The 68395-nt window shown below is 31.5% G+C and overlaps 1 protein-coding gene across 1 annotated transcript; it reads right to left on the minus strand.

Moving 5' to 3' along the window:
• Positions 1 to 33701: 33701 nt before the first annotated feature.
• On the minus strand, positions 33702 to 54528 carry LOC123199649 (probable pectinesterase/pectinesterase inhibitor 51). Its single transcript, XM_044614682.1, has 3 exons — positions 54142 to 54528; positions 53756 to 54095; positions 33702 to 33946 (listed from the first exon to the last, which is right to left on the minus strand). The coding sequence occupies exons 1-3, from the start codon at positions 54526 to 54528 to the stop codon at positions 33702 to 33704; spliced, it is 972 nt and encodes a 323-aa protein (XP_044470617.1).
• Positions 54529 to 68395: the final 13867 nt, after the last annotated feature.

Genomic DNA, 68395 nt, shown 5'->3' on the forward strand with positions numbered 1-68395 from the left:
CTTTCGCAATATACAATGCATCAACATTAACATCATTTAAATATGCAAAATCTTCCTCTAAAAATTCTTGTTTCAGATTGATCCCAATATTTTAAATCCCTTCTAAACCAATATTTTGATCTTCTAGATGACTAGTTGACTCACCACCTTGTAAACCCTCATCTGCTTGTTGAGGCTCATAACTATCATCATTAGCTATAGTTGTTACAAAAATTAGAATGCATTCTTTACAGAGATTAGACAAACCGTTAAGAATCTCAACATCTTCATCATTCGAAATTTCAATCGGGATGTCATCGTCAAGATGCTTTGGTTTCATACTTAACTGAATGCTAAATATCCTTCGATCTATATTACACTTGTTGCTCACCATTTGGATTAATTCATCGAATGTTGTGTGTTTTGGAATTTTAATCAATTTTCTATTACTTCCAATATATTTTATAACATTTTCAACCTTTTCTATCCATTTCCCCCTATCTAATTGAAGCATATCTAGCTAGTTAGATTAATCCTATAATAAAATATATAATCAACATAAATAATATAACTGAAAATACTATTTACAAATTTTTATTACACAATTACATCTATTCCATATATAAATTATATATTGTAACTATTAATATACTTTGATTAAGGTGATACTAATTTGGAAAAATATCACTTTACCCCTATATTGTAAAATATCATTTTACCTCAAATATTATCTAATATATCTCTAACACCTTTCATTGTAAAATATCATTTTATCCTCAAATATTAACTACTCTAATCCTCTAAAACCATTTATTGTAAAATATCATTCACGGGATATTAATTAAAATAGGCAGCAACATTCTTGCCTAAACCTTTTTCGACAACAATTTTGATGTTTTACTTTTTTAAGCAAATTGTTATTTTCATTCCAAAAATACCCTTCATCTAATTTGTCAAACGCAACGCTTGCCTTTCGCCAATTAATTGATTCCCTTTCACGAAAAACATTAAAATTAAATTATCTGTAATGAATAAAATTTATAAATTGAAAAACAAAATATTTTTTTATAAAATAATTGATTGTTATATATCCAAAATAATAGATATCTCTTTAAATTATCTGTAATGAATAAAATTTATAAATTGAAAAACAGATTACTTTTTTATAAAATAATTGATTCTTATATATTGAAAATAATGGATATATCGAAAATGGTACGTTTTTCTTGAAACGGTGCGTTTTCTTCTCAAACAGGTTGCGTGAAGAGATGTGAGAATTTAGAAAGGGGTGTGGGAAGGGAATGGGTGTGTTAAGAGGTGCAAAAATTTGAAAAAGGGTATGGAAATGGTGCAAAAACCTTAGAAAGGGGTATGGGTACGGGAATTTGGAAAGAGGTGCGAGAATTTGAAAAGGGGTGCGGGAATTTCTGAAAGGGTACGACAAGCATTGCGGGTGCTTAGAATGTATGACAATTACGGAAAGGGTGCATAGATTGCTGAAAAGGTGTAACAGTTTCTGAAAGGGTGCGACAATTTCTGAAAGGATGCGACAATTACCGAAAGGGTGCGACAAGTGCCGAAAGGATGCGAGAATTGCTGAAAGGGTGTGGCAAAGTGTTGCGGGTGCATGAAAGGTGCGACAATTGCCGAAAGGGTGCGTGGAAGGGTGCGACAATTTTTGAAAGGATGCGACAAGCATTACTGGTCCGTGGAAGGTGTAGGAATTGTTAAAAGGGTGCGACAACAGGTGCGGCAGTGCATGGATAGGTGCATTGCATTATAATCTAACGGGTGCGTGAAAACCCTAATGTGTGGACGTGTGCCTGCATGCACAACTTATCATCTGTAATGAAACCCCTTTATTAAAACAATTTAAAAAGATTTAATAAGAAGAGAATTCAGTTCTTCATTAATATTTAGTTAGGGTAGATATTACGACAGATGAAAGTATTTACTGCAATATTAATAAAACTACGATTATTTATTTCCTCCAAAAAGAAATCCTTATTATTGTTTCACAAAGATATCTTTCTTTCTTCACTTATTTTTAATAGTCCAAATTTGCTTTATTCTAAACTAATCTCATATTTTTGTTCTTGAATCCATCCATCAGAAAGAATGGTAGAAGCGATGTTCATGCTTGGATTCGATGGAGAATGACACAACGAAGAGGGTAATAACCTCAAATATATCGGTGGATTTCAGAAATTATTTTTAGCCAATAGAATAATCAATTACGAAGGATTTATGGAAGGAGTATGTTCTTGTTTAGGTATCAATCAAAGTTTTAATGAAATTAAAATTTATATGCCAAATCTAACAAAGTTTAGCGATTCGCCTTATTTATTGAAAGATGATTATGATATCAGAATGATGATGTAGCTATGTAAGTCTCGCAAAAAGTCTCCCTTATTTTTTGAAGTGGTTTTACAGCAAAATGAATTTCAAGATAATTATCAGCAATATTCACAACCAGATCGAGAGATTCATCAAGGGATTGAACAAAATCCATCAACCAAAGTTCATTTCATGGATAACCAGTATACACAACCAGAAAGTGTACAAAAACGTGCACTAGGAAGTAGCAGGATAAATATAAACCATGATCATGATGGTATTGAGAATGATATTGGTTGGAATCCTTTTTCTCAAGACCTGACACACGGGGAAAGAGGCCTAAAACCAATATGGGGTACACCTGAAGGCTGTTATCAAATAGATGATTTACCCAGAAATGGTATTCACCTTCAAGAAGAAGATGAATATAGTGGTTGTAATAATGAGGGCGATAGAGATTATAATGGTGCGAAAATGTGTAATGATGTTGTCGATGATGTAGGGGTTGGTACGTCAATGACAGCACCTGAAAGTTTAGTTGACACTGCTCCAATACATCGTAGTTGCAATCTATTTTTTGGTAGTCCAGAACCTTACAGAGATGTTGAAAATGAAAGAATTAAAGTTCATACCGTTGCACCATCAGACGTCAAATTCAAAGTGACAGACCAGTTTGCCTCTAAACAAGTTTTAATAGATACATTAAAAAGAGATGCAATAGAAAATGGTTATCAATTCAAGGTCTCGAGCTCAAATAAGAAGAGATGGGATATAAAGTGTTTACATCAATAATGCAAATGGAAAGCGAGAGGGGTCAAGTTAAGTAATAGCAATATATTTGTGTTACATAAATTAGAAACACATACTTGTCCTCGCGATATCATAAGACCTCACCACAGACAAGCAGGTAAAAGGACACTTGGAAAAATCTTATAGACTTTATTTACTGCTGGTGACTATATGTATAGGCCGAAAGAAATTATAACAGATATGACAGATAGGTTTCAAATTGATTTATCTTATACACAAGCTTGGCGTGCAAAGAATTGGGCGTTGAACTAGATAAGAGGTTCACCTAAAGAGTTATTTAGATTATTATCGATATTTTGTTATAACCTTCAACAACGAAACCCTGGTACTGTTACACAAATTGAAATTGACTCGGATAATCGATTCCAATTTGTTTTCATATCTTTAAGATGCTCTATTAGAGAATTTCGTGAGTATTGTCGTCCTATTATTTGTATTGATGGGGCATTCGTGAAAGGTCGATATTGGGGTACACTTTTTATTGCTGTGGGCAAGGACGAAAATAATCAAATTTATCCAATTGCTTTCGGAGTTAGCGGAAGAGAGGAAACAATGACTTGGACCTTGTTTCTCCGAGCGTTACATAGATGTATTGGCGATCTCTCAAATCTAGCAATCATCTTAGACAGGCACCATGCCATCACTCGTTCTGTGAGAAAAGTGTTTTCGAATGCGCATCATGGCTGGTGTAACCATTATATAAAAGGAAATATGCGTGCTCGGTACAAGCAAACAAAACATATAAAGGGATTATTTTGGAAAACGGCGAAGGCTTATCGAACAGAAGATTTTAAGGAGGCTTTGCATATGATTAAAGCTAAAAACCCCACTGCAGCAGCTTATTTGGAAGGAATTGACTACGCATAGTGGGCTCGTGCTCACTTTCCCGGTATCCGATATAATTATATGACCACAAATATTGTTGAATCATTTAATGCTTTGGCACGACATGCATGTAAATTGCTAGTGGTGATGCTCATTGAATTCCTACGTTCAACCTTACAAAAATGGTTTTATACTTGTCATAATATGACAGGTTCAAACCACCATACATTTGTTACTCTTTGCAATATGACAGGTACAAACCATCAATTCAGTATTTACTAATTTTGGTTTGGTTATAATATCTTTCAGATACTTGCACTCATCCTCTGACTCCGTGCAAATTGATGGTCAGCTAATATGATTGTCAAACCAATAACTATTGATAGATATGAAGTGCATAGTTCCGGTAGACTTGTCGTTATAGTCAATCTTGCAAAAAAAGAATGCAGTTGTAAAAAATTTCAACTATCACAAATAGCATGCACACATGTTATGACAATTGCCAGATTTCGAAACCTCTCAAATTGTTATCCTTAGGTAAATAAATATTATTAAACTAAATATTGGAAAGTTGTTTACCGAGAGGTTGTTAAACCTTTGGGTGATCCTTCCGAATGGGTGTAACTTGAAGATATCCGTATAGTTAATCCACCACAAATGTAATAACGATGTTTTGGTCATCCCCCAGAACATAATAGAAGACCGTCTGAAGGAGAAGAAATACGTTAAGTTGAATGTAGCAGATGTCATCAAAAAGGGCACACACGTTTAGTTTGTACAAATCCCTTAACTGAGGCTACAACATCTTCAGCAGGTATGGGTTTGTCAAGAAGAATGTAAATTCAGATAATGTTGAATGGGTATATTGCACATATGGTATATGTTGAATGTCTTGTCTTATGAATGAGTGCAAATTATGTTTCTTCAGCACAAAATAAACCGCACCGTTTGGCTGTTGTTTTTTCCCCTTTTCATTATTCTGATCCTGGAATTAATTCATTATTTTGTCAATAAAGATTATGAATACAAATTTAGCAAATTAACAGAATCATTTAGGCAACATTATAAAAATTCATCGTCATCTTCGTCTTGCGTTATACACTATTATGTAAAACTTTCGACAGCATTTCCTCTGTAATTTCAACAAATCCTAACCTGTATATACTAAAATCAAAGAAACTGCACTCCATTATATATATATATCCGTCAACCCAAACTCTAGCCATATCAACATATCAATAAAAATATGCAATATAAAATATGATATGCAATTAATCAACCCATGCATACGCCTAAACCCTAATACACCTTAACCAACCAATACAAAATAAATATATAAAATTTACATACTATACAAAAAAAAATAAGAATATTCATAAGTTTATATATAATAAGAAAAATTAGGAAAATAGTGAATTCCCGCTATGCTTCCATATCTTGGATGCAATAATGTAACACATATAGGAAGTATTTGTTGCCCTAAAATTTAATCTCTTGCCAGTGGCGAGATACTCTAAAATATATAATGAGAATATCCCGCAATCACTGAAGGTAATGCCTTGTTGTGGTACATCCACGCATCTCGTAATGGTCAACTATTCTAACTTTGGCTCAAGACCCCGTGACTCCCAATAGTTGGTCACACTAATAATAGACAGAAGATAAGAATAACGTTTCATAACCTCTAGGAACCTCTCTGTAAAGTCAAAAAATGCCTTGGATGAGTCATACACCGTCAAAGTCCACACATTTAGGTCCAATTCACCGCATGCCCAGTGTTGAGTTTCATAATTGATTGGAATATAAACTTGTAATGCAATAAAACGAATCCCATCAGTCAAATTTTTTACAATATACTTACCAAAATAATATATAAATATCAATTTAAATGGTACAAACCCGATCAACATCAGCCCATGAGATATAACTTCTATGTAAGTCTAGATAATTTATCCTTTCGATCGGATCTAATAATAATCGTGGCCATTGATAATTATCTAATCCATAATTTTCTCATTCTTTTATTATATGCGGTAACCACCTATCAAAAGAAGTTTCCACACAAGTTCATTTAGCTGATGGAAACGTATGTCGTAATACCACTAGATAACTATCAATATGCTGAAAAGTAAAATATTACAACACAATTGAGCAAACATTGTAAAATAAAAATATAATGTAAAAACAATGTAACTTTTGCCTTTAAAAATTAATATACCTGATCTAGTAGCCATTGGTTATCTTCACATAATGGTTTCCACCACTTAATTTTATCACATGATCCATATAAATAAATGTTGCCCAAAGCCAGTTCTGGAGGGTCCCGTACCATTGCAAATATTCATACATGTTATTTTCTGCTTCCTCCAAATAGGATGACTGATACACCTCTTGTGCACGACAATGTTTGAAAGGATCAATGTATGGGTTTCGAAGTGCTTTACCCTTCTTCATTATCCTTCAATGTAATGTCCTCCGAGTAATGGAACGATGCTTTAATGGAGTTTCATTCATGACATCCGTTGTTTGTTGGATAGCCGCATCAAACTGGTTAAAATACTCAAACAGTACTTCTGTTGGTTCATCCTGAAAATAGAAAACAAAACACTTGGTTAATTTTCAAAATAACATTATTCAATTATTCAAAAATATATTATGTCAGAATATAGTTTAAAGACATACCACTTCTTTTGGGCTTGTTGGGTTTGGATGGTACGTATGTTGAAGCTCTGTCAACTTGGCTTCCATAGATGTTTAACGTGCTTCAAGTAGTGTTTGCCGCTCATCAATGTTTCCAAGTCGTTCATCAACTTTTTGCATGAACCCTTGTAAAAGCTCTTGAAGTCTATCAAATTTATCATCATCTATCCGGGTAGATTCACTCGTAGGCATGCAAGTATGTGTTTCTTCAGCCAGCTAAGGCAATGATATAATAGCACTACGCTCAGGTGATTGCATAACTGATGACACAAGACTACTAACAAATGTACTCCGTCACCTACGAACAGAAGTATTCTAACTTATAGGTGCAGGTAAGATATCTAGAGGGGATGCTACGCTAAGTTAGATGTCTAGAGGGGATGTTATAACAATAAGAGTAGTATCAGATTCTTCTAGATCATCAATGTAATCTATAACATCTTCGTAATACGGTGATTGTCTTTCAACTTTGGGTGCAATCATACGAGGGGTGACAACATCCTAAAGATATTCAAATTAGGTTTATTAAAAGAGGTTTAGGGTAAACTAACAATAAATAATGTTGAAAAGCATAATAACTTACTTCAGAAGAGTTCAAAATACGATTCATCTCCTCCCAGCTTGGACCTTCTAAACTTCTCCACCTCAACATTCGAGGAATTCTCTTCACCGATTTACAAATCATAAAACTTTCCAAATTATTAAGTGTCTCGTATATCCAAATCTGTCATTCAAAAATGCATATACTATAAATAAATAAAATGATCAAAAGTATATACTTATGAAATATTAAAAAAGGGTTAATATTACCTGAAATGCTAAGGTGCATCCTCGTATCCCATAAGTTAATGTTGGGATATCTTTTGAATACAGTGGATATAATTTAGAAACTTCATTATACTGTTTTAGTAAAGCCTCACCTAAAGATTTAATGGTCATCCTCCAAACAAGAGTAGCCTAGGGATATGAGTTAAAAGTATCCCAATCATTAACAATACGTAAAATGTGTTCCGAAACAGTTTTTCTATTGTCTGATCCTAACAATGCAAAATGAAGCAGATATAGGGCAGATATTTTAATGGCATCCTTATCATTGTTTACCCATGCTTTTTCTTTAAATACTATTGCTACATCACCATAGGTAACAACTTTTTTACCCGCAAAATACTTAGATTTCAATTGTGATTTTTCGATAACCTTGCTCTTACCCATTTCCCTACTGAATTTTAATCATGTAATGAGAGTAAATTCAACAGGGCCAAATCTACAGTCCACTCCATTAAACCGAAACCATAATTCCTCTCCTACCACTCTTTTGTTGATTTGTTGGAATAACACATAATGCAATAAACTGGAGCTATGCTTCAAAGTCTCCATCTTTAAAAATCACTCGAAACAACATGTTTTGAACAATCTTTTCTGTGCATGAGTAAGAGTATTTTTGATTACTTGGACAGTTACCATATGACCTCTAACTTTTAACTTCGTAAAAAAATAATGACAGTCGTTATACCTCCTTTCATCAGGACGTTCATGAACTCCAATTTCCTAAAAAACTAGAAAATGTTCCAAAAATCAGAAAAATGTTAACAAGATTTTATACTAGTCAAATTACAATCAATATAATCGATCAAATTGCAAACAGGTGAGAAAAAATGTGAAAAACGTGGGGGAAAGTGTTAAGGGGTGCGTGGAATTGCAAAAGGGTGCGAGGAAATGCAAAGGGGTGCAGGAAAATGTTAAAAGGTGCGTGGAAGTGCAAAGGGGTGCGACAAAATGTTAAGGGGTGCATGAAAGTGCAAAAGGGTGAGGCAAAATGTTAAAGGGTGTGTGGAAGTGCAAATGGGTGTGGCAAAATGTTAAAGGGTGTGTAGAAGTGCAAATGGGTGCGGCAAAATATTAAAGGGTGTGTGGAAGTGAAAACGGATGTGGGCATATGTTAAGCGGTGCGGGAAAATGTGAAAAGGGTGCGTGGAAATGCAAAAGGGTAAGACAAAGTGTTAAGGGGTGCATGGATGCGTGAAGGGTGCGTGGAACTACTAAGGGGTGCATCGATATGTTAAAGGGTGCAGGAAAGTGTGAAGGGGTGTGGGAAAATGTTAAGGGGTGCATGCAAGTGTAAGGGGTGCGTGGATATGTGAAAGGGTGCAGGAGAAGGGGAGTGGTCGTGAAGGTGTTAATGGTGGTATGTATATGTGAATGTATGCGTGACTGTGTTAACAGTATGAACAAGGAAATCAACACTCCAAAATAACATCTCCTCCTCCCATAACTACGAACCAACACAATCAATCGGCAAAATCACATATTTTAAACCAACACAGTCAAACCGGCAAAATCAATCGCATAATCAAAACTTTAATCAACCAATCAACATCCATGCATCCAACGAAATACAAAATGAAAACCTAAATCTCATCCAATGTCCCAAAGCCGAATCAATGTTAGCAATAAATATGTACCTGAGACGACTCGGACGACATTGCCTTAGTTTTCTGATGACGGTTTCTTGATAGTGAATGGTGAGTGAGTAAAATTTTTGTTTTGGTGAGACTGTCGATCTTTGTGGTTTGGCTGACGTTTTGATTGCATGTCTGACAGTTATTAATAATTTTATCACTCAGCGTACTATGCCACGTGCCTCACACCCTTGCCATACCCTTTCGGCAATTGTCGCACCCTTTTAGCAATTGCCACACCCGTTCAACAATTCTTGCACCCATTCGATAATTTTCGCACCCTTTCAACAATTGTCGCACCCTTCTACACACCTTTTCAGCAATGCTTGCCACACCTTTTCAACAATTACGTGGAAGGGTGCAGCCAGAATTGCGGGTGCGTGGAAGGTGCAACAATTGGCTAAAGGGTGCGACAATTGCTGAAAGGGTGTGACAATTGCTGAAAGGGTGTGACAATTGCTGAAAGGGTGCGGCAGTTACTTAAAGGGTGCGGGTGCACGCGCCTGCACGTAGCACCAACGCACGCGCGCCTGTTCGCAGGCACCAGCGCATGCGCATGCGCACGCGCACCTGCACCCCCATTCTCGTACCCGCATCCGCACCCCTTTCCAAATTTTCGCACCCTTTTTCAAATTTTTGCATCTCTTAATGCACACATTCCCTTCTCGCTTTCCAAATTTCAATAACCTGTTTGAGAAGAAAACGCACTGTTTCAAGAAAAACCTATATATCCATTATTTTGGATATATAACAATCAATTATTTTATAAAAAATTATTTTGTTTTTCAATTTATAAATTTTATTCATGACAGATAATTTAATCTTAATGTTTTTCGTGGAAGGTAGACAATTAATCGGCGAAATGCTATGGTAAGGTTGAGAAATTAAACGAGGGTATTTTCGGATTGAAAAATATAATTTGCTTAAAAAGGTAAAACGTCAAATTTATTGCCGAAAAAGGTTTAGACGGGAAAGCGGCTACCTATTTTAATTAATATCCCATCATTCACCATATACAACTATAATATTTACAAAATAACCGATATAATTTTTATTAATTTCTTTTTACACTAAATTATAATTTATTATATAAAACATCATATATAATTGTATTATTAATAAAATAATAATGATTGAAATTATAACAGGTATAAATATTTCGACATCACAAACTTTTTTCTTCTTGCTCGAAATCCCGAATACGAACTTTTTTTCTTTTTTCATAAATCTCTCTCAGATATGTTAAAAATAATGGAAGAGATATGGTTTGTATAGAAATAAAGGAAAGATAGATTTGGTATTTTCTTGGAGCATTTTTGTTTAAATCCCTTGAAATAAGGGTGTTTTGGTTTAAACCCCAAAATTAGGGGTAAATTTGTTTATTAACCTTTAAAAAAGGTAATTTAATTAATTTTCCAAAATAGGAAATAAAAGAAAGGTGTCATGAACCTCTAGAGCCTTTAGGTTTTCATATTAACGAAGTTGATATTTATATCCATAAAAATGTTATGAGGCCAAAGGACTATTTCCCACCCAAGTTTTACCTAATTTCAAAAGCACACTTATGACAAATAAAAAACTCAAATACTTAGTCATGAGTTAATTTCTATTAGAATTATAGGTTAGAGGGAAGAGTAAAATTATTATTTTATCCTTAAACCCTAAAACCTTAAAAATTTATCAAAATTTCCCCCCTTAGTTTAAAAACTAACAAATTTTCTCCAAAACTAAGTTTTAAAAAATTCACTTTTCCCCCTAGGATTTTGATTTTTCAACAAAACCTCTCCCTCTTCAGCAACTAGCACTGTCCAACCATCTCTCTTCTTTCTTTTGACCACCCATCTTTTGTCCAATGCTCAAAAGGCACAGATCTCGACCAACATCTCCTTATCTTTTGCATGAATCATCTCCCATTCTTTCATGCGATTCATCTCCCTGATATCATTCGAGCATTTGTCGTCGTTGTCCCCACATCTCTCATAGTCGTCCGACATCATCTCATTGTCATCGTGGTCGAATCAAGCGTCATGGTTAAGATCAATGAATTGCACAACATCACCCAAGTGTCATCCAAATGTGATAAATGGGTGGTCGTCCGAGCATTGAATGAAAGATAGGTGGTCACCCTTCCTTCTTCTTCGGCCATCGACGAAAGATGGGTAGGGAAAGTAGACTCTAGTCACCGGAGAAAAAAACCATAAAAATATGAAATGGTGACTTTTCGAAGTTGACATATGGGGGTGAAATATTAATTTTTAAAACTTGAGAAAAAAATAGATAAAATTATATATTTTTTAATATTATTGTCAAAATGACAATTCTACCTTTGTTTCTAAGAAAAATTTTAATAGAAATTAGTCTATAAATGGATATTTAGGTTTTTGAACTATTATGAATGTACTTTTAAGATTCAGCTAAAACTTGGGTAGGAAATAGTCCTTTGGCCTATGTTATAATTTGCTTCTAAGATGAGTGCTTCAAGAAGAATAGAAGACTGTTTTATAAAGTAAAAAACTATATATTGGTGTAAGAGGAAAAGTTTCCATTTTTGTATTTACAATAAATGGTTTGATTGCGTTAACCTTTATTAAATAATTGGGTGTATTGTTACTTTTTGGAACCCTTGGGTGAGTTATCTTTTGTGGGAAAACATGGTTTCTAGTATTAGTTTTCTTAGACTTCGTGAAGTTTATTGGACAAACTAGGCCCACCCAAAGTTTGATGCAATGACAAATGTCACTCTCTAAGTTTCAAAAAACCAAATTCTCACTTGTTATAATCTTTCCTTAGGGAATTTTGTTTGGTTTTTAAAGAAATAATTGTTTTATCCTTTTATTGAAATTATGAAACAACCATTAACACTTATATAAATGTCAAATTACCTATATATCTATACAAATTTAAATATTTATTACTTAAATCCTTAAAAATATGAAAGTATTTTAATTAACTTTAAAATGTTCTTTTCTTTTTTCACTTCTTTGGGGCTGTAATTGTCATTTTTGAAAATAATGAAGGATATGTTAAAATTTTAAAAACTTCAAAACAACACCTAAACTTTTTTCAAAATTCCAAAAACCCCTTGAATTTTTCATTAACACTCTTGACATGTTTAAAATTACAAATAACTCCCAAACATATGTTATTTTTTTAAGAAAAAACAGAATAGAAAAATCTAATCAAATGATTTTCTTGTCTTTTCACTTATCACTAAACCAAGTAGCTGATAGGTGAGAATCTGATTTTTTGAAACTTAAAAGGTAAAAATTTGTTAGTTGAAAAAAACCTTCGGTGGGAAATAGTGTTTTGTCCAAGTTTAATTTAGTTTTATGCTTGTTCATTAAATTTGTGCTAGTTTCTAAAATAAATCAGAACTGAGCCAACAGATGCCTTCATCCCAAACAGTAATTCTATAGTTTCCGTTCATCAGATAATTGCATTGCTCCTTGTTCATGGAGACTTTACGGAAAATTTTCCTTGGTATTCATTTGAAAATACCGAAGAACCATAGAAACTGATGGAGAAAAATGCCGATCAATAAAACAAAGCAGTGCCTTTGGAAACTATGTCAAAGACTTTAAGAGTCAATGTAGGGCCGACAAAATAAAAAAGTCTTGTTTATTTATTTGTTTTCTATATTTTCCAGTAAGCATTGATTGGTTAATTAAAAACTACAAATGCATAAAATAAGAAAATTCAGGTACAATTACCCATCTGCTTAAGCTGGAACAATAACATGAAAACTTCCAGTAATATTCTTAATAGAAAATTGTCTGGTTGGAGATCTCCTACTCCATCAAAGAAACTGATGGAGAAAAAGTCGATCAATAATACAAAGCAGTGCCTTTGGAAACTATGTCAAAGACTTTAAGAGTCAATGTACGGCCGGCAAAATAAAAAAGTCTTGTTTATTTATTTGTTTTCTATATTTTCCAGTAAGCATTGATTGGTTAATTAAAAACTACAAATGCATAAAATAAGAAAATTCAGGTACAATTACCCATCTGCTTAAGCTGGAACAATAACATGAACACTTCCAGTAATATTCTTAATAGAAAATTGTCTGGTTGGAGATCTCCTGCTCCATCAAAGAAACTGAGGGAGAACAATGTCGATCAATAATACAAAGCAGTGCCTTTGGAAACTATGTCAAAGACTTTCAGAGTCAATGTACGGCCGGCAAAATAAAAAAGTCTTGTTTATTTATTTGTTTTCTATATTTTCCAGTAAGCATTGATTGGTTAATTAAAAACTACAATTTTTCTGCATAAAATAAGAAAATTCAGGTACAGTTACCCATCTGCTTAAGCTGGAACAATAACATGAACACTTCCAGTAATATTCTTAATAGAAAATTGTCTGGTTGGAGATCTCCTACTCCATCAAAGAAACTGAGGGAGAACAATGTCGATCAATAATACAAAGCAGTGCCTTTGGAAACTATGTCGAAGACTTTAAGAGTCAATGGGGGGCCGGCAAAATAAAAAAGTCTTGTTTATTTATTTGTTTTCTATATTTTCCAGTAAGCATTGATTGGTTAATTAAAAACTACAATTTTTCTGCATAAAATAAGAAAATTCAGGTACAATTACGCATCTGCTTAAGCTGGAACAATAACATGAACACTTCCAGTAATATTCTTAATAGAATAGAAAATTGTCTGGTTGGAGATCTCCTACTCAATCAAAGGATCCAAAACACTCCACCATATTGATTTGAAGTTAGTTTGATGAGATTGAGTGGTCAAAACTCTCATGGTGACCTCATGAGACTTGCAGGAGAAGTAGATAACTGTATTAACAACAAGACCAACAAGACTCACCATGGACTCCAAAAAGATGAAGCATGGAATTCCAACTCCAACTCCATTTCTCCAATTTAAACTACGATCAGCTCCTAAAAATATACCATAAAGTCTTCTGTCAATCTCTGCAAACCAATATGTGAACACTAGCCACAACAACACTGCAACTCCAATCTTGGCCTTTATCAATTTCGTGCTCTTAATCATTGCTTTAATCCCAGATAAATCTTCTATAACTGAAACCACAGTAGCCAAATTTCCAATTATTCTGATATAAACATAACTCGCCATGTACAAGAACACGATAATTGTAAGGATGATGGATTTTGTGGTCACAATTTCTCTAGGGTTCACTTGTTCAGGAAAGAGAGGCTGGATCATCCAGGCTCCGGCTGTTCCAAAAAGTTTTCCATAAGAAACATCCATGGCAAAACTCAGTGCGAAAGTGATCATGACTCGCTTCCAAATCTTCGGCAGCATGCCCCTGATCTTCCTGAAGGCAACATCTTTTCCTGTGTATAGGAAAGTGATGGCACAAACGATTGCGGATGTAGAAAGTATAGAGGGGATTAAAATAACAAAATAATAAATTATCTTGAACAGGATTGAATATGCGAAGTGTTTGGAGGAGATTGAATGGGAGAAATAATGGTAAGTTTGGTCGATGATGGAGACAGGGAGGATAAGAGTGAGTGTGATTTGGGAAAATAGTTTTGGTTTTGAGAAGATGATTCTCAAGGATTCTTTGAAGATGCCAAAGAAGCCAAGAAATTGGAGCTCTTGCTGTTGTTTTTCCATGGCTTAATTTTTTCTAGATAGAGTGAGGATAGAGTAATGGATTGTTAGAGCTTGTTCAGTTTTATAGTGACAGATAGTCCATTAAATAAACTTCAACATAATGCTTTCGTCTTTAAAAAGAAATCAGTTTAGATAAATTATTAGGCCAAATCACACTTGCCCACCCAATGTTTAATGAAATCACATATTTCCATCCTTAATTTTTAAAATTTTTTTATAAAATTATTAAAAGGACAAAAAAATCCTTAAGTTAAATAACACTTTACCTCCAAAATTTTATTAAATAATTTCGATACCCCTAATTTATATTAATTTCAATTAGAAATAATGAAAAAAAAATTCTACTACTACAAATATAAATAAATGTGTCAATAGTGTATAATTGGGGATGAACATAATTTTTGAAGATGTTAGGAGTGTGAATGGTAGTTACACCCTCCAAAAATATTAATTAGAACACAATAAATTAACGGTGTATATATCGTATTGTAAACTATTGAGGTTGTAAGTATATTTTCAAATTATATGAGATGGATGTAATAATTTTTTAAAGAAGATTGGAGAAATATCCATTTGTCCCCATCAATTTTTAAAAATTTACTTTACAACCTCACAATATTATTCACAATTTAGTCTAATAACGCATTATTCTAATATTTCAACCTCATGGACAAATAACAGTTAATTCTACCCTTTTGGCACAATTTGAAAAATTGTTGTTCATGTCAAGTTAACAGGTCGTGCCTAGGGCCTTAGTGTATGGTTCATACGTCAGCTTGGTTCATCTCATTAAAAATTATAAATAATTTTAAAAAAATAATGTTCATCTGTAAAAATATGTGGGTCACACTACTAAGAGCTCATGAAGGCACGACCTAAAAGACCCTAGATTGTGCCACGAACTTAGTCATGCTTGTGAGTGGGCAGGACATGCCAATTGACAAACCTTACATAATACAACTCATGGCCACGGTAGGTTGTGCCAAATTTAGTCCAACACGACTCATTGCTTTGTCTGGCCCTTATTATAATATTATAAAAAATAATATAAATAGCCTTTTGATTGTTAAAAGTAAAGACTGTCTTTGATAGATAGATGGAAAAATGACTTTTCTAAACTTAAAGGGTGGGAATAATTTAGCAAACATTGGGTGGGAAATTGTCAGTTGGCCAAATCATAATGAGCAAAACGTTATTAATTTTAGATGCGTAAACTAAACATACAAATTAATGCAACATAACTCTTTTATTTTTACATTATTCATGATTATCACTCAATTTTATTGAATTGATATATGTGTAAACTCATCCATTTATGTAAAAAAATTGTATAGAGTTTATCCATCTAATATTATTCATAAATTTATACTACGCAATTAAGTATATTTTATTCAGAATTCGCATGAAATGTTTGACTCGTTATGCATTTATTTCAAGACTTGAATGCGGCAACTCCTTAGAAAGTCACATTTAGTTGACGGGTCAAATTGCATCAACTCTAACCAGGAAATTTCATCGTGGCAGACAAGCTGTGAAATAATCTTTAGAAATAATGGAGTCAACGGTTTCTCACTATAGTATATTCGTGATCAAAGGGTAGGTTACTTGGACCATGTTTGGGGGTCAAGAATGGAGCCGATGCATTAATTAAGCGGAAAATTAAAATTTTTAGCACTATTTTATTTCGTTTATACAAAATTGTCACTTATCCTAAAGCTTTCACAAATATACCACAACAGTAATCATCTTCTCTAAAATACCCCTCTTCAATCTTTTATGCATAAATTCTCTCCCTTCTTCTCTGTAATTTTTTTCTCTCTTCTTCCTCTTTTTCCAAAGTGACAAAGGAATCACTGTCTCTTCTTCCTCATCTTCAAAAACAAAAGCAAGAAGGAAAATACTGAATTCTTCAGATTAATGATTCTTCAAAGTAAGGATTTAAAAAAAAAAAGAGTAACTCATAAAAAAACTCAATCACATCCACTGTACATACATGGAGGAAATGAAAATCGGAGAAGACCATGTAGCAGTATTTAATTGGAAAAAGAAAAAAAATTGAGATTTAAGGATTAAAACTAAAAAAAAAAAATTTTGCTTTAACTGAAAAAAAAAATGTGAAAGTTGCTGCTCGGTTTTCAGGGGTTGGCGTACATACATATAAGGGTTGGCAACGCCAACCCTTATATATATATATATATATATATATATATATATATATATATATATATATAAAATATTATATTATAAAATATTATAATATATATTATATTAATATAATAATATATTATATTAGTTATTATAATATAAAATATTATATATATTATTATAATATTATATTATATATAAAATATTATAATATTAACATTAATATTAATATTATAATATATAATATTATTATATTTATATAATATATTATAATATTATATATATTATAATTTTATATATATATATATATATATATATATATATATATATATATATATATATATATATATATATATATATATAATTATATAATTATATATAATATAATTATTATTTTGACCAAGGGTTGGCGGCATCGCCAACCCTTGGTTTATATATTTTATATATAATATATATAATTATATATTATAATATATTATATAATATATATAATTAAAATATTATAATTATATATTATAATATATTAATATATATAAATACATATTATATAATATATAATATTATATTATAATATTATAATATATTTATATATATTATAATTTATAATATTATATTATATATTATAATAATATTTAAAAAAAAGAGGGTTGGCTGACACCAATTTTGAATTAATTTTTTTTTTCGTTTAGAAGGCAACCCTTTTTATTTTTTTAAATTAAATTTTTAATTTTTATGTAACTCTTCCATAAGAAAATGATACTCTTCCAAAAATATATAATTTTCAGTATCATTTTCTTCTGTTTTTTATTGCATTAATTTAAATTTGGATCAAATTTCAAATTAATCCAACCAAGTCAAATTAATTTAAATTTGAATTAAATTAAAATTTAATTTAACAAATTAAAAAGGTGAAAGCTGTTGGATTTTATGTTAACTGAAAAAAAAAATAAGTGAAAGCTGCTGGATTTTATGGGTTGGCGTAATGCCAACCCCTGAATTTAAATATTATAATAATATATTAGTATATATTAATACATATTATAATATATAATATTATATTATAATATATTAATATTAGATTATAATATATTTATATATATTATATATATTATAATATATATAATATATAATATTATATTATTATATATAATATATTATAATATATAATTATAATATTTTAATTATATATATTATATAATATATTATAATATATAATTACATATATTATATATATAATATATAAACCAAGGGTTGGCGATGCCGCCAACCCTTGGTAAAAATAATTAATTATATTATATATAATATAATATAAATATAAATATATATATATTATATTAAATAATATAATATAATATATTATTATATTAATAAATAATATTAATATATAATATATTTTATATTATATATAAAATATTATAATATATAATATTATTATATTTATATAATATATTATAATATTATATACTATAATATAATAATATAATAATATAATATATTATAATTATATAATTAAATTATAATATTATATTATATATACATATTATATATTATATTATACATACATATTATATATTATATTATACATAATATATAATATTATATATAATATATTATAATATTTATATTATAATATATAATTATATAATATAATTATAATATTCTAATTAAAAATATAATATAAATAATATAATATATTATATTATATATTATATATTATATATTAATATATAATATAATTATATATATATAATTAAATAATTATATATATATATAAATAATGGGTTGGCAGAATCGCCAACCCTTGGCGTACGCCAAGGGTTGGCGATTCCTTCAACCTGGCAACAATATATAATATTATATATATTATATTAATATATATAATATTATATATTATAATATATAATTATTAATAATATTATATAATAATATTATATATAATAATATAATATATATAATATTATATATTGTTGCCAGGTTGGAGGAATCGCCAAGGGTTGGTGATTCTGCCAACCCATTATTTTTATATATACATAATTATTTAATTATGTATATATAATTATATTATATATTAATATATAATATAATTATATATATATATAATTAAATAATTATATATATATATATATATATAAATAATGGGTTGGCGATTCCTCCAACCTGGCAACAATATATAATATTATATATATTATATTAACAATAAAACTATGTGTACCCACTTTGGGTACACAAATATGTACACATTTATATGTGTCATCATGTGATTGGATAATTTTGAATTAAGAATAAAACAATAACCAATCATATAATGACACATATGAGTGTGTATACATTTGTGTATCCAAAATGGGTACACATAGTATTGCTCATATATTAATATATATAATATATAATTATTAATAATATTATATATAATAATATAATATATTATTTTATTATAATATTAATATAATATTATAATAAAATAATATATTATAATATTATATAATATAATATATAATTATAATAATATAAATAATATATAATTATATAATATAATTATAATATTCTAATTAAAAATATAATATAAATAATATAATATATTATATTATATATTAATATATAATATAATTATATATATAATTAAATAATTATATATATATATATATAAATCATGGGCCCAAGGGTTGGCGATTCCGCCAACCCTGGCAACAATTATATATTATATATATTATATAATATATATAATATTTTAATAATATAATATATAATCATATATCAAATATATTTTAATATTAATATAATATTATAATAAAATAATATATTATAATATTATAATATTATATATTATTATAATATTATAATAATATATTATTATATTATAATATATATTAATATATATATATTATATATATATAAGGCTTGGCAGCACAAGGTTGGCGTTTAACGCCAACCTTTAAAAATTAAAAAAGCACCAACCTTTTTTTTTTTTCAGTTAAATGTTCAGTTTTTTTTTTTCACTTAAATCTTTAAATATCTATTTTTTATCTTTTTCCAGTTAAATACTGTTACATGGTCTTCTCCCATCGTCATTTACTCCAAGGTATATACAGTGGATGTGTTTGAGTTTGTGTGGGTTGCTCTTTTTTTTTTAAATCCTTACTTTGAAAAATTCTTAATTTGAAGAATTCAGTTTTCCTTCCTGCTTTTGTTTTTTAAGATGAGGGAAAAGAGAGAGTGATTCCTTTATCACTTTGGAAGAAGAGAAAGAAGAGAAAAAGAAGTTGCAGAGAAGAAGAGAGAGAATTTGTGCATGAAAGATTGAAGAAGGGTATTTTGGGGAATGTGAGTATTGTTGTGGTATATTTGTGAAAGCTTTAGGATAGGTGATAATTTTGTATAGACGGAATAAAATAGTGCTAAAAATTTCAATTTCCCTAATTAAGCTGTATGTTGTATTGTTTAATTTAATGTGTTATAGAATTAGCCAATTTGAGGATAGAAATTAATTTTTAATTAGTAATATTAAGAGTAAATTATATTTTTCCCATCTAGGATTTTGTACCCAAGACACTTTTCCGTCTCTTAATATCTTAAAATACATTTTCACAAAAATTCTAGCATTTGTAATGAAAAATGATTCTAATATGGGTGTAGAAATTTAAAATACCACATCATCTCTCTTTTATCCTCTCTTTTTCTTCCTCTTCTTCTTCCTCCTTTCTTCTTCTCCTTTCTCTTTTGCCATACGACCAATCGTCGAATGAACCGGATTTTAGGATATGCATGAAATTAGGTTATCCTTGGCCGCTAATATAACGAAGGAAAGAAAAAGGTTTGAAATTGATATTAGGGCATACGGATCATATGAAAGCTGGACTTTAGGGATGATTTCGTTGTTTAAGTTGTAATAGTGTTTTCTTTTGGTAATGGATAATTTTTATCCTTTCATTTTTCTTTCCTAGTAACAAAACAATTAGATCTATGAGAACTTTTCTTTATTTATTTGCCACCCAGTTTTGATTATCACAATATTTTCTATTTGAATTATTACTACAAATGAAGTTCTTTCACTTTGAAATCTGAATAATATTCATTGTTTGAATTTGAATCTTTTGGGCATTCATTGAAAATAAGGGGGATAAGACTCTTTTTAAGAGGATCACTATTAAGGCTAGATTCGAGTTTGAGTTAGTTCTAACTCATTTGCTAGCACAACTTAAATAAGTCCAAAACAAATTTGCCTAAGTCGAATTTGAGCTTAAGCTTAAAAGTTTTACATTTTCAAGTTAAAGCTCATATTGAACTTGGCCCGGTACTATAGCTAAGCCAAAGTATGATTTGATGTGTATAGGTAAAAACAATGTTAGTTTAATTGATTCAAATTGTACTTTTCTAAGCTCACAAATTTAACGAGTTGAACACTCTCCAAACAATGTAGTTGAGTATTACTTTATCTTTAATTCAAAATCATTTAATCACATAGTGATACATCATCATTAATATCCAATCACATAAGCTCGACCTCAACTAGTTTGAGTTTGGCTTAACTTGAAAGGAATTGAGCATGAGCTCAACTCAAGTTTGGGTACAAATATCATACTGAGTTTGACTTGGCATTGTATCCAAACCAAAATCAATTAAAACGACATTATTTTGATGTATATTAATCAAAATGACGTTGTTTTAGTTGCTTTGAATCAAACTCTTCTAGGCTAGCGAGCTACATGAGTCTAACACCCCCAATCTTGAATTGGACCTCAATAATATGAACCCCCTTGGCGTAAGCTCGAGCTCGCATACCATGTGTTAATGAATCCTTAAAGGTATAAACATTTTAAGACAAAAAAAGATGAAAGAAAAAGATTATCTAAATTTACCTTGATTTGTTGGAGTAGGTGCTATAAACATAATCATCTAGTGAATGCATCTATTACAGTTTATGTATGTATCGTGTTTAGATCAATGAAATGACTATTTTACATCATTGTTGTACATTTGTAATAAGATAATGTTCTTATGATGGTAAAACTATGACGAGAAAATCAATGCATATCATTAATTGTGAGATCCTTTTGTGCATAAATGGTGCCTATTCTAGAAACACCTGTTGTACCTACATTGTTCTAACCAAGGACACAAATAATATGGTTAAAACTATCATAATATTGAATGATCTTACTAAAAAATAGTGACAAATTTCATTAGTCAAAGTTGTTTGCTATCAATCTAATGTAACACATAGATGCATGTTGAACACATATGTTTATTAGATTGACCCATCAAGAGGATTTTATATAAATGATAACCGTAATGTTTATGGAAAACTTCTTTTGACAAATAGCAGTACAAGTCACTAGACTAGCTTGTACGTGGATGGGTAAAAGATTGATATCATTCCAACATAGTCTTTAAGAAAAGATTATCAGAGTGGTGGTGATTGGCTATGCATAAGAGATGTGTAAAGACTATAATGGCATAGAGGATTTATCACTCTCATGCATAAGAGTAGATTTCTCTATTAAGCATATTGATGGATATTAACAACCACTTGAATATATGAGTGCAGTGGCATTGAATTGTTGCTCAATCCATGGTTACCTAATCATTGCTATGGAAGTCAGATAATATAAATTGAGGGTAATGTAACGTAGATACAACTTTTATGCCTTAACCTTAATAAAATATAGTTTAATGAAAGTGTCAAATTATACGATAATTGTATGGTTTACATGCTCTTATCTATCATTGACACTGGGTCATTTGGATGGTTATATTGTCTTACTGAAGATCAATCTTGGCCTATGTACAAATGTTGATGAATTGTAGAATTGTCACAAATCCACTTACTACCAATATAGTGGAAAGTTTATTGGTTATGCCTAAAAAAGATTGATCACAAGAGATCACTAACCAAAAATACTATTAGTGGTATTTTTTTGTAAATTTTAGTGTTATTTATAAATGCCGTTATAACTTTTATCGATATTTGAACAAATGTCATTAAATGTTGTGTCGCTATAAGTTTTAATGGTAATTATTTGTAATGCGGATATAAACACAAAAATAATTGAGCTAAAAGCTAATCAATAGAGTTACAATTATTTATAGCATTTACAATTGCCGTAAAAATTAATTTTTTCCTTTAAACATACCTTATACTAACATTTACAATTGCCACTAAAATTTCAAAAATACTGTCTATGTTGTGACCTGAAGTCCCACATCGCTCCCGTGCAGTCTACTGAGCTTGTATTTAAACAGGGGCCAGAAGCCCTTTACCCAAGAGACACGCCTTAGTGGACAAATCCGTGAGAGCTAATAGGTCCAAAGCGGACAATATCTTCTAGGCGGGCCTGAAGCCCAGGGCCAGAAGCCCTTTACCTAGAGAGACGCGTTTTAGGAACAAAACCGTGCGGGCTTAAAGCCCAAAGCGGACAATATCTGTTGGGTTGTTTATAACAGTCTATTCATTAAATAATATTTTTGTAATGACAATTATAAATGCTACAAAAGTTTCAAATAATTTATAAATTACTGTGATATTTATAATAGTCTAAAAAATATTTTTTTGTCATTAATATATGTTTATGTCATTTTTAATTGTTGACAAATTGTAATGCATAAATATAGAGAGATAGATATACATAACTATTATTCACTTAATCAAAATTTATATTTTCATTATAAATAACAAAATTACATAATATAAGAATTATAAGTTTATGCTCTTTCAAAACATATATTTAACCAGTTGTTCAAAATTTGTATATAAAAGTAAATGAATGAAAAAAGAAACTTTATAACTTTCAACCTTAATAAACTCTACGAAAAAATTAAAGAAATATATCTCTAAACAATCAATTAAAAGGGATAAAAAATTGATATTAGAAGAATATAATTAAAACAAATTAATTCATACTATAATACAAAAATAAAAAATAAAAAATCATATATCAATTTAAAACAATATCAAGCATATCAGAAAACATAAATATCATCAAAATATAGAAATTTACATATACCTTAGATTAAAAAAACAATTAAAAAAACTAATTAAAATCAAACAAAATAAAAACAAAAAGAAGAGCCATCAAACAAGTAACCAACAATATATGCCAACAAACTATTTGATTTAATGTGCAAAAGTAAACTAGTATTAAATATCTTGTAAAACCACAGCATTACCTCAAAATGATAATAGAAATAATCTCAACTGACAGAAGAAATATCTTAAAATATAGAAATGTTATATAAAATTGAAACTTAAACTTAAAAAAAAACAAAGTTTAATTAATTGAATCTTATTCAAAACCCAAAAACTTGTGAAACCAATCAAACATACAAAATAAAAAGTAAAATTTTTAATTAAAATTAATGGGAAACCAATTGAATAAATCATGAAAAAATATCATTTTTAATATAATAAATTATTAATAAAAAATTAAACTTTGTTTGGAATCTCTCAATGCTCTTCTTGAAGTAATAATTTTTCTCCTTTATGCAATTTTTCTTAAGAAACCAAGAAAATAATAGTTTTCTTCTTAAAACAATATCTCTTAATAAATCAAATCAAAAACCTTATTTCTATTTACCTTATCTCTATTATTTGGTAATAATTATAAAAAGAGAAAGACAGAAATATAAGTCCATATACCATTTAGGCAGAAATTTATGTCAATATGCCATTTTTAAATTAATATAATCAGAAAGTATTTTTATAATGACAATTATTATAAATATCACAATAAATTATTATGATTTTTAGTGGTTTTTAATATAAATGTATTGGGAATAATTAAACATGCTAGAATCAAATTTTATGAATTCTATAAATAAGGATTTATGTACTCGGAGTAATTTTCGATGAAGCTTCTTTAAATACAACGCAAGGTATCAACGTTAGTCTATTTCCACGACGTCATTTGCCCACGTACTGATTTTCATTTGGGAGATAAGATTTGTGCATTGGTTTTGCAGGAGAAGAAGGAGGGAATCCATTTTCACTGATAAAAATTGCGTAACACATTTTGGGGAGGCAGTTAGGACTTTAAATAAGAGTCCAACTGTCAATCATTAACCTCTAATAACTGCCCAGTTAAGAAAACTGGGTCGGATCGACCCGTTATGGGTCAACCCTTTATGGATGGACCCGTATCTAATATCTCCCACTCACACATGACGGAAGACCCGAACCAAATGCTTACCACAGAAATCTCATACAGCAGTACATTTCATACTTGCAAATGTGTCATGCGACCTCGCGAGCAACTAGCACTTAGCAACTAAACACTATGCATCTGTTAGGAATAGCATAGTCTTTTCAACCCGAATAAAACAAAAATAAAGCGTTGAGCTCGCAGTACCCCAGACTTACTTGATAACACTAACTCCCTTTAATCCCTCACTTATCATTGTGTTATTTTCTTATGTATCCATGATCAAATCCAATCTCTATATGAGTGACATGATCGGCCGGCCAATGGACACACATAATAAGTCTTTTTCTTTTACTAGAAATTTTTAATTTAAACTTAGCCATAGGTTCTAAGCTAAGATAGCAACACTAAGAGTAAATATCGAACAACAATAAAGAGTCAAAGGGTACCAACATGAGGTAATCCTTATAAAGTCTTACACAATAAGGGAGCAGGGATTCATCCTCTCACTACTTTAACTGGTCGTCTTACTTATGCACACATGGTATGAATTATATGCTACAATGTGTATTGTCTCAAATGTCATTCACAACACTGTACAGATCTTAGTTCAGTCGCTACACCCAACGTCTAACATGAGTTCTTAATCATTTTTACATTTGCAGGTATTTATCTATATTAAAAACTCAAATCTGACATTCACAAGTTATTTAGATGTGGGAAATCCAAATCGGTCATTTTTAAATGTATCTATTTATGACCTCATATTGATCAATCATCAAGGCAACATTTTAACTTCGAGAAATCTTTTTTTGAGAAATTTGTCTCCTATTAGTATACTCTCTCAGTATCATATTTTTCAAGAATAATATCTCATATTTGCTCGCTCTCTCAGCGCCAAAGGCGATTACTCGTATGAGTGAGTCAATCTCTAACTTGTGTGACATTACAATCTTGTTGAACTAAAAATGATGTGTATGCAATGAAAACCCAAGAATTTCGGGATGTAAGTTCAAAACATAAAATGAAATTGAATTTATAGTTTTCGACATTGTGTTACCAGTACAATATATATAAGCTCAACACTCATCAATGATAGTTTATGCAATCCAAGAAATTTAACATATGCAAGAAATAATTTTCTTGGAGGAATCTCGGTCAAAGGATCAGTGATCATACAATGCGTAGAATTATACTGTACATTCATTTTCCTCTTGGAAATAGAGTCTCTTATTACGTTGTATCTAATATCCATACATTTAATTATCTTATAAAAATTCAAGATCTTTTATTTCAATAGACAACTATTGTTTCGGTAATATCATCTTGTTTACTCAAATTCATGAAGAATCTTCTTAACCAAACAGTTTCTTGCACATTTACTGAATAAGTTATATACCAAACTTTCGATGTTGATACGACTATACATCTTTGTTTCTTGTCACTCCAAGATATGGGCCCTTTTAGAGTAAGAAAACATAGCCATAATTTAATGTGTGTTAGTCTAAACTCTTTCTCCAACTAGCATCTCTATAGCTAATCAAATGCAAGTTCTATCCTTAACCATATAATCAATCATCCACAGAGCCTTTTAAAATATCAAAAAAAAATTTTACATACAGTCTTTCAGTGCTATTTTCAACATTTACTTATATCAACTAACTAGCCATATAACAAAAATAAATATTTGGACATGTACGTACCATAGCATACATAATACATCTGATTGCATCTGAATAGGTAACCTTTGACATTTCTCTACTTCTATATTAAGTTTTGGGACATATCTTTTTTGGCTCAATAATTCATCATTTAACACAAGAATATCAAAGGGTTCACAATATACCATATTGGATTGCTCTAGAACTTTTTGAATATTATGCTCTTATGATAGAGTCAAAAGTTTCTTTAAATAATTCCTTTAGATTTAAATTCACAATATGTAATCTGTTTTCCCACATCCTGCAAGTCAAAAAAATATGGACAACCATTCTTTGATGATTATCACTTACTTCAAATCATTTCTAGCTATCTATACATTATCACACATATTGATAGAATTACAAAATTTGTCATCAAACTTTGTCACATAGACATGATGGTCTTGATTAATTATTTCAAAGTCATAAGGTATTAACACTTATGAAATTTCAAGTACCAGTATCTAGATAACAGTTTTAGGTCATTTAACGTCTTTAAAGCTTGCACACTCTATGCTTTAGACCTATTCACATAGATTTCTTTGTCAAGTTTTCCACTAAAAAAAATTGTCTTGACATTCATCTGGTGTAATTCTAAATTCAAATGTGTTACTACAGCTAGAATCAAATGTATTAAAGTAAATCTTATAAATGACGAAAATATTCTTCTACACAATCTATACCTCTCATTGGGTATAATTTTTTGCTATAAAGCTAAATTTGTATATATTTATTGAGTCATCTGCCTTACAATTAATTCAGGAAACCCATTCATTCTTAATGAATTTTTGATTCGGTGATAAGTCAACCAAAACTTAAATTGGTTTGTTTTCTTTGTATTTCATCTCTTTTTCCAATGTATTTCAAAATTTTCCTATCAAGGGATGAGACAATTTATGTTATTATTTCAGGTTTTTCATCATCTTGGAGAGTGGTTATAAAAATCTCGTTTTCAATTCAAAACATCACTGGAATACTTTTAGACGTCCACTCCAATGCAATTGAGAATTAATGTTCCTACTATCCGAAATAAATTAAAGTTTAATCTTAATGCTCCTACTAGGTTGAGATGAATAAAACAAGCAATTGAGGATCATTACTCCCACTATCGGAAATAGGTTGGAGCTCAATTGCATTTGCCCCCACTATCTAGAACAAGTATAAGTCTTATTTCTTAGGACTTAACTAATGGTCTCTAAGATATACCCATCTTCATTCTTTTTCTCATCTCATTCAGATGAAACATTTTATCAATTTCATCCTTATAAAAAAAATATCCTCTATGAATGTAGTATCTCTAATACAAGTTCAGTTAATCTTCCAACGAAATCCTCCCTAATGAACACATATCTTTTAGAATGTTCAGTGTATCTGATAAAGATTTATTCATTTCTTCTTAGTCTCAATTTTTCAAACTTATGGGAAAATCTATGGATAGACATTGTTAACCACTAAGGTTGCAATCAATTAACTTAGGTTTTTTACCTGACCATAACTCATAAAGAGTGAAAGCAACTAGATTAGTAGGCAATCGATTAAGTACACAAGCAGCAATAAACATCATATCATCACAAAGTGACTTGACGTTTTACTTGCGTCTTCATTGACTTAACCATTTCCAATAGAGTTCAATTACTCTTTTTCGCTACACTAGTTGTTGCGAAGTTTTGGAATTACTATTTATCATACTATTTCTTTTTCATTACTCAGTTTCTTGAACTTTTTGGACAAATGCTTAAGATCTCAGTAAGTTCATAAAACTCTTATCTATTTTATCTAATTGATTCTCAACCTTAACTATATATAGTGACTAAAACAGTCTACTGCTTCTGACATATGAGAGATCAAGTAGAAAAAACTGAATTGAGCATTATTATCATCATTAGTAATGAAATATGAGATACATTCTCAAACTTTACATTCATAGAAAAGTGTATACCTAAGTATATAGATTGCAAAGGAAGTCAAGCTCTTATAGTTTTATCGAATGGTTTTCTAAAAGTTTTTTTAGCTAAGCAATGCTCACAAGTGAACAGTTTTATTTATATGAAAGTTCCTAATAAACTTTCATAGACCAATTTATTTAACCCATCTAGGCCAACATGCCTTAATGTAGCATTCCATATATTTGCATTCATATCCATACATATAAGAGAAACAAATAATGAAAAACTTAACATTATCATAATGTAAGGTGACAAACACTATACAACCATTCAACCAACAAACCAAATCTATAGAAATCAATTCTATCACATTTCTATAAAACACCTAGAGAAATTCAAATTATATTCTAGTTTAAGAAGAATAAGTACTTTGACCAATATTTTTTGAATATTTGAAGCATATAGGATTTCTTGTAGGTATAGGATTCGACCATCCGTAAAACTTATTTGCTCATGTATGTTCCTTTTACCACAACCTTTGTATTGTGGTACGAGCAAATACACAATTTTAAAGATTAAGAATAAGCTTTGCAATTGATATGACAAGATAGAATTAGAAAACAGTACAAGATCTTGTAAAGTTTTCAAAGAACAAAGTAAAGAAAAAAATTCCTCTCTTTTGATTAAATTGTAAACTTGGATAACAAAACTAATAATGATCGTTTTCTAGGCCTGTCGAATACGCTTATTTATAAAGAAACAAAAACTCTTTCAAACAAGTATAAGGCAACTAAAGCTTGGTGGAAAGGAAACAAAATAACTTCCTAAAACACACCTCATTGAATTTGGCAAATATAGATTATTTAGCTACCAATTAACTACTAATTAAGCAACACAAAGAAATATTCTCCTAACCCTATAAGGTAGGCAGAATTTAAGGAAAGACAACTAAAACAAATCCTAACTAAATAAGGACTATTATTTTTTTGGCCAACTAAGAAAGGAGTTTGAATGAGTCAATTCTTGAATCTTTAAAAATCTTTCTTGAAATCTTCTAGGATCTTCTTGAATATTCTTCATTTTCCAAAATCTTTCTTGAAATCTTCAGGATCTTTTGAATATTCTTCATTAGCTCAAACAAACTAAGTAGCTTTAAAATAGGAAATTAAGCTAATTAGCTTGTAATCTTCAAAATGCATCTCCAAAAGACTACTAGAACGATTTGAATCCATATGTTTGCTCATGATATAAAGAACAAATGAATGCAAAGCTTGTTTGAACCTTTTTGCCCTTGCTCTTGTCATTGCACCTTCATAAAGTAAAAGATCATTTGATTTGCTTAGCACCTTGATTGCATCATTCCCCCCTTCCTCGAGATGATTTGTCCTTGAATCAATACCTTTATCAAAATCAAAAGAAAACAAATCAACAACATTAAAAGTAGCACTAACACCATACTCACCAGGCAAATCAATCTTGCAGACATTGTTATTAATGCGTTCCAACATTTGGAAAGGTCCATCCCCACGAGGTAATAACTTAGAAAGCCTTTAAGTTGGAAAACGTTCTTTGTGCAAATGCGCCCAAATCCAATCACCAGGTTCAAATCCAACACGTACACGCCTTTATTAGCTTGCCTTGCGTATTTCTCATTCTTGCGTTCAAGATTGGCTCGCACTTTTTCATGCATTGCCTTCATGAATTTCGCCTTCTTTTTGCCATCTAGATTCACTTATTCACTCATAGATAAAAGAATTAAATCTAGAGGACTTAGTGGAATAAAACCATAAACAATTTCAAAAGGGCAGAAATTAGTAGAAGAATGTAGATTACGATTATAAGCAAACTCAATATGTGGCAAACAATCTTCCCAAGACTTCAAATTACACCTAACCATAGTTCTAAGTAAATGAGACAAAGTTCTATTAACCACTTCAGTTTGTCTATCAATTTGTGGATGGCAGGTGGTAGAAAACAAAGTTTAGTACCCAATTTACCCCACAAGGTTTTCCAAAGTAGCTTAAAAACTTATCGTCTCTATCACTCACAATTGTTTTAGGCATACCATGTAAATGCATAATTTCGTTAAAGAACAAGTTGGCAATATGTTGTGCATCATCAATTTTATTACATATTATGAAGTGAGCCATCTTAGAAAACCTATCCACAATAACATATATTGATTCATGCCCACGCCTAGTCGTAGGTAAACCAAGCACAAAATCCATGGAAATATCAATCCAAGGTGAACTAGGTATGGGTAGAGGCATATACAAACCATGTGGTTTTAACTTAGACTTAGCTTATCTACACACAATACACTTATCACAAATTCTTGCAACATCCTTTTTCATGTTAGGCTAATAAAAGTGATGTAAAACATCCAGAGTCTTAGTTACACCAAAGTGACCTATCAAGCCACCCTCATGTGCTTCACATACAAGCAACTCACTCATGGAACAATTAGGCACACATAACCTATTGTCCTTAAACAAGTATCCATCATGCCTATAAAAATTTTCAAAAGCAACTTTCTCGTATGCATGATAAACACTACTAAAATCATTATCATTCTCATACAACTCTTTGATGTGTTCAAATCCTGGTAATTTGGCATCTAAAGTAACAAGTAGAACATACCTTCGTGAAAGTGTTTTGGCCACTATATTTTCTTTACCTTGCTTATATTTGATGACATAAGGAAACAACTCAATGAATTCACTCCACTTGGCATGTCGCTTGTTAAGCTTGTTTTGTCCTTTCAAATGCTTCAAAGATTCATGATCAGTGTCTATCACAAACTCTTTAGGCCATAAATTATGTTGCCAAGTTTTCAAAGCTCGAACTAAAGCATACATCTCTTTGTCATAAGTTGGATACTTCAAGCTTGCACCATTCAACTTCTCACTAAAATAAGTAATTGGTCGTCCATATTACATTAAAACAGCTCCAATTCCTAAACCTGAAGCATCACATTCAATCTCAAAAGTTTTTAGAGAAATTAGGGAAAGCAAGTAAAAGAGCAGAAATCAACTTATCCTTGAGTATATTAAATACTCGTTCTTGTGTATCTCCCCATTTAAAGCCAATACTCTTCTTGATCACCTCGGTTAATAGCGTGGCAATGGTACTAAAGTCCTTTACAAATCACCTATAAAAGCTAGCAAGGCCATGCGAACTTTAAACATTACCAATACTCTTAAGTGTAGGCCACTCCTTGATTGCTTTGACCTTTTCTTCATCTACCTCAATTCTTTTTGCACTAACAACAAAGCCTAAGAAAACAAGCTTATTTATGCAAAAATTACACTTTTTGAGGTTAGCAAACAAATACCTTTTACGCAATACTTCCAAAACCATGCATACATGCTCAATATGCTTTTCAAAAGATTTGTTATAAATGAGTATATCATTAAAGTAAACAACCACAAACTTTCCAATAAAGGGACGCAAAAGTTGGTTCATTAATCTCATAAATGTGCTAGTTGCATTAGTTAAACCAAATGGCATGACTAACCACTCATGTAAACCATATTTTGTCTTAAATGCAGTTTTCCACTCATCTCCCTCTTTCATGCGAATTTGATGATAACCACTTTTCAAATCAATTTTAGAGAATATAATAGCCTCATGCAACTCATCAAGCATACCATCTAATCTAGGAATAGGATAACGATACTTTATCATTATCTTGTTGACGACACGATAATCAATACCAATTCACCAAGTGTCATCCTTTTTGGGTACAAGTAGAACGAGTACAGCACACGGACTCATGCTTTCTCTAATATAACCTTTGCCCAAAAGTTCTTCAACTTGCTTTTGCAACTCTTTGGCTTTCTCGGGATTACATCTATATGTGGGTCTATTTGGAATTGTATAGTTGAGTATAAGATCAATTTGATGTTTAATCCCTCTAATTGGCGGTAAACCACTAGAGATTTCTTTGGGAAACACATCTTGAAAATCTTGCAAAAGAGAAACAAAAGAACTAGGCAAAGAAGGATCAAGGTCATTAGTGCTAAGACAAGATTCTTTATAAACAAGTATAAGAATAGATTGCTTTAAAAGCAAAGCTTTCCTCACATCTTTTCATTTTGCATAAAAACTTGCTTTTCTCTCTTGCTTTTCCACTCTTGTTACACTCAACTCTCCTTTTGCATGTGTTTCACTCTTTTTTTCATTGCGCATCCTCTCATTAAACTCTCATTTTTCCACTCTTGACTCATACCTCTCATTGCCTTTCTCATAGCTCCTTTTTTTTTTGTGTGCCTTTTCTTTTTCATGCATACTCTCTATTTCTCTTTTTATTGCTTTTTCCTTTTCAAACTCTTCAATTCTTTGTCTAAGGACTTTTTGGTCCTCATACACTTACTTGGGGGTTAAAGGTTTAAGGGTTATAGGGATATCATTAATTACAAAAGAGTACTTATTAGAAAACCCATTAGGAATAACCTTTCATCATATTGCCAATGTCGCCCTAAAAGAATGTAACTTGCTTGCATAGGTACTACATCACACAATACTTCATCTTCATACTTGCCTATGGAAAATGCCACCACTACTTGTTTATTTACCTTCACCTCTCCACAATCATTCAACCATTGTAACATGTAATGTAGAAGGTGTTTTAAAGTAGATAAATGTAATTTTTTCAACTAACATGGTACTAGCTACATTAGTGCAACTGCCCCTATCAATAATCAAATAACATACCTTATCTTACACTTTACATCTAGTGTGGACGATGTTCTCACGTTGTACCTTATCCTCCATCTTGGCTTGCAAATTCATGACTTGCCTGTAACTAGTAATTCTCCATGTGTAGGACTTAACAAGAGTTTCATCTTCACTTGCATCTTCAAGCTCGGGCATCTCTAAGTCATTATCATCCTCACTTTCACCAATTACTTCGCCACCTCTTATGGTCATAGTACGTTTGTTTGGACAATTTGAAGAGATATGTCCATAACCCAAACACTTAAAGCATTGTACTTCATGTGCTTTCTTGGTTTGATTTTCATTCTTTTCCTTACCCTTGGCATTCCCCCCTTCCTTTGCACCTTTATTGTTTCAAACTTTGGCTTGTTGAAGGTCTTTTCTCCACTCTTCCACTTCGACTTCTATGATGTGCTAGAAACAACTAAATTGCTCTTTGAACCTTTAGAATTCAATTGCCTTTCAATCTTAATGGCCATATGCAACATATCTTCCATGTCGACATAGTAATGTAATTCCACTAAGTTGGCTATGTTGCTATTCAATCCATGCAAAAACCTTGTCATTGTTGCCTCATGGTCCTCTTCAATATTTGCTCTAATCATGGCAACCTCCATTGCTTGATAATATTCTTTAACACTCTTAGAGCCTTGTATAAGATTTTGGAGTTTTTTATACAATTCTCTATAGTAGTGTGATAGAACAAAACACTTGCGCATGATAGTCTTCATCTTATCCTAAGTTTTAATTGGTTGTTCACGATTCCTCCTTTTACTAGTCACCAATTGGTCCCACCAAACAAGTGCATAATCAGTGAACTCTACGGTGGCTAACTTCACTTTCTTTTCTTCAGAGTAGTTATGACATTCGAAGATGAATTCCACATTTTTCTCCCACTCTAAGTATGCCTCGATGTCATTCTTGCCTTGGAAGCTTGGAATTTTCATCTTTATGCTTCCCAAGTTGCCATCTACCTTGGTACACCCATTCCTTCCCGAATTGGATGTCTAATCATCATTGTCTTTTCATGTCTCGTACAGGTTCGAAAAGTGTTGTACTTTGCTCCCCATGATGGCTTGACTCCAACTTGTCAATTCAGTCCTTCACATCTCTAATTTTGGATGTTATGTCTAGTTTCATTCTTTTCATCATTTGTTGCATGGACTTCATGAAAAGTTTCAGATCGGGTGCTCCTTCCCCTTCTTGAGACATGGTTCAGAACCTACGAATCAAAGTTAGAATGGAAATAGAAAGAACCTCATAAAACACTCTTTGATGTGTTTAACTTTCAATTGATGGCACTCATGCTCATGTTTCACTCAATTTTAGGCTTTTCCCCTCTAATGAGCTCACCATTTTCCATTTACCTCTCAATTTCCTTAAACTCGGTTCTTATAGAACAAACACAGTCCTCTATATATTGTTTCCAACCACTCACCAATATCAACGTAAACTTAAATTGAACATTTAAAATTCAAAGCAATACACCATTCCAAGAAAATAAGAAATTAAGCAAGTGAACAAAACTTGACTTAAGAATAATGAAAACCCAATTTAAGGTTGTAAAGGACAAAAAAAAAAAAAACATTAGCAACAAAAAATAACTACTAAAGAACCAACTCAAGAACTTTGAACGATTCCACTAAATAGAATTTAAACAAATATATGTATATTTTTTATGAGAATGTGGAAACAAGAATTCAACTCACAATCATAAGATTCAAATCAAGTTAGGAACTTTGGGGGTTGTCCCAATTGTATTCGTGCATAATTTTTTTTTTTTATAATAGATACAAACACAAGGAAGATAAACACTAAGGAGACGTTTGGATTGGGTAATATTTTATTACCAAAATAGAAAGATTACCTTGAAGATAGATTACTTAAAAGATTTCTAGGTATAAATTATTACTATATTTGATAAAATTTGATAGGTATAAATAATTATTGAATTTGGTTAAAGGTAATAAAAGACTACTAGTAAATTATTTTACTTAAATGCCCTTGAATATAATTATTTTTAAATTTTTTTATATTATTTGTCATATTAATTAAAAATAAATTTATTTTTGTCTCAAAAAATTAATAAATAATAATATAATTATAATAAAATCAAGATTACCTCGGAATTCTTTAAATACCTAAGGTGAAGGTGGTAATCATATTATCATCTATATTACCTGTCATGTCAGCATTGGTAATAGAAGATTACTGTAATCTTTTATTACTGACAAACCAAACAAGGGAATGAAAGATAGATTACCAAGGTAATCTTAAAAAACCCAAACCAAACGCCCCTTAAAGGTTGCTTTGATGACTTCAAACTTTTGAACACCAAACACACAAATTCAGCATTTAAAGAAAATTTAAGAAGCAGAGAAAACAATTGACCACACAAGGATAGATATACCAAACCTTGAAGTTTGGCTCTGATATCAAACTAATACAAACCCCACTTATATCAAAAAGTAGAACACAATATCCAATTTTGATTCGTTGCCCGAGATCGTTCAAAGTAATGGTAAAAGTAATTGATGAAACTAGGACTCTTTGTTTATAAAGAAACAAGAACCTTAGTTATTGAAAGATGTATATCACACAATTTTAAAGATTAAGAATAAGTTTTGCAATTGATATGACAAGATAGAATTAGAAAACAATACATGATCTTGTAAAGTTTTCAAAGAACAAAGTAAAGAAAAAAAATTCCTCTCCTTTGATTAAATTGTAAACTTGGATAACAAGACTAATAATGATCGTTTTCTAGGGCTACTGAATACACTTATTTATAAAAAAACAAAAACTCTTTCCAACAAGTATAAGGCAACTAAAGCTTGGTGGAAAGAAAACAAAATAACTTCCTAAAACACACCTCATTGAATTTGGCAAATATAGATTATTTAGCTACCAATTAACTACTAATTAGGCAACACAAAAAGAAATATTCTCCTAACCCTATAAGGTAGGCAAAATTTAAGGAAAGACAACTAAAACAAATCCTAACTAAATAAGGACTATTATTTTTTTGGCCAACTAAGGAAAAAGTTTGAATGAGTCAATTCTTGAATCTTTAAAAATCTTTCTTGAAATCTTCTAGGATCTTCTTGAATATTCTTCATTCTCCAAAAATCTTTCTTGAAATCTTCAGGATCTTTTGAATATTCTTCATTAGCTTAAACAAACTAAGTAGCTTGAAAATAGGAAATTAACCTAACTAGCTTGTAATCTTCAAAATGCATATCCAAAAGACTACTAGAACGGTTTGAATCCACATGCTTGCTCATGATATGAAAAACAAATGAATGCATAGCTTGTTTAAACCTTTTCGCCCTTGCTCTTGTCATTAGACCTTCATAAAGCAAAGGATCATTTGACTTGTTTGGTACCTTGATTGTATCATGTTATTGCTTACATACATCTAATTCACTTTATTCAAAATTCAATAAAAATCTACTAAAGATCTTCTATCATGAGCTACTTAGTTGGTGGCTTTTGAGTTCATAATCCATGTAAGATAATACTCAGTTAATATCATAGTACTAGAAAATAAAGTTTCATCACTTTATGTTGAACAAGACTATCATTTTCAGCTCCGTTCATTCATAGGTGATATAACTCTTGTTACTTTTATTCTAACTATTCATCTTGTTTCCGTCTCTTCTTCTAATACTTTTGCCACTCTTTCATTTCAATTCCTTGTTCTTATTCTTTGAGCATTAAACGATCTCCTTCCTGTATTAGGACTTGAGCCACTCACTTTTAAAACTTGATTCTACAACGTATGCATGAGTACCAAGTTCTGCTTTCTTAAAGGCACTTGTCCTTTAATTTTATGTGGCAAGAACAACTAACAAAAGTCTTTCTTTTCTCATTGTGGGTCATATATACCTTTATACGCTCCCACTATCGAGAAGGGATCGCTTTTCTACATGAACCTACTAGTCATGTATCAGGTTACGCATAGTTGACTTTAGTTTCATAATCAGATTTGACATTCAATCAAATTCAACAATCAACTATTTTTATTTGGGGACTGCAGTCCTCCAAACTTTTCAATTAAAACCATACTTATGACATATATAGTTTGACATTAATGGTACTCATATACCAGATCGTTATTCATGAAACTAATCAAGATATCACACGAAATGAGTCTTGCTTCTTACATGCGTGATGTGCGTCCACATCACGTTTGTGTAAGGCATTGATTGGGTTTCTATCCTTTAGTCAGCCTCAATTCTATCTTAACCTGATCTACGGCCTCCAAAGTCTTTTGCTCATCTAGGATATTATGCATTTCAAATGCCACACGTTGTAATTCTCTCTATTCAGTATCATTCTCATTCAAATCAACCATCATATTCTAGGATATTATGGTTAACTAAATCAAAGAGACTATATATCAGACATAACACTATCAAACACAATCAAATACACATCAATTGTCGTAATTACGCATTAAAATTTTAAAATATTTCATATAAGGCACAAAATCGAAAGTTTACTATGTTCCCAATCATCTTCCATGACACAAATGTTCGATATTTTAAACTTTAATCTAATTGCGTCAATATTAATTCTAGATGAGAATTACATTAAATTCTATCAATCTCAGAATTCTCACATTTAACAAATATATAATACAACGAATGCATCATCTATTTTGACTAAGACCATTTCATTAACCCGTATTGATCTTTGAGTCACTTTATCTATGATAAAGTCTTTGTTACATTTGCGTTAGGTCAAATACCTCACATTATGTTAGTTTTGAGAATAACATTAAAGTAGTGGATATCCCTTTGTACATTATTAAGGGTTACTCTATAGCAAGCTATAATGAATCCACCTATCCCAAAAATTTCAATTTCTTGTCCTAAACAAGATCATTGATTGCAGGGCTTATATTCATGCATGGATATTATCTCTTTTCCAATTAAGAGAATTCAATAGAGTATTGATAGTATCAACATGCAATGTGATGACCCCTAGTCAACAAACTTACATGAAGTAAAAACATGTATTTCAAAACACCAATATGTGTTTTCGAGAGTCGGAATAAGATATTACATGTCATTATACACCGTAAGACCCATGGAACATATCTCATATATAGATCCGAGTACTACACAACTTCCAAGGACCAAAAAACAGGTTTCACGTGCCAAAACGCCTTGGAAAGGGCTCTTCACGCACCAAAATAAGCTTATACGCTCCTTCACACGTCGAGACGACGTCGTATGCGCCATAAAAAAGTTAGCATGTGACTTAACGAGCCAGGAATGAGTCGAACGCCCCATCATGCGTCGGCTAACGACTGTCACACACTTGCACGTGTCACTATCCTTGGAATGAGGCTGTCACGCGCTCACACGCATTGGTCAATGCTACAATCAATAATTTGACCATTGACCGATCAACTGACCCCATAAGTGTTGACCAGTTCAGGTTGAACCGGTTGGCTCAACCCAACCCGTTGACCTTTGGGTCAGGTAATCAGGTTTTTCAAACCTGATTTCGACCTGATTCTATACGTAAACCCTAGATTTTTGTCCATTCAATTAGTCGACTTCCGACGACTTTTCAACGACGAAACCATGGGGCTTTTGTAGCTTAGTCAACGGTAAGCCTTGTTGTTCCAAGTTCTGGCGCCAATGGAGCCGGAATCTGTCCAAACGGCGAGGAAGAAAAACACGCATTGGGTCTCAGTTTTGGATCAATTTTCATCGATTTTGATGTTAATTCGAGTCGTTTTTCAATTTAAAACATGCAATACCATTCCAATTATTCATCCAACGTGTTTTCCAACACCAATTTCATGCAATTTTGGTCTAATTAAATTCGTGCTCAAAAACAAATTTTTAAACAAAATTCAATATACAGATTCTAATTTGCACAATATACACAATACGATTCACAGAAAACATAGCAAATACGTATCTTAGGCTCTGATACCAATGTTGGGAATAATTAAACATATCAAGATCAAATTATATGAATTCTGTAAATAAGTAGCGTTTTCAAAACATTAGGGAGCTGGCGAAGAGCGGTTAGTCCACGGGGGGTGTTTTTGAAATTTGTCATGTGACAGTGGGCTAATGCGTGAATACTATGGGTTGGGGGAAAAATTTACTTTTTTGAAACTATAAGGGTGCCAAGAGATTAGAAAATTGCTGAAGGAGCAAGGGATAAATATTCGACCTATTGTAATAGAAATTTTCTCAGGGGGTAAATTGATATTTTTCATATCTAGGGTTTCTCGACGTATAGTTTTCGAATTTTATATCCGTTTTTTCTATTTTAGGGTTTTTCGATATGTAGTTTTTGAATTTGACATTTGGTTTTTTGATTTTTGTGCTTTTTTGGCACATTTTATGATGTAATGATGTAATTTCTTCTCAATATTTTAGTTTTTTCGTTTATAGAATATGTTGATTCATATTTTTGAATTTCAGTTTTGTTTTTTCGAATTTCGTCATTTTATGATATATCGTCTCGTATTTTCCAAATTTTCGAACAATTTTTCAATTAGTGCCATTCTAACGTATTTCAACTTATAGAATTCGAATTTCAATTTTGTTTTTTCAATTTTCGCCATTTTAGGATAAATCGACTCTTTTTTTCAGATTTTTTAACGATTTTTCAATTGTTAACATCTTATGGTATTTCAAAGTATGGAATTCGAATTTCAGTTTTGTTTTTTCAAATTTCATCGTTTTATGATATATCGATTCGTATTTTCTAGATTTTTAAATGATTTTTCGATTGTTGACATTGTAGGGTATTTCAACATTTAGAATTCAAATTTCAACTTTGTTTTTTCTAATTTCACCATTTTAGGATATATTAACTTGTATTTTAAAGATTTTCAAACAATTTTTTTATTATGATATTTTAGAGTATTTCAAAGTATAAAATTCGAATTTCAATTTCGTTTTTTTTATTTTTGCCCTTTCAAAATTTATGACTCGTATTTTCAGATTTTCGACTGATTTTTCGATTGTTAACATTCTAGGGTATTTTAACATATAGAATTCGAATTTTATTTTTGTATTTTTGTATTTTTGAATTTCACCATTTTAGGATATATCGACTCGTATTTTCCAAATTTTTGAATGATTTTTGATTGTTGACATTCTAAGGTATTTCAACGTTGAGAATTCAAATTTCAATTTTGTTTTTTTGATTTTTTCCCTTTTAGGATATATCGACTCGTATTTTTGAGATTTTCGAATGATTTTTCAATTATTGACCTTCTGAGGTATTTTAACGTTTAGAATTTGAATTTCAGTTTTGTTTTTTTGAATTTCACTGTTTAAGGATATATCGACTCGTATTTTGAAGATTTCTGAACGATTTTTCAATTGTTGACATTCTAGGATATTTCAACATTTAGAATTTGAATTTTAGTTTTATTTTTTTGAATTTCATGATTTTAGGATATATCAACTCGTATTTTGAGAATTTTCTAATGATTTTTTCATTATTAACATTCTAGAGAATTTCAATATATAGAATTCGAATTTCATAATGTTGTATCGATGTCTCAAAAAGTGTGCTCTACTCCAACGCTCAAATCTGACCTCACGTAGATAAGCTCCAGCTTGAGGGTTCATCGAATCAAGAGATCGTATCATCGCCTCAAATTCTACTTATGTGTATGACTTTATTGCTTTCCAACATGCACCTGCAACCTGTAAGGTGGTAAAAAATATGAGAACTTTATAATCAAAATGTATGAAAAAGATAAACATTTCAAAATTTTAATACTTGTTTAAACACTTTACCTTTGAGTCTTGTTTATACTTTGCTCGCATATTACACAAAAGATGATGACAACAACATCCATGGTAGACATCTGGAAAGACTTCAGTCATTATAGAGTATATAGCGTGATGTCGATCTGAGATTATCGCCAGCTCGAAGAGATCATGGATGCATTCTTTAATCCTCCTAAAAAACCAACACCACGTGTCGTGATCTTCTTTTTAACCAACACCAAAATTAATGGGATATATTTGGTTATTATCATCAAAAGCCATCGCAATGAATAAATGCCTTAGAAATCGACCTTTAAGGAAAGTAGCGTCGATGCAAATAACAGGTCAAAGATATTCTCTGAATGCAGGAACAAAACATCCTAATGCCATGAAAAAATTCTTAAATCAATGGTCCTCGTCCGTTTCAATAGCATTAACGGTGTTCGGATTAGTACGCTGTAGATTGTAGCAATAATCTGGTAAAAGCATAAATATTTTCTCCGGTGAGCCCCTCAATAAATTTATAGCCCAGTTTCTTACTCGCCACGCCTGTGAATATGAAATGTCAATTTTATACCAGTCGACGATGTCCACAATTATTTTCTTAGGCCGATAAATTCGATCAATCAACACAAACTTTGACCTTATTAATTGACCTAAAGCTCGAGTCCCAGCTTGTCTGTGATGTGGCATGATTTGATCAACTGAACATGCATGGGTAGGATTCATATGGTTGATTTGAAACATTTCACCAACTTTGGACTTGTTTGCATGTATGTACTACTCACAATTTTCCGCCTTGCACTTAATTTCCCATCGCGCCCTATCAGACTTCTTGACCATAAATTAAAATCCTTTAAGTAAGGCAAATTGCTTTATTATGGAAAATATCACCAACTTTTACACCATTCTCCTCTCAATTTTCAGCTTTGCACTTAATTTCAATTGTACTTTATTATGGAAAATATCATCAACTTTTACACCATTCTCCTCTCAGATCGATCTAGTACCACCTGATGATGTTGATGGCTGTAGAGAAAAATCATGAAGCCATCTTAATGGATCAGTGGGGACATTGTCAAAAAATGGCCTAGAATAATTTTCACCATCTGAAATAGGATTTTCAAGCTACAAACTATCTATACCCTCGGTAACTGTTGTCATATACTTGAGCTCTAGCTCTTTAGAAGGAATATCGGGCATATCATTTCCATCAAAGTCACCCCAGTTGGGAACCCTATTTTTTTCTCCATAAGCCTATGAGTTTGCAATGTACAATTGGTCATTGCTGAAATCAATCAAGTTTTCCAAATCATATTCTTTTTTCACCCCACTAATTTCTTCTTCATCTTCATCTTCATCTTCATCTTCTTCCTCCTGTCCTTCAATTAGGGTACATGTGACAAAAACAGAAATACATTCCTATAAGTACTAAGACATAACAATAAGACCCTAGACATCTTCATCATTTTGGATCTGTACGAGGCAGTTGAGCTCAATTTTTCTTGGCTTCATTGATAGTTGAAGGTAGTTTTTCATTAGATCAATACTGCAAGACTCCTTCAAAAGCTCAATAAATCCCTTAAATGTTGTTTCATAAGGAATTTTAATCAATTGTTTGGATCCTCCAATATATTTCATTGTGTTGTCATCACCTTGAATCTATTCTCCTTGGTAATGAACCGATGCATAACCATCCATTTTAATTATCAATCCTATAATAACAAGTTTTTGGAAATTATTATGCATTTATAACAAAAAATTTGTAATAACTATGTAAAACAGTCTTACAATTATTAATATAAAAAAACCCCTAATATTTTTCTAATATTTTATTTAACCCTTATAATTATTTAACAATTTATGTAACACTTTCATATGTTATCTTGTATCAAAATGCATCTATTTATTCTTAACATTCCATTTAAAACGTTTTTACAATACTTAATATCAAAATACCCCTATATTTTTTAATATTTTATTTTACCCCTATAATTATCTAATATTTTATTTAACACCTTTGTATAATATCTTGCATCAAAATGTATCTATCTATTTTTAATATTTCATTAAAAACGTTCTTACAATGTTTAATATCAAAATATCCCCTACGTTTTTCTAATATTTCATTTAACCCCCTATAATTATTTAACAATTTGTTTAACAACTTTTTCTGTTACCTTGTATCAAAATATATCTATCTATTTTTAACATTTCATTTAAAGCTTTCTTATAATGTTTAATATCAAAATACCCTCTATATTTTTTAACATTTTTTTAACCCCTCATACTTATCTGATTTTTTATTTAATACCCTTGTATGTTTCCTATTATCAAAATACATTTATTCATTCTTAACATGTTTTTAAATCCTTCATATATTATGAAAAATCAAAATACCCCCATGTTTTTCTTAACATTTCATTTAACCCCCTATAATTATCTAACATTTCATTTAACACCATTTTATGTTCTCTTGTATCAAAAAACATCTATCTATTCTTAATCTATTATTTAAATCCTTCATGTATTATGTAATTTCAAAATACCTCCTATATTTTTTTAATATTTTTTACCCCTATAATTACCTAACATTGCATTTACCACCCTTGTATGTTGTCTCATATCAAAATATATCTATCTATCTATTCCTAAAATTTCATTTATAATGCTCTTACAATGTTTACTATCAAAATGCCCCTCATATTTTTATAACATTTTTTTGACCCCCCATAATTATCTAACACTTCATTTAACACCCTTGTATGTTGCCTTGTATTAAAATATACCTATATATTCTTAACATGTTATTTAAATCCTTTATATATTGTATAAAATCAAAATACCCCCATATTTCTCTAACATTGCATTTAACCCCTATATTATTATCTAATATTCAAGTACCCCCTTTACATGACATATAAACTAGATTTAACAAATAAAATTAAGTTTTTAGATTAAGATTCGTATAAATACCTTTTTTCCACGAATAGAACGAATAGACTTTTTTCGATTGGAATTTAGAAATACAAACTTCTTCCATTCGAATGAACCCATACTAATTGATATTAGGTAAAAATGAGAGTGAGAGTGAGTGTTTGAGTGAGATGAGAAGTGTGTGTAATAAGAGTGAAAGAGAGAGTTTATATAGATGTGGTGAAGGGTAATTTTGGTATTTTAAAAAAAGTTTAGGGCATTTTTGCTTAGAAATAGGAAAATTGGGCATTTTTGCTTATGAATAGGGAAATTGGATATTTTTGCTTAATGGATGGGTAATTTGGCCATTTAATATAATTTCCCAAAGGAATATTTAAATATTAGATAAGTGTTTAGTGAGTATGAATAGTCATTCCTTATCTTTTGTTAACCTTATTTAACAAGGATATTGAATTTTTTTACCTTATGTTGGATCCGCTTATACATTTATACTATATTTTTCACACTCTCTACATTTTTATCAATTTGTATATCAAAATATCTAAATTGTCTTTATATTTAACCTTGAAAAACCAAATAAGGTAATAATATTTGTTGTTATGCTTTACAGAAAGAAAACATATATAGATATTTGATATAAATATTTGAAACAAGTTTTATATATATGTTAGATAAGATCAAATAAATTTAAAAAAAAAAATTTAGTTTAAATTTTTTAAATTAAATCTAAAAAATTTTAAACTCACTTGATCTTATTTTTTCTAAATTCTAGTTGGCATTAATCTAATCTTAAAGCAGTACATGAAAAAAAATTCAATAAGCCACCTGTGAAGAGCACTCTGTCTAAAGGAAGACCTTGGCATGAGACATATAAAAAATATAAAATATGCAAAGAAACAAAGAATATATTCTTTGCATAGAATATTGCAAAGAATATATTCTTAAGAATATTTCTATAAGCTTGTTTGCTTATATGTGTTCATACACGTAAATGTACATATATGCATGCTTTTGCAAATATTTTCTACAAAAGCATACATGTTTGCTTGTTTATCCCATGAAGATCATATAATATAGCATAAGAGTATTAGACATATATAGCATAAGAGATCATCGAATTGTTTTCCTATGCATGAAGAAACTTTTAGGTTGGCAATGGTGACTTAATGGTAGGATAACATATGAGGTTTCCCTTTATAAAATAGAAACAAAATTGTATTGTACAAAATTTAATTTGATCCAAATTCGATTAAGTAATTTAATGTAAATTACTAATTATGTAATTCAAAGTAAATCTCGATTTGATTTAAATTAAATTATTGTCTTAATTTGAATTCAAACTAAATTGAGATTGAAAGGGGGTTAAAGTGGAAGAACAGTTGGCGGCAACACCAAGCCTTTTTGCCACCAATTTTCATCATTTTTTTACATCTCACATATATCCATTTTTATAAAAATGTTACTTAAGTTGGTTAATTGAGTAGAATTTATTATATGTATATTGGTGATTGAAAATCAAGTATAGATGATTGAGTTTCAAATTTTTTAAAATTATCATGTATAAAATTATTCAATCCCTCATCTATCCTTGAGTTGAGAAATTGAAAATTATTAAGAATGTTAGTGATTGAGTTTAAATTTTTAGATTAGCACATTTAAACTTAAGTATACTAATATAAAACTAGGGTTGTAATTAGTTTATCTGAAAAATATTAAAAACACTCATTACGAAGATAAATGAAGCAAATAAAGAAAAAAAGTAATCTCATGTCTAATTTAATAGTTTTCATGTATAGTTTATATATCATGAAAAAATTTATTTTAAAATATAACTTTAAGGGCATTATTAATTTTGAAAAACAGAGTCAATTGAATTAGTTGTCGCCAATCATATTAATTTAATTGTAATCCATTTTGTTTGATTAATGATTATCTTTGATTAATATTTAATTAATATAATAAATGAATTAATATATTTTTCAGACATTTGCAATCAACTATCAAAAGAAGGGTGCACAAATTCCATGAGGCATAGAGATTTCAAGTACACATGTCACTTCGGACAAAGATAGATACTGTGACTATAATTAGGAATAATTAACACTTACTCAAAGAGTTATTTTTCAGATTACCTATTTCGAACGCTTATTAGATTTTGTGGAGGCAAGGTTTATCGTCGTTTTGATGCATGTGATGTTACTTCATATGATTAACCAGAGGAACTCAGTAAGAGAAATGTGGTTTAAATTAAATGGTCTTGAGTTCCACTTCAGCGCTATCGAGTTTGTGCTAGTCACTGGTTTGATATTTGGGGAGGACATGGAGGTATCCATCTATGTTTATTGTACAGGGACACCCTGATTGAGAGAAGAATACTTCCCAGGTATAGAGGATTCTCAGTCAAGAAGAAAATGAATAGTTTTTACCTTTATAATCATTTTGGACTAATTTACCTTTAACGTTCTCCAAAAATTACTATTATATCTTTATAAAATTACCAAAAACTCTTAGCACCATCATATAATTTCAAATGTACTATTCAATTTACATTCCCACTTTGTCCCTTAAATCCTTCTAAAATACCCATTTAACCCCTTTGAAAATTATTGCTCATTTACTAGTTTTAAAGACTTCTTTCACAATTTCTTTAAACAACAACTTATAAAATTAACTCTAAAGGTAATTTTGGAAGTAAAGTTTACTGGTATACATGAATCCAGGTGTTACAATACATTTGACTGACTTTGATTGAGTCTTAGATGATAGATTATTTTCACTATGAATCCTTCAAAATCAACACTTGTGTCAATACATATCCCTCTCTCATTCCCACTAATATATCTCATAATATTATCATCACCTGAATCCCTCAATAGCGAATTTTAAATGTAGTTTTTTCCATCTTGACTTAAAATAAACCTAAAAATATAAAAACACATGTTTAGACCTTGGGTGTTATAAAAAATGCAATGTTTTGGCATTGGGACTAAATAGCTGTGTTAAACATTTGTGTTTAAGCCAAAGGACTATTTCCCACCCAAGGTATGCTACATTCTCAAGTTTCCCCTTTTTAACTTTGAAAATACTAAATACCCACCCATGAGCAGTTAAATTTAATAGAACTCTAACCCCTAAATACTAACCATTTCCCCCTAGGCCAAGTTTTGAAAAATAGCATTCCCCCCATAGGGTTTAGTTTTCAATCCCCGATGCCAAATCCGACGACGAAGCCTTCCAAATGCACTACCATGCTCTAATGGCCTCTCTTTTTTTCTCTGGAACGTCGATCGGCCAAGATTTGATGTCGTCTTCGCCTTGAAAGTTAAAAAGCTTCCTCAGGAGACGAAGCTCTGCGTCTTCCCAGACAAAGACAACAACCTTGTCTCCGTCTGGGAAGATGATCATCTTCCTAGACAGAGATAAAGTTGTCATCTTCGTTTAGGAAGACGAAGCTCTTCAACGTTTCAGGTAAAGATGCTGCCAGATCTAGGCTGATCGACATCCTAGAGGAGAGAAGAGAAGTCGTCAGAGCATGGTGGTGCATCGAGAAGGCTTCATCGTCAACGATGGCACTGGATTTGGCGTCAAGGATTGAAAACTAAACCCTAGGGGGGGGGAATGCTATTTTTCAAAACTTGGTCTAGGGGAAAATGGTTAGTTTTTAGGGGTTAGGGGGGTAAAGAGGATTAAATTTTAATTTTTTTTTAATATTATAGATAAAATGATGATTTTACCCTTGAATCCGTTTTTTTAACAGTCTATGGGTAGGTAAATGGGTTTTTCAAAGTTAATGGGTGGGAATATGCAGAAAAAGTATACCTTGGGTGGGAAATAGTCCTTTGGCCTTGTGTTTAAATAGAAATGTGAGACTAGAAATGGTTGGCAAAAAGCCAGGTGTCAGCGTTAATGCCAAGGGTTAGCGTCGCCAATCCCTGACTTTTCGTCAACCTATTCTTCGCCTAGTTTTTATCTAAAACTGAATTTTCGTATTTTTTAACTATCAATACAACATTAAACAACATTATAACAATATTAAACAATATAACAACATAAAATCATAACATTAAATAATTTAATAAGATGAAATTATAACAAAATTATATTTCACATGAAGTCATAAACACGAATCCACCTTACATTATATTATTAAACAATAAAACACATTACATAAGGGCTTGAATCAATATTGATCTGAATGTGGATGATTTTGTGTGAAATCTTTGCAACAAATGTGAATTCTATAAAGAAATTTGACAATTTTCATCTCTGTCTGTCTTGTGTCTAAGTTGAATCTTTTATAATAGTTTTCTCTCATGAGTCTTATTGTTCAGTGAGAAGTGCATTCTCTATTGAAGAATTTTTTTTTTTTTTTAATATTGTAAAGAGTTTTTCCCTTGTTAAAAGGTTAAGGAAAAAGAGAGAGATTATTGTTGTGACATTTTTTTTTTCTGTATGGATTTCATTAATGGGGATATTTTGGAAAAAATAGATTATTGTTGTGATATTTTTATTTAAAGTTTAAGATAAATGTCATATATATATATATATATACACACACACATAGGGGTTTAAAAAAAGGGTAAAAAATTCAATTTTGGTGGAACATAAATTGAATGAAATTAATTTGGTGGAACTTATAAGCACTTACATGGCCTTTAAACCACTCCACCAAAGCTTATTTCAAATTCCCCACCTCTAAATAAGACACCATTTCCAGTGAAGAGTATGACCATCATGAAGAAATAGAACATCTTGCGATGAGAAATTTAATCATAATCATATTTGGAAAATTACATGCTCTGTTGATGGATCCCGAATTTGGCAACTCACTACTGGTGTTACTAGTTTGTTGAGTTTGGTTAAGTCTGTTGGTTCTGAGTTTGGTGAATATGAAGGCACTCCAAGGATTCCCTGTCACGGCACATTCCCTTAGATCACTTTGCTTGCAAGGTCGTATGGGCAATTCTTCTATTCAAATTTTGGTGGATAAGGGTTCCACCATAACTTCATACAAGGCCAATTAGTTCAGCACTTGCAACTTTTGATTCTATCTTCTAAATGCTTCTGGATTATGGTTGGCAATGGGGATTCTCTACTTTGCTCGAGTAGGTGTCCTCAGCTTCCAATTGAGATGCAAGGTTATTATTTCTTTATTTTCTACCCATACAGGGTGCAAATGTTGTCCTTAACATTCAGTGGCTTGTGCTCTTGGGGAATATTATTACCAATTTTAGAAATTTAGCTATGGAATTATTTGCGACGGCCAACATGTAAAACTGCTAGGTGTTTCCAGTTCAACACCTAGCTCTATTCCAATTCATTTTCATCAATTCATAGCATTGATGTCTTCTGGTTCAATTTGCTCTTGTTTCCAATTGCTAGCTATACCACAAAATGATTTGTTAAAGCCTATCGAGGAACCGGATCACCCCCTTAAGATACAGGTTATTTTGGATGAATATGAGGATGTGTTTGCAATCATTTTGTCCTTACCTCCAAAGGGAGATTGGCCATTCATGTTCAGTCGGGCTCCAACACAATTAATGTGCAACAATATAGTTACCCTTATTATCAGAAGACTAATCCAAAAAATTAGTAGAAGAGATGTTGCAATCCCATGTTATTAGGCCCAGTTGTATCCCCTTTTCTTCTTTGATTTGGGCAAGAAAAAAGATGGCATTTTTAGCCTTTTTGTGTGAACTATCACAAGCTGAACCAAATCACCATTCCTAATTATTTTCCCATTCCCACCATAAATGAACTTTTGGACAAATTATGCAAAGTTGCCTTCTATTCAAAATTGGATTCCATGCTAGTTATCATTGAATCGTAGAGGGTGGAAGACATTTGTAAGAGCGCATTTCAGATGTACAATAGTCACTATGAGTTTGTTATTATGTCTTTTGGCCTTTCTAATACCCCGAAAACTTTTGAAGAGACAATGAATTAGATTATTAAACTGTATTTGTAAACTTTGATTTGATCTAATATTCTTGGATGACATTTTGGTTTACAACCGAACCTTGTCTGAGCATGTTTCCCACCTCTGCTTGTTGCTAGATTGTCTTTGTTTCAGTCAGTTTTCTGCCAAGATGAGTAAGTGTGCTTTTGCTCAATCTCATATTAAACACCTGGCCATCTTATTACACAGGCTTGGCCTCCCCCACAGAATGTGAAATAGCTTCATGCCTTTTTGGGCTTGTCGAGATATTACAGGCATTTTACTTGCCACCATGCCACCACTGTCACCCCCTTACTAATATGCCATGCTTTTGAGGCCCTGAATAATGTCTTAACATCAACTCCGGCTCTCCAACTCCCTAACTTTTTCAAGTCATTCATTGTCGAGGCAAACAACGGTTCGATGATACCTTGAGGATGACATTAGGCATTTCATACAATCATATCGATTTTGTCAACTTGCTATGTACTTTGCCAATGGCTTTACAACAACTACAGTAGCTCATGTGCTTGTCACTAACATTGCCAAGTTGCATGGATTTCATGAAGGCTAGGACAATTGTTAGGGATCGAAACCGGGATCCAATCTTTCCAAGTTCTTTTTGAAGAAAACATTTTCTATTGAATGGCAACCAAAACTTCAGTAATTCCTACCACCCACAATCTATTAGGCAAACCAAAGACACAAATCAGAGCCTTGAACAATACTTGCTTTGTTTTGTAATGGAACCACCTCCGAAATGGGCTTTCTATAATACTTCGTTGCATTTTGCTTCTGGCTTTATGCCTCTTGAGATTGTCGATGGACAACCGCCACTACCATAACTGTGTTCTGCCTTTCCTAATTCCCTTGTCAAAGTTGTCAAGACCACCTTACAACGTTGCACTCAGCTCCTCCCAACAGCATCGTCACAACTTACTGGCCACCCGTAGCCATATGAAGCAATTGGTGGATCACAAACGTCGTGAGCTCGTGTTTAACGAGGGGGATCAGGTCCTAGTCCATCTTCAACCATACTATCGAACATACAGTATTCCAAGCTCAACAAGTGTTACTATGTGTCCGAACATATTGAATTTGTAGCTTACAAGTTGAACCTATCGCATCCATGTGCCTTCATTCAATTTTTCATATCTCGTTGTTTAAAGCTTTTCACGAAAACTTGCTCTTTCATCTTATATCTCCTGTGACTTCTTCCAAGGTACAACTAGTGGTCCGAACCTTGACTTATATTGAAACAATGTCGTCGTCCCCTAGAAGGAAAACAAGTTTTACAGCACCCATTGCAATGAAGGACTGCTGAATGAAGAGCCACATAAGAGATTGGGTTGACCACGTCATCAACCAGATGGCAATAAGAGCGCGTGATGGAATTATCTGGTATGGATAGATGTTCAGTAATGATTGGATGTTTTTTATCTGTAATAAGGATGAAAATGAGGCGGGGTGGATACAAACCAAGTCAAACCCAAACACTGTTTAGGTTGAGTTTAGTTTAAATGAAAAATAGTTCAGTTCAAGTTTGTCAAGCAAAAATTAAATTCAGTTCAAGTTTGATTCAAATGAAAATAATTGTGTTTAAGTTCAATTCAAGTTTATGTTTCATATTTGTGACTTAGATTTATGGTTCGAATTCATGATTCATTAATAAAATTATACCGTTTTATCTAATAATAGATAAAATAATATTATGTTATCTAAAAATAAATAAAATGATGTTATTTTAACAATTGTTTTACATAATCTAAATCAAACCATGAATCAAATTCAAACCGAATCAAATCATTTATCTAGTTCATAAATCAGACCGAACCAAACTCTTTCTAACCCATAGTTGTCAAAGGCAAAAAAGGTCAAAAGGCCAAAAAGGTCAAAAGGCAATGAAGGGTTTTATTACCTATGCAAAAAGCGTCAAAAGACCATGAAGAATTCTATTGCCTAGGCAAAAAACGCCAAAAAGAAGGCAACACCCTTTTACCTAAAGCTATAAAAAATTCCATTAATTTTTTTTTTCCAATTTTGATTAAATTTAAAATAATTTGATACTAGATTGACACTAAAAAATAGACTGACAACTTCACTCGATAATTTCATATTAATCTTATCGAACAATTAGTTATCATATAGGCCAAACGACTATTTCCCACCCAAGGTTTGATGTATTCTCAAAAGTCCCCCCTTTAACTATGGAAACACCAAATACCCACCCATGACCGGTTAGATTTAACCAAACCCTAACGCCTGAAAATTTTATCTCCTTTTGCCCCCCTAAACTTTAAAAACTGAAATTTTTCCCCCACCTAAGTTTTAAAAAATTGCAGTTTCACCCTAGGGTTTGGTTTTGAAATCTCCGGCGACTTCTCCGGCTCCGTTGCCGAAGGCCGCTCCCTCCCGAAGCAACCTCTCCTTTCGGCGATCTCTTTCCTCCCATTCGGAGGTCCGATCGGCGCCCGGAGACGTCGTGGGAGACGAAGAACTTCGTCGGGAAGACAAAGTTCTTCGTCTTCCCAGACGAAGACGACGCCGTCGTCTTCGTCTGGGAAGACGGTCGTCTTCCCAGAGGTCTTCTTCTGGGAACGGAGCTGGAGAAGTCGCCGGAGATTTCAAAACCAAACCCTAGGGTGAAACTGCAATTTTTTAAAACTTAGGCGGGGGGAAAATTTCAGTTTTTAAAGTTTAGGGGGGCAAAATAAATTCTATTTTAGTTTATTTTTAATATTATAGCAAAAATGACGATTTTACCCCTACCACCGTTAGGGTTTGGTTAAATCTAACCGGCCATGGGTGGGTGTTTGGTGTTTCCATAGTTAAAGGGGGGACTTTTGAGAAAACGCTAAACCTTGGGTGGGAAATAGTCGTTTGGCCTATCATATATTGACCTATCTAATGATGAGATTAATAAACCCATCCAACAACCTTAAATCTCTCTAAAAATCTCTTTGATGCTTTAGAGCTCACAAACAACCTCTTGGCAATATTAAAATTCATTGTTGGTCTCTTGACAATCTTAGAATTTGTTGGTGATCTTTCCAATAACCTCAAACCTCATTACAAACCTCAAAAATTGTCAATAACTCTCATATCTAGCCGAAGAATGATCAAAACCTCCCAAAAAGTTTGAAACTATGATGAAAACTATGCAAATTTGCTGATAACCCTCAAATTTAGTCAGAGATAGCTTAGGTGATAATAAAACGCATTTTTTAGTACATAAAGCTTCTCCCAAGACATAAAAAAAACATCAAAGGTGATGGCACTTAAACCACTGGTCACTTTGACCATACTCAAAGCAGTGTGGTCATTATCTTGAGAAAAGTCTTACTGAGACGTATCTTTGATAACTATATTTTAGCTTGAATTCAACTTTATTTAAAAAACGAGTTAAACCTCTTGAGTCAAATTCGATAAGAATTTGAGTTAAACGAATTTGAACTAAATTAAACCAAACTAAACTGACTTTCGAGCTCAAATACATTTGGTTTGGGTCTGGTTATACTTTAATCCTCATCCTTATCCTATCGATATCCCTGTATGAAAAATTTTTCCCCTTCTTAGCCCATCCCCAAAGTGGCGATAACATAAAATTACCGTTCATTCTTTGTAAAAAAATTTTCTCAACCCATTCCTTTATCATCAATGCAGGAAACTTAAATCCGTTTTTAAAATTTATAAATTTGAAGACATTTCATACTTTACCCTAAAAATAGTTTTAAACTTGGAGTCACCAAATGTTTTTTAAAGGAAAACAAATCAAGTTTTTTCAAAAAAAAAAAAACATAAAATGATGATTGAAACTTGCCGACTGTAGCAGTTCTGAATGTCGTAATTCCCATATAGCCTGTATTCAAAGAAACGGAAATGATCGTCTTACCCATCCCATCCCCCAAGAACACCACATTCTTTTTCTTAAACGCCACCCTGACGATCTCCTCATAAACTCCCGCCTTTATGTTAATAACGAACCCACGTGTTGCCACACTATCCAGCGCCGCGTTAAAGGCGTCCTGCACCTTCGTGTAATTGCAACTCCCGTTCTTACACACCGTCACATCCGCCTTCAACTTCAACGGAAACCCACCTTTAAACAATGGCTGAACCGCGCCCGCCTCGTCCTTCTCCCAGAACCCGGCCCGCTCCGTCTGGGGTGCCCGCCACTTGTTGAAATCGTCACCGAAATTATCATACGACTGAGTCCTTGATTTTGCCACGTGCCAGGGCATCGTAAGCCGACTGAGTCCGGCGCCTCGAGTACCGGAGCAGCTTTAAACAATTCTTAGCCGCTTCGGAACGGTTCCGATTGTCTGCGGACAAGTCTAGAATAGACCGAACTCTACCGTGGGCAACTTTGAGGTTTTCGGAGGAGACCCACACGACGGCCTGGATCATCTGCGAGGGCGTGGAGTTGGCGGAGACTTGGTTGGATTGCAAGAGAGAGGATTCGTAGGTGACGGGATCACGTGTGGCCTTGCAGGCGAGGGGGATTTGGGGGATTTCTTGGAGGGACTTGGGGTGTCTGCTCTGGAAGGCTGAGGAGATTGAGAAGAGGAAGAGGGTAATAAGACGGGAAGCCATGAAAAGGAGACGGAGGTATTTGGAATTGGTTTATTTGTGAGGCCATTCGGTGGGCATTGGGCATTTATACTGAATTTGTTAGATGATTTTGTGATTTTGATTAATTGGCTGTTGTTTTCAGGTATTCACTAGAAAGGAAAGGAAAGGAAAGAGCAACTGTTTCGTTTGTTTGTTTGTTGATGGAATTTTGGGGAAAAAGTAACACTTTTGATTTGAATTGAATTGAATTGAATTGAATAGGCTAACAGAAGACAGAAACTAAATCGGTTTGAAGACAAAGAGAAAGCTCGGTTAAAAGAAGGAAAATGCGGATGGGGGAAGTGTTAGTCAAGTGGAAAGAAGAAAGAGAGAGATTTGAGTTTTTTAAACGATTATTGAAATTGGGAAACGGGAAGATCTCTCTGGATCTCTGGTCATAGTTCTGAGAGCAACCAAGAAGGGGCAGACCCAAGTCTGTTTGGAAAATAAATTCTGATCCAATATCTTTTTACCTGGTTAGTAAGTAAATATTGAAACAGGGAAAAAAAAGAGAAAAAACACATCAATTATACTAATATAATATAATAAAAAATATGTTCATAAATTTTTTTTTAAATTTGTAAACAAGAAAAATATATAACTTGTATATATAGATTTAATATAATATATCGTCAATAATATCATAATAATTTTAATATTTTTTACGAATCTCTTATTAAAAATTAATATAACAATTCAAATATAAAGTATTTAATTAACTATTAAATTTAATATAACATAATATATAATCAAAATTTCTTATATAATAAATAATATACCAGTCAATCGAGAAAAATAAATAAATTAATCAGCTTAAATTTTAGACTTAAGATCAAAATGAATCTTGTATAGATCATAGAAAAAAAAATACAAAATTAAGATTAAAAATTAAGAAAAAAAGTTGTTAGGCTTTTTTAAATGATAATAATATTTTTATAAATAATTAAAAATAAAAGAAATATTTTGTATTTTAAATTTAATCTGAAAGTTCAAAAATATAATAAATATAAAAATAATATATAATTCGTATTTAATATAAATATAATATAAAATATGTATTTAATATATTTTAAATTTAAAAGTTTTTTAAACGTATTTAATTTAAGAATAACAGACGTATTTACTTGCTAAGAGACGGCAACACCCCTGTTTTATGTTGTACTAAACTTGTTGAATTTTGACTTTCAAGGTATTTTGAAGGCCAAACGACTATTTTCCACCCAAAGTATGCACTTTTGTCAAGTTTCTCCTTATTAACTTTGAAAATACCATTTATCCACCAATGGACTGTTAAATTTAATGGAACTCTAACTCTTGAAAAATTTGTTTCATTTTCCCTCCTAAAATTTTAAAAACTAACAATTTTCTCTAACTTAAGTTTTAAAAAACAACGTTTTTACCCTTAGGGTTTCAATTTTTCAAAGTTAGTTTTCCGACGCCGTTTCTTTCTCTCCGGCGACCTCCAGGCCACTCCTCTCCCTCTCCGGTGCAACCTCCTTCCGGTGTCTCTGGACGAAGACGACCCGTCTTCATCGACGACAGTTTCTAAGACAACCATTGAAAGGAGGCCGCACTGGAGAAGAATAAGAGTGGCCTGGAGGTTGCTGGAGAGGAAGAAACGGTGTTGGAAAACTAACTCAGAAAATTGAAAACCCTAAGGGGGAAAATGTAGTTTTTTAAAACTTCGGTTAGAGAAAATTGTTAGTTTTTAGGGTTTAGAGGAGAAAATAAAATCAAATTTAAGTTTATTTTTAATACTACAGATAAAATGATGATTTTACCTTTGAAACTGTTAATTTTAACTGGTCACAGGTGGGTAAATAGTATTTTCAAAGTTGATGAGAGAAAACTTGATAAAAACGCATACTTTGGGTGGGAAATAACTTTTGGCCTATTTTGAATGTAAAGTTTCTTAGTATTTGTAGTGTCAAACCAAATTAACAATATTTTATTATTTTTAATAAAATACATTAGACTTCCCCATTTTCAATGTTGGTAGTAGTTAACAAATATATTATTTTTTTATATGTTTGATATAAGATATTACCCGCTTATATTATGATACATTTTCTTTTGAGTAATATTACATAGGCCAAAGGACTTATTCCCACCTAAAGTATCCTTGAATATTAAGTTTTTATTTTTTAATTATTAAAATCTGAAACACTTACTCAAGAGGTTAAGTTTGTTAGTTTCAAAAGTAAAATTATTATTTTATCTGTAATATTAAAAATAAATTAAAATTTAATCACTTTTCTTCTTAAAACTCTAAAAACTAAAAGTTTGTCCCTATATCAAGTTTTAAAAAATAATATTTTTTCCCTAGGATTTACTTTTCAATCTCCGGTTTCAAATCTGTCGCTAGTGATGACACTAGATTCGGAGTCGTGGATTGAAAACTAAACCTTAAGGGAAGAATGTCATTTTTTAAAACTTGACCTATGGAGGAAATAATTAGTTTTCAAAGTTTATGGATGAAAAAAGAGATAAAATTTTGAGAAGTTAAAGTTCTATTAATTTTAAGTATCTATGGGTAAGTAAATGAGATTTTCAAACTTAAGGAATGAAAATTTGAGATTAGAAGATACTTTAGGTGGAAAATAGTCCTTTGGTCTATTATATATATCTATTTTGAATATACAAATAGATACACAATTATATGTATTATTACATAATTATAAGTTATTTTATCTTTAATTCAAAATTATTCAATCATATAATGACATATATTAAATTTATATATATTTATTTATTCAAAATATATACGCATAATTTTATTATTTTCTTTTATACTTTTCAATAATATAAATTTGGATTAAATTGGTCTATATTTGACCTATTTTAATGCATATAAAGGTTTCATAATGTTTAATAATATTTAATGAATTAAATCTATATTTATTTAATATCATTACATTTTATACTTATATTAAATTTGTATTGTATGCATCTAATATTACTTAATTGGATTAAATAAGATGTATTGAATCCCATCTAATAAATATAGAAGGGCAAAAGACTATTTCTCACTCAAGTTTTAGTTCAATCTCAAAAATGTATTTGTAACAGATGAAAAACTTAAACACTCACCTACTTCTAAATTGTCATAAAACTTTTTGTTAAATACAATAGGTAAAATTGTTATTTAATAATAATATTTAAAAATTTATAATTTTATCTTTTTTCTCTCTCAAATTTTAAAATTTAACATTTAACCCCCTATCTGAACTTTGAAAATTGACTTTCCCTTTCAAATCCTTAATTTTTTCTTAACTCCTCCCTTCAGCCACCGATGACCGATGCAGTTGGTTGTTGGACAACAAAGTGTCATCCAGTAATCTGGACAATAAAGCATTATTCAGATTTAGATGACATTTGTCATTTAGATCTAGATGACGGTCATTGTCCTTGGAGGACTCCATTTTGTTCTTTTATTGTTGGTTGGTTATTCGCTAGAGAAAGTGATTGGATTACGGGGGGGAAAATAAAATTTTTAAAACTTAATTTAAAGAAAAAAATATTAGTTTTTCAAACTAAGGGAAGAAAATAAAATATAATTTTAATTGTTTTAATATTACTGATAAAATAATGAATTTACCAATTAACCCAAATAAAAAATTTATGAATGTATCTTAACAGATTAAAACTTGGATGAAAAATTATCTTTTTCCTTATATAGAATTATTATAATATACATTTAATGCATTTAATATTTGATATTAAATTACTACTTTTAATTTCTATATTATTTAATGCTTTCTTTATTAATAAAAAATTCATAGAATTATCAATTTATCACAATGGTGACAAAAACTACCGACAAGAACCGTTTAGTCCCCTAAAATCGAAATGTAACACTTTAGTCTTTATTTGAGGGATTTAAATGTGTTAATTATAGTTTTATAGGGACCAAAGAATATAGTTGCTTCAATTGACTAAATTGTCATAATCACAAACCTAAGGACCCGAAATTATCCCATTTATTTCCATCCTCAGTGGCTTATTTTGACAAAACTCTTGATACAACATGTAAATTGTGAACTTTGGTTTACTTACACGATGGTTTTGCTCAGGAGACTTTTTTTTTTTTTTATAACCTTCAATGTTATCGGGCCTGATTTGATGAAGCCAGTCACCAAGATAACCATGCAAAGATGAAAAAAGGCCAAAGCACTTATTCCCACCCAAGGTTTGATGTAATTTCAAATTCACAACTATCAACTTTTAAAAACTCAAAGTCTCACTTATAACTTAGTTTTTGTTAAAATTTTTAGTTAATATTACGGATAAAATCATCATTTTAATAATATTATTAAAAATATATATAATTCATTTTATTTTCCTCATAAGTTTTAAAACTAACATCTTCATCCCTATATAAAATTTTTCAGTTTTGAAAAGCCATATTTTACCCCCATTTTTTCCTATTTCAATCACCCTCAAAACTTTTAAAAACTTCATTTCACCCTCTATTGAACTTCAGTTTCCAGTATCCTCTTCGTCTGTCTCCAATCTCCTCCTTTGCTTAAGCCAACGTCGACCTTGACCCACAAACCATTTTCGTTGTTTTTATACATGAACAAAGATCTGGACACTGATATAGGAAAATGCCTCAACAAGAAGCAGAGGGTGACAAACATCTTTGTGAAAGAAGATCTAGATGTCGATGTAAGAAAATGCCTCAGTAAGAACTTGAGGAAGATGCATCTTCATGAATGAAGATCTAGACCACCTTTTTTAGATGCGTTCTAGACAAAATTGTCTAGATCTTCGTCATCGATTGTGCATTTGTCACCAATCTTCATCTAGATCGGTTCAAACTAACACTGATCTAGATGCATGATTGATAGGTGGCTAGAAAGGTCTAGATCAGTGGGTGGAGAGATGAAAATAAAACCTTAGGTTTGGGGGGTAATTTTGATTTTTCAAAATTAAAAAATTCTATTTAAGGATGAAGTTATTAGTTTTTAAAACCTAAGAGAAAATTAATGAATTATATATTTTTAATATATTATTAAAATAACTATTTTACTCTTAATCCTAATTAAAAATTTTAACAGAAATTGAATTATAGGTGAGATTTTAAATTTTTAAAAGTTAATAGGTGTGAGTTGGTTTTACATCAAACCTTGGGTAGGAATAACTCTTTTGGCCATAAAAAAAATTTGAGGCGGATACAGATCAAAAGTACCAACTTATTTTCATTCATGAAGTTTTAAAAAATTAAATTTTCATCTATCACTTATTTTCATTCTATCTGATTTGTCTAAAAGTTATTATTTTCATTTTTATTAAAATTATAAAATTATCATTAATAATTAATTTATATATATTATTAGTATATACTTATCTAATTTAAAAATTTATTATTTAAACTCTCACAAAAAATATTAAAATTCTAACAAATTTTAAAATGTTATATTTTGATCAATTTTGTAAGATATAATTGTTATTATTAAAACTATCAAAAAATATATTAAAATTTTAAAAATTTCACAAATAGTTTTTTGAATTTTTAAAAACCCCTTAAAAATTTCATAAATACTCATAAAATTTTAAAAATTTATAGTTCATCCCTAAAGAAAGTTATATATATATAAAATTTACTTAATAAAGAGAAAAATAAAATAAAAAATAAAAAATTATATATAAAATAGTGTTTTTATCCTTTTACTTAATAAAATTTACTAAAGAAAGTTAAAGATATTCAAAATTATTAAAAACCTAAACCAAAATAGAGTAACAATAAAACTAACTCAGTTATTGGGTTGAAATATTATGAAACTAAAATTTCCATTTCGTTCTTGTAGGTTGGTTCACAGGCACAACCCTTGTAATTTTGTGGTATACTCATAGATTGGCCAGTTTCTATTTGGATGGCTGCAACTTCTTAACCGTCACAGTTTAGACTCTTATTAAAACTAAAAATGAATTATCAGAACTGAGCTAATTTTTAAATTATATAAATAATAAAAACTTATTTTATATTAAATATTTATTAAATCACATCACAAAAGGCAACAAACATGAAAAGAAAAAGATACCAATTAATGTCGGGTGGCTTTCCCTGTTCACTTGCATGCCTGTAAGTTAAAATAGTTCTTTTCAGACAATCGTGATAATTGTTTACAATTTATCAGAACTACTACTTCGTTAAAACAAATTTTAAAACATTGTATTGTAATAAGAACTTGAGAATTACCACTGTTAGAAACAATTAAACATGCTAGGATCCGAATTCTGTGAAATCTGTAAATAGAATTTTGCGTACCCGTTTATGTGTTCGATGAAGCGTCTTCGAATTCTACGCGAGGTGTTGACGTTAGTCTGTTTCCACGACGCCATTTGCCAACGTACTGATTTCCATTTGGGAGACCAATTTACTGTGTATTGGTTTTGGCAGGAGAGAAAAGTTCACTGTAAAAAATGGCGTTCACTCTCATTTCTCATCTTCTCATTCCTTTTCTTTGGGAGGTAGTTAGGACTTTATATAAAAGTCCAACTGCCAATAATAACCGCCAATAACTGCCCTTTGGCAGTTAATCAAATCGGGTTGGGTCAGCCCATCATGGGTGGACCCGGATCCAATATCTCCCACTCACACATGATGGAAGACCCAAACCAAATGCTTAGCCACAGAAATATCATATAACAGTACGTTTCATACTTGCAAATGTGTCGTGCGACCTCGTGAGCAACCTGCACTTGGGAGCTAATTACTATGCATCTGTTAGGAATAGCATAGCCGCTTCAACCCGAATAAAACAAAAATAAAGCGTTAGGCTCGCAGCACCCCAGACTTACTCGATAACACCAGCTCCCTTTAATCCCTCATTTTTCATTGTGTTATTTTCCTATGTATCCATGATCAAGTCCAATCTCCATATGAGTGACATGATCGGCTAGCCAATGGACACATGTAATATATATAAGTCTTCCTCTTCTACTCGAAATTCTCAATTTAAACTTAGCTGCTTTTCTAGTCATGTTCCATAGACCGAATCATGCGTGGCCATAGGTTCCAAGCTAAGATAACAACACTAAGAGTAAATATCGAACAACAGTAAAGAGTCAAAGGGTACTAACATGAGTTAATCCTCATAAAGTCTCACACAGTGAAGGAGCAGGGATTCATCCTTCCACTACTTTAACTGGTCGTCTTACTTATGCACACATGGTATGAATCATGTGCTACAGTGTGTATTTTCTCAAATGTCATTCACAACACTGTACAGATCTTAGTTCAGTCGCTACCCCGAGCGCCTAACCTGAGTTCTTAATCATCTTCACACTTGCAGGTATTTATTTATATTAAGAACTCACATCTGGCATTCACAAGTTATTTGGACGTGGGGAATCCAAATCGGTCATTTTCAAATATATCTATTTATGACCTCATCTTGATCAATCATCAAGGCGACATTTTTATTTCAATAAATCTTTTCTTGAGAAATTTGTCTCCCATTGGTATGCTCTCTCAGCATCACAATTCTCAAGAATAATGTCTCATCTTTGCTTGCTTTCTCAGCGCCAAAGGCGATTGCTCGTGTGAGTGAGCCAATCTCTAACTTGTGTGACATTACAATCTTGTTGAGCTAAAAACGATGTGTATGCAGTGAAAACCCAAGAATTTCGGGACATAAGTTCAAAACATAAAATGAACTTAAATTCATGGTTTTCGACGTTGTGTCATTAGTACAATATATAAGCTCAACACTCATCAATTATTGTCTACACAATCCAAGAAATTTAACATGTGCAAGATATACTTTTCTTGGAAGAATCTCAGTCAAAGGATCAGTGACTATACAATGCGTAGAATTATATTGTACATTCATTTCCTTCTTGGAAATTGAGTCTCTTATTAAGTTGTGTCTAGTGTCGATACGTTTGGTTATCTTATAAAAAAAAAAAAATTAAGATCTTTCATTTCAACAGACAACCATTGATCTAACAATATTGTCCTGTTTACTCAGATTCACAAAGAATCTTCTTAACCAAACAGTTTCTTGCACATTTACTGAATAGGCTATATACTAGGCTTCCGATGTGGATACGGCTACGCATCTCTGTTTCTTATCGCTCCAAGATATGGGTCCTTTTGGAGTAAGAAAACTTAGCCGTAATCTAATTTGCGTTGGTTTAAAAAACACTTCCCCAATTGGCATCTCAATGGCCAATCAAACGCAAGTTTGATCCTTAATCACATAATCAATCATCCACAAAGCCTTAAAAATATCAACAATTCTACATACAACCTTTCAGTGCTCTTTTCAACATTTACTTATATCGACTAACCAGCCTAATAACAAAATAAATATGTGGGCATGTATGCATCATAACATACATAATACATCTGATGGCATCTGAATAGGTAACCTTTGACATTTCTCTACGTCTATCTTAAGTTTTGAGACATATCTCTTTTGGCTCAATAATTCGTCATTTGTCACAGGAATATCAACGGGTTCACAATATACCATATTGGATTGTTCTAGAACCTTTTGAATATTACGCTCTTATGACAGAGTCAAAAGTTTCTTTGAACAATTCCTCTCAATGTAAATTCACAATATGTATTCTGTTTACCCACATCCTGCAAATCAAAGATATGGACAACCATCCTTTGATGATTATCACTTACTTCAAATCATTTCTAGCTATTTATACATCATCACACATATTGATAGAATTATAAATTTGTCATCAGACTTTGTCACATAGACATGATGGTCTTGATTGATCATTTCAAAGTTCAAGTACCAGAATCTCAATGACAGTTTTAGGTCATTCAATGTCTTTGAAGCTTGCACATTCTACGCTTCAGACCTATAACAATAAGATTTATATCTTATTTCTTGCAGATTTCTTTGTCAAGTTTTCCACTAAGGAAAATTGTCTTGACATTCATCTGGTGTAATTCTAAATTTAAATGTGTTATCATAGCTGGAACCAAATACATTGAAGTAAATATTATAAATGACGAAAATATCCTTCTACACAATCTTTACCTTTTCATTGGGTATAGTTTTTCGCTATTAAGCAAAATTATATATTTATTGAGTCATCCGCCTTACGACTAATTCAGGAAACTCATTCATTCCCAATGAATTTTCGATCTGGCGATAAGTCAACCAAAACCTAGAATTGGTTTGTTTTCTTTGTATTCCATATTTTTTTCCAATGCATTTCAAAATTTTCTTATCAAAAGATGAGACATTTATTTCAGGTTCTTTATCATCTTGGGGAGTGGTTATGAAAACTTTGTTTTCACTTTAAAAAACGTCACTTGAATACTTTTGGACGTCCACTTCAATGCAATTGAGAATTAATGCTCTCACTATCCGAAATAGATTAAAGTTTAATCTCAATGCTTTTACTAGGGTGAGATGAATGAAGCAAACAATCAAAGATCATTACTCCCACTATCCGAAATAGGCTGGAGCTCATTTGCATTTGCTCCCACTAACTAGAACAAGTATAGGTCTTATATCTTAGGACTCAACCAATGGTCACTAAGATATACCCATCCTCATTAATTTCTCATCTCATTCAAATGAAACCTTTTATCAACGTCATCCTTATTAAGAAAAATATCCTCTATGAATGTAGTATCTCTAATATAAGTTCAATTAATCTTCCAACGAAATTCTCCCTAATGAACACATACCCTTTAGAGTGCTCAATGTATCTGATAAAGATACATTCATTTCTTCTCAGTCCCAATTAATCAAATTTATGGGAAAAGTTATGGATTGATATTGCTAACCACTGAGGTTGCAATCAATTATTTCAGATTTTCTATCTGACCATAACTCATAAGGAGTGGAAGCAACTGGATTAGTAGGTAATCGGTTAAGTTCTCAAGCAATAATAAATATCATATCACCACAAAGTGACTTGACATTTTGCTTGCGTTTTCACTGACTTAACCATTTCCATTAGAGTTCAATTACTCTTCTTCGCTACACCGATTGTTGCGAAGTTTTGGAATTACTATTTACCATACTATTTATTTCATTACTCAGTTCCTTGAACTATTGGAACAAATGCTCAAGATCTCGGTGAGTTCATAAAACTCTTATCTATTTTGTCTAATTGATTCTCAACCTCAATTATATAGTGTCTAAAGCAGTCTACTGCTTCTGACTTATGGGAGATCAAGTAGACAAGACCAAATCGAGCATTGTTATCATCATTAGTAATGAAAAATGAGATACATTCTCAAACTTTACATTCATAGGAAAATATATATACCTAAGTATATAGATTGCAAAGGAAGTCAAACTCATATAGTTTTGTCAAATGGTTTTTTTAGAAGTTTTTCTAACTAAGCAATCCTTACATATGGACAATTCTATTTATATGAAAGTTCCTAATAAACTTTCATAAGCCAATTTATTCAATCCATCTTGGCTTACATGCCCTAATGTAATATGTCATTTATTTGCATTCATTTCCATACATATAGGAGAAGCAAATAATGAAAAACTTAACATTATCAAAAATTTAAGGTGACAAACACCATATAACCATTCAACCAACAAACCAAATCTGTAGAAATCAATTCTATCACATTTTAATAAAACACCTAGAGAAATTCAAATTATATCCTAGTTTAAGAAGAACAAGTATTTTGACCAAGATTTACTGAATATTTGGAGCATATTGGATTTGGTGTAGGTATAGGATTTGATCATCTGTAAAACTTATTTGCTTGTGTCTATTCCTTTTACTACAACCTTTGTGTTGTTGCCTACATATATCCAATTCACTTTATTCAAAATTCGATAGAAATCTACTAAAAATCTTCTATCATGAACTACTTGGTTGGTGGCTTCAGAGTATATAATCCACGTAGGATAATACTCAGTTAATATCATAGTACCAGAAAATCAAAGTTTCATCACTTGATTTTAAACAAGACTATCATTTTCATCTCTGTTCATTCACAGGCGATATAATTCTTGTTGCTTCTATTGCAACTACTCATCTTGTTTTCGTCTCTTCTTCTAGTACTTTTGCCACTCTTCTCATTTCAATTCCTTGTTCTTATTCTTTGAGCATTAAACGATCTTCTTCTTATATAAGGACTTGAGCCACTCACTTTTGAAAATTGATTCTGCAACGTATGCATGAGCATTAAATTCAGCTACCTCATGGGCGCTTATACTCCAATTTTATGCGGCTAGAATAATTAACAAAAGTCATTTTCTCATTGTGGGTCATATGTACCTTTATACACTCCCACTATTGAGAAGAAATCGTTTTTCTAAATGTACCTCTTGTTCATGTATTAGGTTACGCGTAGCTGACTTTAGTTTCATAATCAGATTTGACATTCAGTCAAATTCAAAAATCAACTGCTATTAGTTGGGGACCACAGTTTCTCCAAACTTTTCCATTAAAACCAAACTTATGGCATATGCAGTTGAACTTTCATGGTACTTATATACCGGATTTATAATCATGAAACTAATCAAGATATCACACGAAGTGGATCTTGCTTCTTACATGCATGATGTGCGTCCACATCATGTTTGTGTAAGGCACTGATTAGGGTTCTATCCCTTAGTCAGCCACAACTAAATCTTAACCTGATTCACAGCCTCTAAAGCTTTTTGCTCATCTAGGATATTGTGCATTTCAAATGCCACATAGTTTAATTCTCTCTATTCAGTATCATTCTCATTCAAATCAGCCATCATTTTCTAAGATGTTATGGTTAACTAGATCACAGAGACATCTATCAGACACAACGTTATCAATGCAATCAAATACACATCAATTGTCGCAATTACGCATTAAATTTTTAAAATATCTTACATAAGGCACAAAATCGAAAGTTCACTATGTTCTCAATCATCTCCCATGACACAAATGCTTGACATTTTAAACTTTAATCTAATTGTGCCAATATTAATTCTAGATGAGAATTTCATTAAATTCTACCAATCTCAGAATTCCCACACTTAACAAATATATATGATACAACGAATGTATCATCTATTTTGACTAGGACCATTTCATCAACCCGTATTGATCTTTGAGTCACTTTATCTATGATAAAGTCTCTATTATATTTGCGTTAGGTCAAATACCTCGCATTACGATAGTTTTGGGAATAACGATAAAATAATGAATATTTTATCGTACATTACTAAGCGTCACTCTATAGCAAGCTGTAATGAATCCACTCAGTCTCAAAATGTTTCAAATTCTTGTCCCGAATAAGATCATTGATTACGGGGATCATATTCACGTATAAATATTTTCTCTTTCCCAATTAAGAGAATTCAATAGGATATTGATAATTTCCACATGCAACGTGATGGTCTCTAATCAATAAATTTGCATAAAGTAGAAACATGTATCCTAAAACACCAATATGTGTTTTCGGGAATTGGAATAAGATATTACATGTCATTATACGCCGTAAGACCCATGGAACACATCTCATATACCAATCCAAGTATTACACAACTTCCAAGGACTAGAAAACAAGATTCAAGTGCCAATGCACACTGAAAATGGGTGTTTATGCGCGAAAATAAGCTCATAAGCTCCTTCACGCGCCAAGTAGACACCGCACGCGCCTCCACGTGCCGAATAAGTGTCTGCACGTGCCCTCACGCGCCTCCACGTTCTTGCACACGCTGTCACGCGCCGAAATTGGTTACCACACGCGGTCAACAGTTGACCGGGTTATCTATGGGTCATGATCCGGGTTGGGTGACCCGATTGACTAAACGGGTTAACTCGTTGATCGGTTCGGGTCTTGACCAACCCATTGACCTCCGATTCGGGTAATCGGGTTTTCCCAACCCGATTTTGACCCGAAATCGCGCGATGAACCCTAATCTTGCTGTCCATCTAATTGGCCATTTTCCGACGATTTTCCGGTGACAATACCATAAGGCTTTTGTAATCCAGTTAACGCGGAGTCTAATCGTTCCAAGTTCCAGCACCATCGAAACGGCGAGCAAGAAAGACACGCCTTGGGTCTCGGATTTGGGTCTATTTCGATCGATTCCGGCGTTAATTCAAGTTGATTTTCAATTTAAAACATGTAATATTATTCCTATCATTCATCCAACATGTTTCCCAACACCAATTTCATGCAATTTTGGCCGAATTAAATTCGTCCCCAAAAACAAAATTTTTAAACAAATTTCTATATACAGATTCTAATTCGTATAATATGCGCAATATCAATCACAGAAAACATAACACATATGTATCCTTGGCTCTGATACCAATGTTAGAAACAATTAAACATGTCAGGATCCGAATTCTGTGAAATCTGTAAATAGAATTTTGTGTACCCGTTTATGTGTTCGATGAAGCGTCTTCGAATTCTATGCGAAGTGTTGACGTTAGTCTGTTTCCACGACTCCATTTGCCAACGTACTGATTTCCATTTGGGAGACCAATTTACTGTGTATTGGTTTTGGCAGGAGAGAAAAGTTCACTGTAAAAAATGGCGTTCACTCTCATTTCTCATCTTCTCATTCCTTTTCTTTGGGAGGCAGTTAGGACTTTATATAAAAGTCCAACTGCCAATAATAACCGCCAATAACTGCCCTTTGACAGTTAATCAAATCGGGTCGGGTCGGCCCGTCATGGGTGGACCTGGATCCAATAACCACAAATTTTAAAACTTGACAAGTATAGCAGAATTATTACACGTTATCATTGTACTGTAGTAAGCATCTGAAGAGTCCATGATACAAATTTTAATTTATTAAATAATATTCCGTGGAGTAATTTAATTTATTAAACATATTCAAAACAAATTTTTATATAGAACTGAAAAACTGAATAACCAAAAATTTGATTTTGTTGTCTA

Source organism: Mangifera indica, chromosome 16 (genome assembly GCF_011075055.1).
Source record: "Mangifera indica cultivar Alphonso chromosome 16, CATAS_Mindica_2.1, whole genome shotgun sequence".
NCBI lineage: Eukaryota > Viridiplantae > Streptophyta > Magnoliopsida > Sapindales > Anacardiaceae > Mangifera > Mangifera indica.

Coding starts and splice junctions, on each gene's coding strand:
- LOC123199649 (XM_044614682.1), bottom strand. CDS start 54,528: ATGGCTTCCCGTCTTATTACCCTCTTCCTCTTCTCAATCTCCTCAGCC. Junction 54,096..54,141: donor GCAAAATCAAGGACTCAGTC/GTATGATAATTT, acceptor CGGGCACCCCAG/ACGGAGCGGGCCGGGTTCTG. Junction 33,947..53,755: donor ATTCAGAACTGCTACAGTCG/GCAAGTTTCAAT, acceptor ATCTTATACAAG/GCTCTAAGAGTGTTAAAGAA.